The 62,169-nt window shown below is 47.2% G+C and overlaps 1 long non-coding RNA gene across 11 annotated transcripts; it reads right to left on the minus strand.

Moving 5' to 3' along the window:
- Nucleotides 1-18,655: 18,655 nt before the first annotated feature.
- Nucleotides 18,656-44,879, minus strand: Gm34908. 11 transcript variants are annotated; one of them, XR_869998.1, is made up of 7 exons: nucleotides 44,431-44,847; nucleotides 41,945-42,003; nucleotides 39,969-40,791; nucleotides 36,994-37,048; nucleotides 35,382-35,494; nucleotides 26,983-27,111; nucleotides 18,656-20,037 (listed from the first exon to the last, which is right to left on the minus strand). It is a non-coding gene; the product is annotated as a predicted gene, 34908 (long non-coding RNA). The 11 variants fall into 11 exon arrangements; XR_870001.1 differs by lacking the exon at nucleotides 26,983-27,111; XR_870002.1 differs by lacking the exons at nucleotides 18,656-20,037; nucleotides 26,983-27,111 and having other exon boundaries at nucleotides 32,621-35,494; nucleotides 44,431-44,731; nucleotides 44,833-44,879.
- Between the last annotated feature and the right edge of the window lie 17,290 nt (nucleotides 44,880-62,169).

A 62,169-nucleotide genomic window follows, 5' to 3' on the forward strand; every position in this document is an offset into this window, starting at 1 on the left:
TATAAGCTAACGTTTTCCGGCTGTACTCTCCCTTGTCCTGGGGACCCCTGGTGTGACGTTGCTCTGATATTGTGCTCATCAAACTATATGGGCATTGCTCTTCTCAGGCCTGTCTCAAAACCCCAGCTAGACCAAGCTCTGGGTGTATCCACAACATCTATGCATCTCTCTGCCTGCCTCTCTTCCTTTCCCTATTCTTTACCACACAGCGCAGCACCCAGTGGGCCCCCGCACCTAGTAGGTACCTCTTAGTCCCTGTGAGCTCATAGTTCCAGCCTAGAGCCAGCACTGTGAGATTTTATGTCAGCTTTCCTGAAAACAGGATCTTCGTTGCAAGGTGCTGAATAGGCAGGCACAGCAGCCACCTCTGGAAGTATAATCCTCACCAAGAGGGCTTAAATCCATTCCATTTCTGCGTTTACCACAGGAAAACAAAACTTTCCTAGGGGGCTCTGATGAAAATTCCATTCCCATACTTTAAAGTCATAACTGAGATTTCTAATTTCCTAATGGATTTATAATGGGAAAGAAATTACCCCTTAATAAAGTATTCTGGACAGATACCAAATCTGCCCTCATCTGGAGTTGAGCTATATGACCTCTGAGCTGCGGTGCTCCCATCATCCCTTGGGCACCAAACATAAACATCCATGGAACTGGACCTTGGAGAACCACTAGGATTGATGAATCAAAACCAAAGGGAGAAGCACATGAGCTTTCCCCTCTAAAACACATCATTGAAGATTCAGGGTGGGGCTGGCAAGATGGCTCAGCAGGCAAACAAAGGTGCTTGCCTCCAAGCCTGATGGTAGGCGTGTAGTCCCTGGGACCCACATGGAAGCAGAAGACTTCTACAGGTTGTCTTCTGACCTGCACATGCATTCACACCCCTTTGACACACACACACACACACACACACACACACACCACAAATACATGTTCGAACAAACAAACCTGGGTGAGCCAGCTGTCATTCATCAGTTCGGGATATGACAACAGAGGACCACAGACTGGACAGGCGTTTATTCTCGCCATTCTGGAGGTTGAAAATCCAGGGTCAGGATGGAAGCTGGACTGAATTCTGGTGAGGGTGCTTCCCCACTGGTAAATGGAAACTTCCGGGGGAAGAGAGAGAGAGAGACAGAGAGAAAGAGAAAGAGAGAGAGAGAGGAAACTACTCCCTGATGCCCACCAAGGTCTCAGAAAACAACAACAACAACAACAACAACAACAACAACAAAAAGCTCTTTTTGCCTCCCCCCATTTTGTAAGACTTGTACATGTTTTAAGCCTCTCCATCCACTAAAGCGTTTGTTCACTCACTGGCCCACTGCTCAGTCCTTCTGAAGGTGTTCAGTTCCTGTGCATCACTTCTTTTCAGAGCAACCAATTGAATAAGACCCTGAGAGCACAGCCAATGGGGGTGGGGGTGGGGGTGGGGGCAGGGGAGCAGCCCCTCCCCCTCCTCAAAACACTTACTGCCCTGTTAGCCCAGCCCAGTCCCCTCACCACCTCTTCTTTTTTGCTTGGGTATAGAAGGGGGTTCCAACATGGCTGCAACTGCCATCCCAGTCTTTCCACCTGAAGGTCAGAGAGTTAGTTTCCCTGTTGGCAGACAGATATAGGGAGCGGCCATGGATAACAAAAGCCTGACAGCTTAAAACAAAGGCCTTTGTAGGCTTTTTCTCCCACCAGCCTAGCCCTCTGCTGATGGGCTGGCTCAGGGAGTTCAAGGCCTGATCTAGACAACGGTCCAGTCAACAGTGCCTGCAAACCAACCAGTCCCTGATTAAAGAAGACTTTTAAAAAGAGAGAAAGACTGAATTTTTTTTGCCTTCCCAACTCCCACCTCTGTTTTGCATAGGGTCTTTTTTCCTGTATGTCAGCTGCATGTGTGTGTTTCCTTGCCCTCTCCAGCTGCTGACTCTATGGAGCGAAATGTCTCTACCTTCCGTCAAGATTGCTTTTTATCCTTAAACTGGCCTAACCAAGACCCTTTGGCTACATCAGAATGGCACCATTGCTTAGGTAGAATCCCATCTAGAGTTTCCCAACTGGGAATTTCCATCACCCTGGGCTGAAAGGAAACCCCCAACAGAGTCTTTGGATTATAGTAGAGATGGAGCAGCTGGAAGACCTCAGAGCTCCAGCCCCAGCAAGGTGCCAATTGTCACCTGGATAGAAGGGAGGGGCCTGCAGCGGGCTGGCACAGGACACAGCCCACAAGAGGCCCAAGCCAAGACTTGAGGCCAGGAAGGCAGAGATGACCATGAGACTAACCCTTGAGTGCCTGGTAAAGCAAAGGTTATGGGCAAAGACAGAGTTCCTAGAACAAGACTAGCCCACCAGTCCAGGCCCACTGAGGACACAGTCTCTGGTCCCAAAGATAAGAGAAAATGAAAGGTCTTGGGGATTTCAGATAAGACACCGGCTTGTTCAGGTGGTGTCTTAGGGTTCTCATTGCTGTGAAGAGACACCATCACCAAGGCAACTTTTATAAGGACAACATTTAATTGGGGCTGCTTACAGGTTCAGGGGTTCAGTCCATCATCATCAATATGGGAGCATGGTAGCACCCCAGCAGGCATGGTGCAGGAGTAGCTGAGAGTCCTACATCTTCATCTGAAGGCTGCTAGGAGACGACTGGCTCTCACATGGTTAGGAGGAGGGTCTCCTTGCCTACCAAGGCCATGCCTTCTAAGAGTACCACTCCCTGGGCCACACAGATTCAAACTACCACAGGTGGTCTAGTGACCACTTTCTTTCCAAGGCTGGCGTAGTCTCCTGCCCCAAAGCACCCTCCTCCTTCCCACAAGACAGAACGGTGAATTCCAGTTTTCCAAAGCCCTTAACTGCACCACCATGGCTTTCATGGACCCCAAGGGGTAGACCAGAGGCCAGTCATTCTCCATCCCACCGCAGTGCAGTGACACTAGTGAAGCATTGGTCCCAGGGTCAGCTGGTGGCACTGAAGGCCTTTGTGGTAGCAAGTGACCAAAGGCTGCATTATGAACAAGAATTCCTGGAAAGAAGCCTTGTTTACAAATCTGATTCACCGACTCAAACTTCAGTGACTGTGTTGTGTTTGGAATGTGGCTGAGCCAGAGACTAATTACAACTTATCTTTCGCTATCTCTGGCCCCTAATGAGTCACTCCTTGCCCATCTCCGTGTCAGAGCTAACATCTTGATAAACAGATAAAAATTCTTGGAATGTATTAGTTTAACAAGACCCTATTCTCACCAAGCAAAGGGCTAATAATGCTGCCAGATAACATCTGAGACCTGGACCTGAGATTTCTCCTCTACTGCTCTGCTGTTTCCACCGAGGCAGACAGGCATCTGCAGAAGCAGAAGAGTTCTTTAATCAGAACCGAAGGGCCTCAGTCTCTCCGGGAGTGAAGACTGGGCAGTGGGGTTTGTATGTTTTGATTTATAATTTTCTTTGTTCTGTTACTTATAAAAAGTGCATGAAACTATTTCCGCATTGGAGCCTGGGATTTGAGGGTAACTAATCTGTTTCTGGGCCATGGCCCCTCAAATGTGGCTCCAGAATAAGCTATCTCTTCCTCCTTCTGTTGTGAGAGCTGTGTTTTGTGTTGACAGTGTTGTCAGACTTCTAAAGGATCTGGGTTCAACCCAATGCCTGCTGTGGATCAGGTGAGATCCACTGGAGGGCCAGGGTTCGAGTCCTAGCTCTGCCACCCAATGGCCTCTAAGTGAAGAAATACTTCACCTTCAAACCTTGTTTTCTTTTCTAAGGAAGCATAATGAGGGGGCCTCAAGGGGACAGTGAGCTCACTAGAGCTTCCCTCCTTCTTCCCTCCCTCCCTACTGCGTTCTCTCCTTCCCAAGCTCCCAGGAACAGAACCTGGGCCTCCTAATGACCCTGCTGTGTGACTTTGGATGGTTCACATCAACCTTGGCGCACCCTCCTCTGTAAATTAAGACTGAATCAGACACTCTCAAGGCCTTTTCACTAAGCACCACACCCCCTCTCCAAGGTCTAACAAATCCTAAGAACCCCCACAGGGTGATGTGTTCACCCTGCTAACCACTGGCTCGGCACAGATCTCCAGCCATGAAGTGCTCCCTCTTTTCATATTACATCACCATGACTCTTCACCTCCAAGTTACCGAGGCAGAGGCCCAGCCCAGGGTGGAGCCAGGTGGAGCAGCCTGGGAAATGAGCCCCATTCCTTCGTTCTCCCAAGGGATCATGGGTCCAAGCCTGTGGCCTGTCAATACAGAACCTCTCTTGGGGAACCAACTCCACCCACTGGGGCCATGTATAATTGATGAGCCTTCTTTCTCCCCATGCAGAGCCTGAGCTGGTACAGCCATAATGCAGGCTGTTAAAAGCTTCCTGGGAATCCACTGCAAGAGGGGTAATTAATGTAATGAAGGGCTTTCTAATCTTGCTTCTTGTTGCACCTCCATTCCCTACAAATGCCCCCTGAGAGGCTTCCAAAAGCACCCAGGTCTTCTTTAGCATCTTCCCTTTTTCTTCTTCTTGCATATATTCCAAATCTATCAGTTTTTGCACACACACACACACACACACAGAGAGAGAGAGAGAGAGAGAGAGAGAGAGAGAGAGAGAGAGAGAGAGAGAGAGACAGAGAGACAGAGAGACAGAGAGACAGAGAGACAGAGAGACAGAGAGACAGAGACAGAGAGACAGAGAGAGAATGAGCCACATCACAGAGCTAGGCCTGTACACCATGTTAGATTGGAATTGATGGGATGACGTGGAAACAAAAGAATGCAGGGCCGCACCTCCAGAAACAGAATTGCTCTTTATTCCAAACAACTGAAGGGCCAGTCTCTCCCAGGATTGGAGACTGTGTTTGGTGTGTGGGTTTCCTGATCAGAACCTTCCATGAGCTTTATCAGTCAAGGGTATTTTCCTGTCCAGAACTTCTCAGTCCACTTGAGGCATTCAGTGGTTAACCCTTCACACCCCAGACTAGAGAAGAAGAGGGCTGAGCCATGTTTCTGAGACCCCCACTCCTTTTATAACAACTTATTGCTAGTCTCCAGTTGGACACTGTGGTGGAACTGGGACAACAGGAGCGGGGAGCTTAGTTGGAACACTGTGGCTCAGTGGACACAGGGCCTCCCAGCAGGTTGGCAAAGCAGGCGAGCAGCCGTTATGGTTTCACAGATGTGAACCTGAGCCCCAGAGAGGTGCTAAGCACCAGCTGCCTCCTGTATGGATACAGAAATAGCAGGACCAGGACTCAAGTCAAGATGCTCCAAAAGCTGCTGAGCCACTGTGGACAAATGTATCCCTGATAAGTTCCTGTCTCCTCTTTGGCCCTTTCCACGGGATGAAGAAATCACAGCTCCCTTGAGGCTGGGTCTACAGCCTTAAGGGCACAATGCCACAGCCCCAACACAGTGGACTTACTTTGACTTGATATGCACAGTTAAAGTGAATCCTACCCTGCAACACAAGAAATGGTTAAAGGGTCTTTGGGAAGGACAGAGTCAGCTGGGCTGGGATCCACCAGGGGCAAAATCTCAGGACCTTGGTAGACTTGATTTGCTCATCAGGGAAACTGAGGCAGCCACCCAGAAACGTAGAGCATCTGAATAATCTGGCTACAGGTATCTGGGCTCAGGTTGGAGCCAGAGGGGAGATGCTAAGCCAGAAGCATGCTTCTGTGGCTGGCGTGTTAGTGGAGCTCATGCAAGGAGATACATTGGCTTTGGCAGGAGGTGTGGTCTCTAGGCAGGAGGTATGGTCTCTAGGCAGGAGGTGTGGTCTCTAGGCAGGAGGTGTGGTCTCTAGGCAGGAGGTGTGGTCTCTAGGCAGGAGGTGTGGTCTCTAGGCAGGAGGTGTGGTCTCATCCCCCACCCCTTCCTCGTACCCTCTGCTTCTCCTTCGCTTCCCTCTCTACCTCTTTTTGGCCCTTGAGTTTTAGGTCCAATCAAGGAATAGGCTATTTATTCCCAAGAGGACTTAAATGAACCCACAAACCAGGAGACTAACAAGGGGTGGTGGGCTCTCAAGAGCCATGACTAATGGAATAAGATAAAGAGAGAAACAACTCAAAAACGAAGCTAAGAGAGAAAGCTTTTGCAATATCGTCATGGACGGCATTTTGCTGCGCAAGTGGGGATTTCCTGCAGAAACCAGGCCCCTCCTTTTCCTTTGTCACTGTGCCAATCTCTCCAGAGTCCCTGATATTTTTAGTTTTGCCTCAGGCTGAAACTCAGAAGTTCCTAGATATTAAAAATTAACATGGCACATGTACTTTTTCTAAAAGCAAGAATGCTTTGCCATCAAGATTTCTTTAAAGTTGTACAAAGTTGCATGAGTCGGGAGGAGGGGTGAATCTGGGAAGAACTATGGAGGTTGACCATGATCAAAACATTTGAAACTTAAGACTCTCAGAAACTAATACAAAATGTGATAATATCAAGTTGGAAAAAATGGCTCAGCAGTGAAGACCACTGGCTGCTCTTACAGAGGTCTGGGGTCCAGGTCCCAGCACCCATATAATGGCTCATAATTATAACTCCAGTTCCAGAGGATCCAAAACCCTCTTCTGGTTGTATTAGGCACTGCACATATGTGGTACACAAACATAGGTGCAGGCAAACCAGCAATATACAAAATAAATGAAGCTTAAACAACTGCAGAGTAGTGGTCTGTCTTAACATATTGGCCTGTGAGCATCTATAAGCATTTAAAGAATTTTTTAAAGGATTTAAAACAACAGCTACCTTTTGATTTGTTTCCCTGTACTGTACGACAGTTATAAGAAAACTGATAATTCCCTTCATTTGCTGCACAGACGTTTTGCCAGGCTCCTGCTTCACTGTAAGGCTCCCATTTGCCTCTGATCTCTGCCCACTGCCCAAATCTCAGGTTATTCAATCCAACAATTCCTCAAACAAACAAATGTATTGTCTGGTGTGAAGTGCATAGACAAAGGCAGTCCGATCAGAAACTAAGGGAGGGTGTTTACCTGAAGGTGTGCTGGATTCCTCTGCCAAAGTGAGCGGGGCATCAAGAGACCCTATAGCACACAACGTAGAGTAGCAAAGATTCCTTTGACCTCTTGTTTAGTGAGGGAACCTGTTGCCTTTGGTATAGCTGAGAGCTGCATAACGATGCTTCCATCAAGGACCATAGAGTGCATCAGTGACCTTCAGATAGCTCAGTGGCATCATAGCTGCCTAACTCACCCTGAGATGTTCATACCACCATAACTTATCTTCTGAAAATCCTATGGTGAAACAAGCCATGGCTGAACACACAATCCTAACTGATAGTATCTAGGGGAAACTAGCAAGTCCTGAGGTCTTAAGTAGCCACACATACGTAAGGGCATTGTCAGTTAATGTAATTAAAATTACATTTTGGCCTGAGGAGCTGGCTCAGTGGTAAAGCACTTGCTTAGCAAGCAATGAGGCCTGGAGTTGAATCTCAGGAAGTGGAAAAGCTTATTTTTCTGGCTTTGTCACATGCCAGTCTCCCCCATAAAGAATTAGCTCACCAACACCCACGTACGTAAAGTAAACACACTTCAGGCCGTCTGGGAAGACCACATGGAGCAAGAGAGCAGCAAATGTCACTTGCGCACTGTTGGACAATGAGGAGACATGGCCCTGCCCAATTAACTTCAGATGCCGTCACTTCTCATGATGCATCTCAGAGGACAACTTGTCCCTGCTGAGAGTAGATCTTGTCCATTAATCCTACCAAAGTCCTCAAGGCAGACAGCAAGTAATGATGTGATTTAAATCAAACACAGCCTGATGACCAGGGAGCATTTGCCAGCACCCAGAACAAGCTGGGAAGAGGGTCTGGATGCTCAGAGGCAAGTGCTGTACCTTTTTTTTCCCCCCCGAGACAGGGTTTCTCTGTATAGTCCTGGCTGTCCTGGAACTCACTTTGTAGACCAGGCTGGCCTCGAACTCAGAAATCTGCCTGCCTCTGCCTCCTGAGTGCTAGGATTAAAGGCGTGCACCACCATGCCCGGCTTCTTTTTTTTTTTTTTTTTTTTTTTTTGGCAAGGGTGATTTGGGTTTTAACCTAAATCCAGCCAGTAACTGCACCTTCCATGGAGCTTGGACACGATTCATATCCATCCCAAAGGTACGGAGGACCGGAGCCAGCTCTTCCACCACATGTACCTCTCCACAGGACATGGCAGGGGGTGGACAACACAGCTATGAAGCCCTGCCCACAGCTAGTCACTTCCCATCCCCCAGGGCTGGGGTTGCATAGGGCCTGGTCTCTGTCTTAAATGAACAGGACTCTAGTCTGTCTCACATCTGGATTGCAGTGCCTGGGGACAGAGTGAGTGGGAGGTCTTTCTTGTCACCTATAACCCAAAGCTGAGTGCTATTTGTGTCTATTGCAGTTACCTGCTGCCCACAATACTAACCTGGATTCTTCCTGCCCGTGAATGGCAATGTTCAATTCTTACTCTTGGTGAGAGCTGTAATGTACCAGCCCTGGTGCTCCACTGAGATATAAACAAATGCATCACAACATCTGCCCTCCAGGAGCTCAGGGCTCTCAGAAGAGACCAGAAGTGAATTTTCAATATGGTGCTCTGCTCTGGGGGATTCTATTCAGTTTTGACTTCTAGCTTCAGGGCTCTCTTCAGAGGACTTTCACTGGACATCTGTTTAAAACAAGCATCCCTGCTGCCTCTGTCAAGCTGTGTACTGATTTCTTTCATATAGCATTGATTTGACCATCCATCCGTGTTTCACTTGTCTTCCTGCCAGGATATAAACTCTACAAGGACAACAGTGATGTTTGCTCATTCCCTCTGCAATCTAGCATCTAGACCCTGCAAATACCCAATGCATTTTCTCCTTCTTTTCTTTCTTTTTCTTTTCTTTCTGTTGTTTGTTGGTTTGAAGCAGGGTCTTGTGGAGTTCAGGATGGCCTCAAACTCACTATTTAGCTAAGGATGAATTTGAACTTTTGATCTTTCTCTGCTTTTACTTCCCAGGTGATGTAATTAAAACCATTTATCACCATGTTGGTTTCCATATGGTGCTGGGGTCAAATGCAGGGCTTTGTGCATGCTGGAAAAGCACTCTACCAACTAAACTCCATACCCAGCCCCCTGACTACATAGCCATGGCTGGCCTGATACTTACTGTCTAGTCCAAGCTGGCCTTGAACTTCTGTCCTTGAACCTCCTGCCTTAGCCTTCTGGGTCTTGGGTTTATAGCCCTGAGCCACCATGCCAGGCTCCAATAAGCATTTCTTGAGTGAAGAAATGTATATCGTGATCTCTTTGAAGGTTGCATTAAGCCCTGTCTGTCTTGCTATGGCATTCCTTGGATTGGCTTGGTGTGTCTCAGTTCAGTTTCCCTGTTCCTCTCTGACATACTGCAGAGCTCACTCATTTGAAGTATTCAATGCTTTCACCTACTAGGGCCTAGAGTCTGAGACCAGGGATTTTTGCCTATTTTATTCCATGTGGTTCCCCTGGCTCATTTGAGAGATGTTCACTAGCCACTGTTATAGTGAATGGCAATACCATCCTGTTTGGGAGGCAGCAGGAAGGTGATTTAATCCAATATTGGCAGAGGGAGTCACAGAAGGCTTCCTACAGAACCAGAGCTTCCTGTAAGTCCTGATGAATTTCTGCACCAAACAAGAAAAAAACCAACCAACCAACAAACAAACAAACAGAACGAAGACAAAATACATTTGAATTAGTGTCCAGAAACACCCATAAGGCTCAGATGCTTCAGTGGAAGAATTCTGTCAGACTTCCTTTAAATTGCAATCTTATAACACACACACATGCACACATAAACATATATGTACACATATACATACATACACACACATACACACATATGGGACCTGGTGTCTGTCTTGAATGAACATGACTCTAGTCTGTCTCACACATAAACACACATACACATATACATACTATACACACAGAGATTCACATTATGCACATTATGCCCCTTATACCACACACAGAGAAACATCACACACACACACACACACACACACACACACACTCACACATACCACATACACACATACATACTCATAGCCCAAGATGTTAAAAACTCAAGTTTATCCATACCTACTGATAAATAACACCTCATTACCAAGTGGTGTTATCCTAGAAATATAAAAGTATCTTATTATTAACAAATTATCAATAATTTCATTATATGGAGTATAGAAGGCTGATGTGCCCCTCAGTTATTCCCAGTACCACATAAACCAGGTATAGAAGTTTAGACCTATAATTAGATCCTACCTCAGACTACATGATGTGGGGCAATAGATAGATAGATAGATAGATAGATAGATAGATAGATAGATAGATAGATAGATAGATAGATAAAGGAAATAAACAAGCTAGGTAAGTTTTTTTTTTTAATTTGCCAATCAAAGTGTTCACAAGTTTGGTTTAGGAAGAATGCAGTAGGAAGGAACAGAGGAGGGACTTCCTGGGAACTAGTGAGGGGGTGATGAACAGCAGCAGCAGCAATGGGCTGCAAGGAACTGTCAAAACTGAGCCCCATGGCCCATGTTTCAAAAGGATTCTGATGCTGTGGGGTGCCCACGTGGAAATGACTTCCCCGCATGTGGCTGTGTTCAAGTTCAAAGCAGAAGGTTGCAGCCTTCCCTGTATTGCCAGACAACTTAGAGGCTGATACAGGGAACATGGCTAGGTTTGGTACTTTAATTACATATTTATTGGCATCTGCAGTGGCTCCTGTGAGCAGCCCTTGTTGTCAGGCCGTTGCTGACGATGAATGATGGCTCCTAGGTTCCTCCTAATGGGTGCACACGTTTGAGCACTTACTCCAGAGCTGTGCCTCCCAGGACAGATGGTTTTCCAGCAGAACAAAGCCTTGGAGGAGTAAGTGATTTCTGACTTCAGTTAGCCACACTGACAACTCTGGACAAGGAAATTAGACATTCTGAGTTATTTCCAAATTGGCTGAATTATAATCGTAATTGCAAAGCAAAGTCACAGAATCCCAGACTTTTAACATCAGCTACTTAACAAGTCTTATTCTCTTTGACAGGTGGTAATATGAGATCTTAGGGGTAGAAACAATGGTCCCAAGAGGCAGGCCCTACACATTCAGAGCACTTCCTGGATGTCAGTGCTTTCCTAGGTGCTAGGGACCCCAGGGTGAATGGATGACATTCCGGTCCTCAAGTTAACTATCGCATTGAGAGAAAGTGAGAGTAATTACATGAAATCTACCATTCAGCCAGGTGCTTGGTTAATCCTTCCAGGATGGTGGGCAGGATGTAATGAAAAGTCCCAAGTTGCTCCCCCTGGGATGATGAGAAACAGCTTCTCTAAGGAACATCAATTGCTCTCCACTGATGACAGCATATCAAGAGAAAGATTTTATCTATCTATCTATCTATCTATCTATCTATCTATCTATCTATCTATCTATCTTTGGAGGCAGGGCTCTTGTATCCTATGCTGCTCCTGAAATATCCATGTAGCCAAGAATAACCTTGAACTTTTAGCCCTTCTGTTTCTACCTCCCAAATGCTGGGATTATAAGTGGATACCCTACTGGGAATCCAAACCAGACTTCATACATGCCAGGCAAGCACTTTACTTACTGAGATACACCCCAAGGCCAAGAGAAATTTGTTAATATAGGGAATTAATTACAGAAAGCAGAAGGGACCAATTGTATAGTTGTGCCTCTCTGGATACCAGCTATCACAGGAGGCCACCCCAGCTCTAGCTGGGAGACAGGGAAGCAGAAGGTTCCAGAGCACAGGAGGAGCAAAATGGGGACAGGACTGTTCAGCAAGATCTGGAACTGCAAAAGAAACTAAAAGCTACTACTGGGGTAGCTCCTGGAGATGGTCCCCAAAGCAGCATGGGGGTGGGGCATTGTCCCTACTTCCATCCTTCAATCTATCACCAGCATCTCTCATTGTTAACCAGAAACCAAAGGACAAGATGCATTTCCAAAATGCTGGAGGAGCATAAGAGAGTAGGCAGCTGCAGAAGATTAGAGGCAGGTCCCCTCGAAGTGGCTGAGCTTGGTTTGTAATGCCATCTCTTCCACCCTGGAGCAAGAAGCCACACCTGCATGTAGTGCTACCCTGCCAGGTGAGGAAGGAAAGTGGGACTCGGTTTGATTAAATAGCAGACTCAAAGGCACACAGCAAGAAGGGCCTAAAAGTCCTTTCACTCATTCAACCTGAGAATATTTAAGGACTGTGGCTAGGGACCAGACTCTAAGAACAGAATAACATTTGAAATGAACACAAAACATAGGTTTCAGGGGAACATAGCAACTAAGCAGATGACCATACTACTGACAACATTTACTAAAAATTGTCTGTTCCAATAAAACCTTTTGAGCCATACACATTGGCTTGTGCCTGGAATCCAAGTGTTTGGGAAACTAAGGCAGAAGAATTTTGAGGCCAGACTCCCCTACATAGTGAAACCCCATTCCAAACTAAATCAAACAAAACCCAGAATCCTGTTCACATATTTTTTCACATAGAACAATCGATTGTTTTGTTTCCTATTTTGTCAATTTCTGCTCTGACATTTATCATTTCCCTTCTTCTCTTTTCCCGGGTACCTGAGTGCACTCCTTAGTTTATAACTAAGGCTATGCATTTCCTTCTGACTTTTATTTTGCTGCACCTCCTGGGCTTTTCCTATACTGATTTTTATTCTCTACTCTTGGGTTTTGGCTTTTGTTTTGTTTTGTTTTTTTGTTTTGTTTTGAATTCTTGTGGTAATTTACTATATTTAACTTATATGTTACTTAAAGGCATTTTTAAAACTTCCTGTCCATCCAGATGGATATGGATGCACACACACACACACACACACACACACACACGCAGGCACACACAACACACGTGCGCGCGTGCGTGCACACACACATTCACACAAACCAGGTAGCTTATGAATACCAAAACTTTATTTTTTACAGTTCCAAATCCAATTGCCCCAGGGCCTATTTTCCAATTCAGATGACAGCTTCTTGTCTATGTCCTCACATAGAAGTGAGGAGGCTCTTGTGAGCCTCTCATAAGGGCAGTGACCCTGTCTGTGAGGTCGCAGGCACTAATCTGTCACCCTGGCAAGCAGAGTTGCAGCATCCTGAGGGGAGGAACAGGCATTCAGCTCAAAGCATCTTCCAAACATACATTTATCTACATTGATGACTTCTTTTTTTTTTTTTAAAAGATTTATTTATTTATTATATGTAAGTACATTGTAGCTGTCTTCAGACACTCCAGAAGAGGGAATCAGATCTCGTTACAGATGGTTGTGAGCCACCATGTGGTTGCTGGGATTTGAACTCTGGACCTTCGGAAGAGCAGTCGGGTGCTCTTACCCACTGAGCCATCTCACCAGCCCCATTGATGACTTCTAAGTATCAATGCTGAGGACAGTTAATACCACGTTAGCTCTCTGGTATTCACTGAGAGTTTATTAAGATTCACTAAATAATACATTCTTATAACCATCCATGAATTCTTTTAAAAAATTATAACTATTGATTAGCTATGGAGTTGTTGATGTACTCATTCATTGATCAAAAGTTTTCCATCTCTTGATTGATAGGTATGTGTCATTCTGTGAATGTGGAATTCGCCAATTCTTCTGTTTATGTTTTACAGCTGCCAACCCAAACCTAGAGTTCACTGGGAACAGGGAGCCTCTATTTAAATTCCCATATCAAATTGACCTATGGCCAGGTTTACAAGGACATTTTCTTGACAGCTAATTAATGTAAGAGGACCCAGCTGATGGTAGGCAGTGCCACCCATGAGCAGGTGGTCTTGAATTATACAAGGAAGCAGGCTGAGTAAGCCAATAAGCATGACTTCTCTATGGCTTCTGCTTCCGGTCCTGCCTCCAGGTTCCTGTCTTGAGCTCCTACCCCAATTTTCTTTAACAATAAACCGTGACCTGGAAGTATAAGATGAAATAAATCCTTCACTCCCCAAATTCCTTTGGTTACGGTGTTTATCACAGGGATAGAAGATTAAACTAGAACATTATCTGAAGTGTTCTGAGGGCTTTTGTTGACTTTGAACTGAAGGTGTACGTTGGGACAAAGTCCACTTGTTGGTTGATTAGTAAAATTCTCAAGACGAGAAAATATAAAACTAAGCTGGAGGCTCTTCTGAGCCCAGAGTTCTTTTGGTCCACCCATTATGCTGGCTGAGCCCAGAGTTCTCAGTCTATCCATCATGCTGGCTGAGCCCAGAATTCTCGGTCCACCCATCACACTGGCTGGGCTTGGGTGTCCGAATTGGGACTATGTCTGGAAAGGGATGAGAAAGCATTCCACGTCCATTCTTGGTTGGTAGGCCTTGGATTGTCAAGGACTGTGAGGATTAAAGCCATTAGTAACACTATCATTTCATTAAACATTGCTTGCTCCTTGCCATCTGCAAGATGTAAGTTTCAGATAACTTTCGGGTTTCCATTTGCTCTTGGCTGTGGGCAGATCTGCCTTCTCTTGGAGTCTCAGTCCCTGAGGCAATCTATTTAAAGTGATAGCCTGAGTTTTGCAAGCAGACAAATGGTGTGTCCAGTGTGGAGGTTTACCGAGCAGGGTGTAAAGAAAATTCTTCGTTCGGATGCAGCTGTCTTTGGTTAGCACATACCATCCTTGTAGAGAAATCTCTGGGGGCTGTGAAGTGAGTGGTTTTTCGCTTCTGGGGTTTTGTTCTGAAACCCAGAAAGGAATAAATAGCATCACTGTAAAAACATCCCTGCCTGGACGTTTGATCTTAGCTTGGCAGCTGCTGCAGAGTGTGCCCGCCCCCTCACCCCTTGTGGGCAGTCAGTACAGGGTTGCTCGTAGGATTGAGGACTTTGAACTGAAGGTGTACGTTGGGACAAAGTCCACTTGTTGGTTGATTAGTAAAATTCTCAAGACGAGAAAACATAAAGCTAAGCTGGAGGCTCTTCTGAGCCCAGAGTTCTTTTGGTATGAAAAAGTAGCTATGAAATTATCCATCTCAACTCCAGAAGATGCCCAGAGAGTTCAAGTAATGTGCCTAAGGGAACACAGCAAAAACAGTTGTAGTGCTCTTTGTCTTCCCTCCATCCCTCCCACTCTGCAGGTTGCCCTCCCAACTAAAAGGGATCCTTTGTAGAAGTAGACTCCTTTTATCTTGGGGAAACAATGGTCAGGGGGATTGCTAGAGGTCTCCTTAATCTCTTTATGCTAGAGAACAGGCTCCTATTATGCCACTGAAGAAGAGGAGGAAGAGAAAGGGCGGGGGAGCAAAGGAACTGCCAAGTGTGTGGTGCCTCACTCAGTCCTGAGATGCGGTTGGACAGGATCTTGTAGGGAATCGTATCCAAGCCGTGTGGTCTCAAAGCTCATTCCTGTCCACCCCAACCCAACCCTCTCTGCACAGTTGCTGGGGTGCTCGGTGCCCTGCTGGCTCACACAGCCTTCTCAGCTCTTAATTCCCTACAGAGCCCACCTATCACAGCCTGATCCGACGATCCTTCCCAGCATCCCTATCTGAAGAGCACACACTTCAGGGCGAAATGGTGGTGGTTCTCTCCCTTTCAAGCTTCATCCAGAACCTGGCCCAGCATAGGTGACTCAAATGCCTTGTCCCCTTTGACACCCCCACAGTCCTTATTTGCAGAGTCTCTTGGCCTCCATAAGAAAGCACATGGACCATTTTGGGGATGTTTCATAGGATCCCAGCTTCATCTTCTAGCTGGAAACTTGGTAACTTCATGGCTTCCAGAGTAGCATGGGGATCCTATCCCCCTACCCCTCCTTCTGTGTTTGCCCTTCCTTGGGGGTGATGGTCAGGAGCTAGCATAGTCCTGGGCTTGTGTGTGTGTGTGTGTGTGTGTGTGTGTGTGTGTGTGTGTGTGTGTGTTTGTGTCTGACTATAGAAGACTACATGAGACTGGGGATGAGTCTACCTGTAAAACATTTGCCTTCCTTGCAAGTATGAGGATCTGAGTTCAATCCCCCAGAACCCACACAGAAATAGCAGGTGTGGCCAAGTGCTCTTATAGTCTCAGCACTGGGGAGGCAGAGATAGGGGTACTTTAGGGGTTATTGACTTGCCAGTCCTATCAGTGAGCTCAGGCCAACGAGAGAGTCTGCCTCAAAGGACGTGGACAGTGTATAAGGATGACTCTGGCCTTCATTATGTGCGTGTGCACACATGTACCTGCACACACATAATCACATGCATAAACCGACACTGGTTGGGTTCCCAGCACCTACACATGATCTGTAAGTCCAGTTCTAGGGCTTACAACACCTTCCTCTGTCCTCCACAGGCACTTCATCCACAAGGACCACATAGATACATGCAAACAAATGCTCACATACACGAGAGAAAACTATGTCTTTAAAAGTGTAAATATGTACTTGTGTCCAGGTGTATGTGTGTGTGTGTGATTGTGTGATTTTGTGGGTGTGGGAGTATGTCTTTAGGTGTTGGTGTGATAACATGTGTTGGTGTATTTCTGTGAAGGTAAGAACACATGGTGTGTATGTACACAGCTGCATGTCAACTCCAGAGGATGGATATCCATACAGTGTCGTACCAATGTGTCACACAGGGCCAGTGACCAGGGCATCTTTGGAAACCAGCAGCCATCACTGCATCCCATGCTGACCTGTGACTTGGGCTTATTTAGCCAGAGCTGTGTTAAATTTTCCATTTCCTGTAAGGAGGGTGTTGTTGATTGTTGCCTCGAAGGGTCTTTTCCTGGAATGTGCTGCCAGCAGAAATGCCTGTGAAGTGCATGACCCACAGTTCCATTCAAAGAACCCAAACAGCCCAGGGGACATGGTGAACACATTCCATTCACCACGATGAAAATAATTCCATTTTATAGATAAGAAGCAGAAACTGAATCCTAGCACACAGTGAGAAAAGAAAGAAAGATTTGTCATGCCACATCTTGTAAGTTGGACCAGGTCTTTTCAAATGAGGGGAGTCTTTTCAACTGGGGGGAGTCTTTTCAAATGCTGTGATTGCCACAACCATGTCACACTTTACCCCACCGCATCCCTGGGACCCCAAAGGACAAGCAGAGGAACCCATCCATCAGACACAGGAAGCTCAGAGGCAAAATGACAACTGAAGGCCACACAGCCCACTCAGAGGTGGGGGCCTGGTCCGATGACTCCAGGACCAGTGTTTCAGACCAAGAGGCCACCATGAGACTTCCTGTGCACACCACTCAATGAAGGAAAACATCTTCAGCTGCCAGTTGTCCTAGTGAGGTAGTTTGCAGCCTGCTGCCAAGAGGCACCGCCAAATCACTCTAAATTGGGCAATTAGCACCGTGGTTTGTGAAATGAGGAACAGGATATGCTTGACCCCTTGAACTTCTTCCCCACTGAACTGTCACATCCCAGCTGAGCTTCAATTTAACCAAGTAGAGGGTGGAGATCATGGGAAGCAAAGCCTTAAGCTAAAGGCCTGGCCAATGCTTGCTTCCTAGGAAACTGTCTCTACCTGGAAGGTAGAGGTCTCAGAATCCAATGCCAATGCCAATAGCCAGAAGACTGGGAAGACAGGAAATGGAAAAAGTAGCTGGAGGCACCAGTAGCACACAAGGTAGATGTGTCTTGAATCCAAAATGCCCCACAGGCTCACTTGTTAGCCCTTCAGCCCAACTGGCAATACTGTTCTGAGAGGTGGGAGAAACTATAGAACACGGGGCCTGGTCAGAGGAAGTCACCAAGGGTCATAGTTTTGAAGGTTATATCTAGTCCTTGGTCCTGTTGCCAGAGTTGTTGGGATCAGAGCCTGGGCCCTGGCAGCCCCCAACAAGTGAGACAGAACCGGCTATCCTTGATAAGCCATGGAAACAAGGAATAGTGCAAAGCAGAGAAAGGAGTTTTGTTCAGTGTGGCTGCCTTCGGAAAAAGAAGAGATAAAGTGATGCAGAGATGCCTGCCCCCAAGTCCTGCTGCTTCACAAAAGGCTCACACCAACTAAAGAATGAATGGCCCCAGGCTGGTGAGATGGCTCACTGGTTAAGAGCACTGGCTGCTTTTCCAGAGATCCTGGTTGAGTTCAGTTTCCACAAAAAGTATACTTCTCAGTCAGCTTGCTACCAAAGACTTTAGAGTCCAGTCTGGGCTCTGACAGCCCCACAGGCTGGGCCACCTGCACTCATTTAAAGAGGAGTAATAGTGAAAAGCAGAGTAAAGAGACAGAATCCCTGTGGCCACATTAAGAAAAAGAACACAAAGTGGTCTGGTGAACCCCAGGCCCATCTTCTGGGTCCTGACACATGGTTTAGGTTTAAACAAGCAACAGGTGTATTTAAGGAAGCAGTCCTGGTCCAGGTGTGGTCCCGCCCACTGCTGACCCATCACTGCTTGTGTGAAATTTCTTTCTCAAGACAAATTCCTCCTCTGGCTGGCACTTACCTTCCACCTTTTTCTTCTCCCAGCATGAGATTTCTGAAGGAATTCTAATTCCTTTAGGGCCAGTGTCTCCATAGCAGAAGGAGGCCTGCAGGTGTCTCTGGGATGTCTTTATTCCTGCTGGGATGGTTACTGGCTGTTCTCTGTGTGTCTTTCTGTCTCTTTGTCTCTGTCTGCCTTTCTGTCTCTGTCTCTCTGTCTCTGTCTCTGTCTCTGTCTCTCTCTCTGTGTCTCTCTCTGTCTCTCTCTCTCTCTCTGTGTATGTGTGTGTGTGTGTCTCCCCCCTTGTCCCTTCCTCCCTCTCTTTCTGCTTTCTGTCTGTTCTGCCTCATTACAGGTCCTGAATTGATGAAGCCAAGGACAACAGACTGGAGGCTCTGAAACATGAGTCTGTGAGCCAAAATCAAGAACTCTTCCTGAGCTCTCTTCATGACAGGTCTGTTGTCACGATGATAGATGGGCAGAAAACCCGTCACAGTCACTGTCCTTAATACACAATGAGAACTGAGTGAACAAGAAGGTAGTTGTGGGTAGAGACTGCGTAAGAGCACTCACAAGAAACAGATGCAACTGGTCATAAAGACTGGAAGAAAGTGTTCGACCTCACTTCTGTTAAAGGAAATGTGTGAGAAGCCATTGGTTTCTACTCAGTGCCTGTACTGAACTCCCAGACCAGACCAAAATAGAGCCAATTATGTTAAGATCTTCACACCACACCAAAGCCAAGCTGACTATTAGATATTCTGAGGAAGCAGGAAAGAGATGCTAGCAACCCACCAACAGGCCAGCCTTAACTTCTAACAGTCCCCTCTGCTTCCACCCTGGTTCTGCCTTTTCCTGCTTTCTCCTGCCTGTGAAGCCCCCTCCTCTGCTCAGGCAGGGTGGCTCACAGTCTGTAGTATTCCAGTCTGCCCTAAGATCTTGGGCAGGTTCCTTAGCCTTAATGCTGGTGACTGGGATGAGCCAAGTCCTAGTGGCGGGGGCGGGGGGAGGGGATGACTGTGGTGGGTGGGCACTGGAGGATGCTGGCAGGATTCCTGGACTTTACCCAACTGATGAGCATAGCACCTTTCCACCTTGTGAGAACTAAAAACTGTCTCCAGGATTGCCAAGTGTCCCCATGGTAGGGGTAGAGGAGTGGCAGAAGACATCAGCTCAAGACCCACTGCCCCCAGAGAAGTGTCATCCTTCAGGATGCTTTGGGGTTTTTGTAGCATCTGTTAGGGTCTCTTCAAGCTACAATTCCACAGGACACACTTGGGAAAGGCTGATTAATGCAATGTTCAGTTTGTCCTTGAGGAAACTCCAGGAAAGGGGGGAAAGTCCGTACACAAACCCAAGTGAGTCCATAGAAGACCTGCAGCTCAAACGCACACCTCCACCCAAGCCTTCACAGAAATGAGACAATCCAGAGGGATGGGGCGATGGCTTAGTGGGTAAAGGTTTTGCCAAGCAAGCATAAGGACCCAAGTTCAAATTTTCATCACTCAGGCAAACACCCAGATGTGGTGATGTCACACATTCTTATTTATAATCCCAGTGCTGAGAAGATGAAGACGAGAGAATCTCTGCAGTCTGCCAGTCAGGATAGATGATTTGTCAGATCCGGGATTATTGAGAGAACCTGTTCCTAAAAATAAAGTGAAGAATGATTGAGAAAGACATTCAACATAACATGGCCTCTGGCTTCCACACGCCTGTACACACAAACACACAGAGGAGAAAGGGGAGGGGGGGAGAGGGAGAGTGGGAGAGAGAGAGAGAGGCACATGCATACTCTCTCTCTCTCTCTCTCTCTCTCTCTCTCTCTCACACACACACACACACACATACACACACACAGAGGGGGAAAGGGAGGAGGGGGGAGAGGGAGGAGGGGGAGAGAGAGAGGGGCGCATGCATACTCTCTCTCTCTCTTACACACACACACACACACACACACACAGAGGGGGAAGGTGAAGAGGGGGGAGAGGGAGAGGGGGAAAGAGAGAGAGGCTCATGCATACTCTCTCTCTCTTTCTCTCTCTCTCTCTCACACACACACACACACACACACACACACACACACACGTGAGGGGGAGATGATTGAGGGCAAGTTCATCTATTCTGTTTTGTTTGAACCTTGCTTTCAAATTCATCCACCATGCTGCTGCTGCTGCTGCCGTGGCTCCTTTTTTTTTTTTTTTTAAGCTATTGCCATTCTTCCTGACACTAGAACTCAGCTTCTTCAAGCTTCCAACATGGACTGAAGTCCAGTGGCTCTGCAGGGTTCTTCCATGCTTTCAGTACAAGACTGGGACAGCTAAGGCATCCATCGTTGTGGAGTGAGGAGATGCCGTTCTCAGAATTTCTGGTGTGAAGACAGCTGTGGTTGGACACTCACGCCATAATATGTAAGCCAATCTGATAAATCCTTTGCATATATATTCAAGCTATGTATTAATATATTCAATATAGACTACTCCTCTACAGATCCCTGACTTGCACAGCCCCTCTGGGCCTTCCTGGCAATGGAGGATTATATGATTATATGATTTCTATGACTATAGCAGAATTCAAGTGAAGAGTCAGCAAGGTGGCCACAGGAATGATTTAGTGCGGGCTGCTCCATCCTTCTCAGGGCTGCCTAGGGGAGCCACTCACCCCCCCCACCCCCCATATCCATTCTGCTGGTGATCCCTGTGCCGCCATGGCAGCCATGCAAGTGTGAGCACATACCTGTCATTCGGCATTGCAGTGCCAGAGAACCTCCCGCAAGTTTCCAATTAGGAGAAAGTTTTAACTCAAATCCCAGGAGTTAAATCCTCTGGACACGGATTCAGTCAATCTAGCTTGCTTTCCTTCTTTCTGGGTTTTGAAAACCCAGAAAGTGTTTACTCATCCTCCCTGTCCAAGATGGTTCTTTACAAAATCACTACGATTTCCCTCACTCTACCTTAGAAATTAAGTCTTCTGAAAAGCCAGCATCTAACTCATCTTGCATGCTAAACTATTACAATCGAAAAGGCAAAATCTCTACGGTGCAGCTTTAAAAACATCTGTGTTTTTCTTTTGACTTTTGGGGATAATTAGCCCAGCTCATATTGTGATTGCTAATTACTAAGCTAAACTAACCTGCTGAATGGGCTGGCAGAGAGACAGTGTGTGCTCAAAGAGTTTTCCCCAGAGCATGGCATCATCTGAAATATGGAAACAGCATTGTCTTAGCCCAAGCCTCGCTGCCACCTGCTCCTTGCCCAGGCGACTGAGGACTCTGCAGGAATCTTCAAGCTTGCTATCCAGGTCTGGAAGCTGGTCCGAGGGAAGAGAATGCCGTGGGGAGACTCAATTTAACCAAATTGCTGGTATGGATTTTTGTTTCCACATGAACAAATAATTGATCATGTAACTATGCTGGCAGAAGAAGAGGTAAAAAGAGAGACACTTGTACCCTCCCTTTGGCTATCAGACAACAGACTCAAAGAATTTAAATTTGGGCATTAGTTGCAGAGATGGCTCAGTGGATAGGAATAAGAATGTGAGTTCCTCTTGCAGAGGGCTCTCCGAGTTCAGCTCCCAGCATTTACACCAGGTAGCTTGCAACTTCCTCTACTCCGGCTCTGAGAATCTGATGTGCCTCTGATACTCACATGCATGCACACACACAAAGACACACACATGTGCATAATTAAATATATATTTACTTATATCTATTTTATATAAATAGATAACACTATATAAATATATGTAATATACATTATTTATAGCTAAAATTTGCCCAGAATCCCATACTGGGAAAAGGGAAAGGCTTGGGTCCTGGGGCCAACCACAGTAGGAACTTGGTTCCCAGGAAGAGATTTCAAACAGCTCTGATAATGTTTTGGACGACTTTGCAGGAGGGACTGGAACAAAGACATGATAGGTCGGTGATGGCTACAAACAGTACCTGGACTGGAACTGCTCAGCTATGCATACTTCTTGCCTTCTACTTCAACATAACTCCTGTCAGGACCCTTAAGATGGACTTGGGTTGTTTCTGGGCCTCTTTATTGGTTTTTTGTTTTGGTTTGGTTACCTAATGTAGCCATGTAGAATAGATCTCCTTTCTCTGCTTTTCTATATTCTTTTTCTATTTAAATGGCATTTAAGGTACAAGAGGCTGAGCCTGCATATTTGGTGCTACCAGAGCCCAGACTTTGACCCGGTAATCTCCAGTATCAACTTAATTGAGAAGTTTTACTTTTCGTGAAAACTAGACCCAACCAGGGTTCCAGAAACTCAACACACGTGTTGGTAGAGCATGAATCCAAAGGACAGTGTTCATTATTTTAAACCTGTGTTCAAAGCCAGAGGCGACAGCACCTAGAAGGTGGATATGTAGGGGGTCCTCTTGCATCAAAAGTAAAACGATCTTTGCCAAAATCATAAGACAACACCAGACCACTCATTCTTTCATCGGTGTGAAGAATCAGCACACAGCAGTGCCTGGGAACACGATGTCAATAGATGGTCCCTGTCCCTGACCTCACTAAACACAGGGTCAGGTCTCAGTGCTCTGAAAGGAAAGCAGTTAGGTCTGAGCTAGAAGCCTGCTGACAGACAGGAAGGTGTGGGAGAGCCTCAGGGAGGGTTTTCATCTCCGGTAGAGCCAGGCAGGGCTTTCATCTCCGGTAGAGCCAGGCAGGGCTGAGGATGACCACACTGGATGGGAAGAGGCAAATCAGAGGTAACGCCAAGGAGAGAGGCTAAGAGGAATCAAGATGGACAGCAGCTGGGAAAAGGAAATAGGCAAGAACAGGGAGCCAGCAGGCAGCTAGGAGGAGGAATCTGAGAGATGGGGCTCTTTCTTGAGGAGACAAACCTGAACAGATGACTGTAATTCAAGCACAGTGACCCTTGACCCTTACTTGGTCTCCCAAATGGGAAGTGGGGAAACTATCATGTCTTACTAGGAACGAACCCCTAATTATTCCCCCGGAAAAAAATCCTGCAAGCATCCCTTCAACATCATGAATTTGGTCTCGAGTTCTTGGGTGTTCTACAGCCCAGTGTGCAAATGGACACAGTGCAAGGGGCTCCCAATGGTGGAGCCATGGTCACATGTCTTGCTCAGCCCTCACAATAAACCTGCCAAGTGAATATTGTCAAACCTCACAGTTGAGACGGAGGCTCTGAGGGGTTGGAAAATGACTATGGACTTGTCGTCATCCACAGGAGGCCACTGGCACCAATGACTGGGGCTTGGCAGTCTCAGATAAATGCAGCTGTCAGTAAATAAGGCCCGTCTGAGCTATGGAGTGCCTGGGGATGGCCAAAGCAGGAAGAGGTGAGGGAGCGAGAGGTTACTGGGACATTTGTCTACCCAGAAGTCTGTCTCTCTCTTTCTCTCTCTCTCTCTCTCTCTCTCTCTCTCTCTCTCTCTCTCTCTCTCTCTCTCGACTTTGATTTCAGGAACGAGGCCTCCATGTTAGAGCCTGCAAGTCTGCCCCAGTAGGTATACTGGTCAAGGGTTAGCAAAATGGCCCAAGCAAGGTTACTAGGAAAGCTTTCTTCATGGACCTGGGGTCTTGGCAGAGGTCCCACTGTCCCACCCACTGAGCTTTTCCTTGTGATGTGGACTGACTGGATTTTTCCAGCATGTTCTCATCTACCCACACCAGTCAGAGGTTCTATTGACATAGCTTGACAAGCCATATGGGGCATTTGGAAAACTGTCAATGTCCCCCGCACCGTGGTATCATTGCCTACCTGCCATCCTCAGCCATCGTCACTGAGAGTACAAGAGTCTTCCCCTTTCAGGCTTATCAGCCAAACCACAGGAAGTAAGTGGGAGGGGGTGACAGAAGGGCAGATGGTGAGAACAGAAATGAGAAGTGAGACACCCATTCTATGCCGGTCTCCAGTTAGGACCACCTACCTCTGGGTACCTCAAATTCAACATCATTATCCCCTGAGAGGAATATTCAAGTCACCATTTGGTCCAAGGCGGAGCCACTTTTGAGCCCAGTTCATGTCCTATGCTGATCACTCTTCCAAACCCCCCAGCTACTATGAAAGAGGCCAACTGGTTTGTTCAAAGCAGTTAAGATTTACACATGCTTGAAAGCTGGCAGAAATGAACAGTAGACTCATCCCTGTGGGCTAGAAGAAGCAGAGAGCTAACTTCTGTTTTAGTATTGTGAGGATTTGCTAAATAGCCTCTAAGAACCAAATTCCTTTCCCCATTTCTAGCCCAGGACAGAGAGTAATCTGTTCACAGTCACCTAGCAAAGAGGTAACAATACCAAAGTGTCCTCTCATTACCAACTCCTCACCTGAAGGAGTCAGAAAACGCAGATCCCTGGTCAGAGGAGGCCAAGGACTGTGGTGGTACAGAGGCAGGAACATTTTAGAGAAGGAACTGAGGGAGCAGGGAGACTTTCAACAGCCGCACACAGTCTTTGGCTGTTCCAGAACAGAAGAGAGGCTGGGTATGAGCTGAACAGCTGGTCATCTCTGAGTATGTGCCAACCAGAGGTAAGACACTACAGATATCCAACTTCGGCAGTGGTTCTGAACCTGTGAACCCATTTAGGGGTCACATTATCAGACCCCTGCATATCGTATATTTACATTGTGATTCATAACAGCAGCAAAATTATAGTTATAGAGAAGCAATGAAATAGTTTCATGGTTGGGGGGTCACCGTAACATGAGGAACTGTATTAAAGGGTCACAGCATTAGGAAGCTTGAGAACCACTGAACCACAAGAAACAGGAAGAAACGAGGAACGGGCTACCACCCAGGGTGGGCAATCCAACAGGGGCCTCACTTTGAGAAACTGATGAAAAGGAGCAGGTTGTGTGTGCGAAGTGTTCATACACGTGCTTACACACTTGCACATGTGTTCATACAAACATACACAATCACCCTCACATACACAAGCGTGTGTATACACACACATACTTAAAATACACACCTTTAAGCACTCAAACATAGGCCAGGCACCTTCTCCCAGAAAGACGGCAAGAGACCTCTGTCAAGTCGGAGGCTACTACTACAGGCAGAAACGTTCTCAAAGCTATCCCTCGCAGCAGCCAGCCCAAGTTCTATTCAGGTGAGCCACAGACCCACAGTGCCTGTGGAATGTGCAAACTTCATCTAGGCACCCAGTCACTTGGCTAGGACCAATGTCTGGCTCTTGCCCCCTCCCATCTCCCCTTAAGTTTTCCTGTTTGAAGGATCCAGTTACTGTCTCCTTCCAGCATCGGGTGGGGATAGGTTACTGGGGAGGGCAAGGCCAGCGACCTGGTCCCTGTTCACAGTGTACTGTTCTTGAGCTTCTCAGTGCCTCCAGCACTGTCCCGGGCAGACACAAACCTCAGAAGCTAAGAGCCTGTGCCAGGCATGGCTTTTCACCCCAGCCCTGTCACCTCTGTCCTGGTTCCTTCTTTCTCAGTCTTGGGCCTATCTGACTAAGATAACTCCCTCACAACCATCACCATTGGAACAGACCTCGTTTGCTTCCTGGGATGTTTTTTAATATGGGTTAAACCTCAAATGTCTAAGCAGCCAGTCTATAATCTTGATGGCTGAGATTAATGTCTGGTGACAATTTTATTTCTGTTTGAGAAAAAGAAAGCCAAATCCAGGACTTAATGTCATCCCTGGATGTCAGCTATGAAGAGGGCCAATCGACAGGTATGGAACGATGGTCTAGGCCTGCATGATGGCTCGTGCTGTCAACTTGACAGAATCTGGAATTACCTCAGAGGGTAGGGCATGCCTGTGAGGGGTGTCTTTATTGGTTAATTGATGTAGGAAGCCCATTCCACCCTAAAGGCGGGCAGCCTGGTTCCCTGGGCTTGGACTGCATAAAGAGAAGAAGTCAGCTAAGCCTAAGCATTCGTCTCTCTCTCCTCTTCCTGACTGTGGATGGAATGTGACTAGCTGTCCCCTGCTCCTTCTGCCACGACTCCCTTGCCATCATGTGGTCCTCTACTATGGCCCAAGTCCCTGTGAGAGACAATGAGATACTGGTCCTGGAGGGTTAGCCTAGGTGGTCTGTGTGTTGGCTTTGCTTTAGCAATTCTGGGTTAGGTGTACTGGGTCATAGCTGAGGCTGTGGGTTGTGCCTGTGGCCAGGATGTCTGGAGTTGCCTCCACTCCTTGGGCTGGTAGGAAAAGTTTAATGTGCCCCCAAGTATTAAAGGCTGTCTTGTCTCCTGGGCGGGCACTCAGTAAATGGCAGCACTGAACACTGACCATGGGATCTGAGCCAGCTGTAATTCTGATGATGAACCAGTCAAGATGAACTGGTAAGCCAGTATAAACCCTTTCTCTCATAAGTTTGCTTCTTGTCCTGTATTTTGTCACAGCAATGTGACAAACACGCCCTGTTTTCCTCAAGTCTCAGCTCTGGGAAGGCCACCCACACCTGTTCCATCAGAACGAACCATTTTATAGCCAAGGTCACTTATATGGGAGGATATAGCAGATAGAGAGGTCCCGAGCAATTAAAAGCCAGTGTGCCTCCCCCCCCCCCCACACACACACACTCAGGCCCTCAGGTGGATTCCCCTCCAAGCCAAAATACATTTTAACTCTGCTTTCTACCTTGACCAGCTCTGTTCTCCATTCTTCATGGACAGTGTTCATTCCTGCTGCCCCTGTGTGCTTAGCTGTGCTCTGTCTGGGGCCAGTTGCAGATGAATGCCCAATGAAGAGTGGTGACTCTGAGGACACCTAGGGACAGAAGGACAACTGGCTGAGGTCCTGCTGTCAGTGTTCAGTGCTGCCATTTACTGAATGCTCCTTCCCTACATGACAAGACTGCCCTTAGTCCCTGGGGCACATTAAACTTTTCCTACCAGCCCAAGGAGTGGGAGCCTACACCAGACACGCTGGCCACAGCCACAACCCACAGCCTCAGCTATGCCCAGTACTCCTGACCCAGAATTGCTATATACGAAGCCAACACACAGACCACCCAGGCTAACCTTCCAGGGTCGGTATCACATTCTCCCACCCAGGGACCTGGGCCAAAGAAGGGAGGGCCCAGGCAATAGTGTTACCTCAAACCCGAGCTTGAGACACGTTCTCAAATACTGATGGAGCTGCATTCTCTTCTCAGCCCAAGAAAAATTATAGACCTTTCACGACATTTCAGTTGTGAATGCTGTTTCTAAAAATAGTGCTGGGCTCCCATTTATAGCTCCCACATTATATGTCTCAGCGGTGCCCTGCACTGTTTTATATGCAAGCCACCAGGGAATGCTTGCTTGGATATTGCCCTCCCTGCAAAAGAAGCAGAGCCTCTGTGAAGGCCACCCTTGGCCCACAGGGCACTTCAGGAGGGAAGAGCAATGAAGGAAATGCTGTGCACATACCCCACACTGCAGTAGCCCAGGCTGTCTGGGGTCTGATGAGAAAGAGCTGCCTGGACAGTCCACGGGGACAAGGCTGGAAATCTCTTCCTGAGAATAGCTGGTGGAGTTCTTTAACTGGATCCTTTTTTAAAGATTTATTTATTTAGGCGTGTATATGAATACACTGTAGCTGCAGACACACCAGAAGAGGACATCGGACCCCTTTATAGATGGTTGTGAGCCACCATGTGGTTGCTGGGAATTGAACTCAGGACCCCTGGAAGAGCAGTCCGTGCTCTTAACTGCTGAGCCATCTCTCCAGCCCCTTTAACTGGATCTTTACAGAGGCAAAAAAAAAAAATGTTTAATCAAGACAACACTAATGACAGGAATAAAAAGAAAAAGAGAGCTTTGCGCAGCACACAACAGAGATAAGCCATGAATCCAGCACTGCAGGAATGACCCAGTAGGGCAATGCTTGCACTCCCTGCTCTGGGGTGGGGAAGGAGGAGACTGAGGGTGATTCGTCACTTCTGCTGTGGAGCTTGAAGTGGAACTGGCAAAGCCTGAGTGACTCCAAAACCACCTAGTCCCCAGCATGACAGACATGAAGCTCCATGCCTTCTTTGCTCCCCCCCACCCCCAGCACAGCACATATCAATCCATAGGGAGCCTCCACCATGGGCACCCAGCTGCATCCCACACTTCTGTGTCCCTTGCTCTCTCATGCTCAAACCTTCTTGCTATTGTGGGTTTTTGCATGAGTGACAGAGCTCTGTGTGTCTGCAGTTAGACAAGACTGGGTTTTCTTTGGGGCCTTTGGTATTTCTATGATGCTACATCTTGGTCCTGTTTAGACTACTGTGTGACCCTATGTGAGGCTGCCTCTTGGGGAGGCTGGATTTATTTGTACCAGAGGGAGCAACTTCTAGGCTCCTCTCCATCCCTCCGGGGACTCTGATATCTCGGTCCCTCTGGATATCCAATCCCACGGGATACTCTCCATATGGAGATGTCACAAAGGTGACCTGTAGATTCTTGGCAGGCACCCATCCTGAACCTGAAAGCTGCTGACAGTGTGTCTCAATTTTCCCCTCTCAGACTGGGAAGCCCTGTCAGGGACACATTATGGAAATGACGCCCACCATTACACAAGCCAAGGAGGTAACTCAATAGCCCACACATGCCTTTTTTTTTTTTTAAGGAGAAAAAAACAATAAGGAAGATTTTGATTACATATGAGATTCTGAAATGCTCCAGAAGTCTTTCTGCTCCCTTTTAATATATAAGCAAATGAGGAGCCCGTGCACCTGGCGTGGAGTAGGGAGATACCCCAGAATCTTAATCCAGCCCTTGAAAGGTCAATGCTGAGACAGACTGGAGATTAGGATTCTAATGGTGTCCGCCAGCACTTTCCAAATTTCAGATGGCAGCGGTTGACCTTGTCTTAGACTCAACAAAGTTCCAGAGAGGGTGCCACTCACTGGGAAGACTTTCTTTTTAAAAGACTGCTTTGTGGCTGAGGGATATATCGTAGGCAATAGAGAGCCTGCCTATCAAGCACCAGGTTCTGGGCTCTCTCCCCAACACAGCTGTCATGGGTATAATGAGAATGGTTGCCACTGAAGGCTTAGTCCCCTGGGCACTGTATGAAGGGATTAAAAGGATTAGGAGGTATGATCTTGTTGGAAGGAGAGTGTCACTAGAGGTGGGCTTTGAGGTTTCAAAAACCCATGGCAATCCCAGAGTCAGTCTCTGTCTATAAATCAAAATATAGTCCTCCGCCTGTGCTACAGTGCCTGCCCGAATGCTAGCACCCTTATAGCTATGATGACAATGAACTAATCCTCTGAAACTGTAAGCAAGACCCCAATTAAGTGCTTTCTCTTAGAATAGTTGTCTTGATCATGGTATCTCTTCACAGCAATTAGAGCAATTAGTAAAAAAAAAAATAGCATAGACTTGCATATGGTGTCACGTATGTGTAATCCCAGCATTCATGAAGTGAAGACAAGAGAATCAGAGGTATGCTACATAGCTACATAGAGTGTATGAAGCTATCCTGGGCTACATAAGAACCTGTCTCAAAAAAAAAAAAGATACTCTACATTTTTGGCATTCCAATTTGAAAAGTAAATAGTGATTTACACACAAAGACTTGCAGACATGCCTGATTTTTTTCCGTTCAGTTTTTAATCTACAAGGAATCAAAGAAATTAAATAACTCCCAGCCACTCTCCCAGTCTGTCCCTAACCCTAGAAACCAAGGCCAGCCTAGTCCTGGATGCTGGGATATGAGCTTCCTTGAGATGCAGTTGCTCTGGACTTTAGGAAGCTCAGTAGCTACTCTTACATTGCGTTGCCATGTCTCTTCACTCCAGTCCCAAAGAGGACACATCACAGAGGACTCCAGACATGAGTGGGAGGGAATTCCAGGAGCCAGGAAGCATGCCAGAGGCAGATGTCAAACTCAAGTCCTTGGCTGCAAGGCTCTGTCCTTTGTACCACACCACACAGCCTCTCCAGAAGATGGAGAAAGAGGAGGCTGAGGCCAAACAGAGATTGGAGATATGGCAGCACATCCCACACTGTGGCTTATGCACAGACAGCTGGGAACAAGGATATATCAACCTTGGTCTCCTCAGATCCGCTTAGCTGAACCCAACAAGCCCTTAGGGACCATGCTCCACAGGCTGTCTCCTCTAAAGGATGCAGTAAGAAAACTATGCCCTTAACTCTCAAAGAGACAATGGCTACCTGGGAGTCAGATGTCCCCAGCTGACATCCTGGGAATGCAATTGCAAACTTGCCAATTTGTAGAGCAATCTCTGTCCCCATACCGCTTGGCTTCTCACAAGAGTATGAAAGGGTAGGGATACCCTCTTTGGGGATGAGGAAACTCCAGTGCAGAAAGGACACACTAGTTTCCTCCAGCGTGGGATGCTTTGCCTGCTATGCCATGCCAGAACAGACCTTTTGACTAAAGTCACCTCCAGTCCCGTTTCTGATACCATAAGATGATCCGTGATTCCCAGAACATATTTTAATGTTTACAAGACTGCTCGACTTAAGCTCTCCATGAGCTAGCTCCAAACATCAAAACCAGCATTTTCATAACATAAAAGGAGGGAGGTGCCGGGATCAGCTTACATTTTAAAGGATTTTTTTTTCTTCTTTGGTGTGGTTTCTTTTTTTCTGCAGCCAAGCATAGAAAGTTGAAGGAATCCGTTAACATATTGATTGCTTTGAGCACTATTTTAAATTAGCTTTCCGTTCTCCTCCATATGCTTTTCCATTAAATTTAAATAAATTAAAGTTCATTTCTCTGGAAGAGACATGCTGGGGCATCCTCGGGATCTGAGATGAATTTATCAGCCTGGACTGTACTGTCAGAAACGCAACAGAGACACAGGCTACAGGGCAGGGAGTGGCAGAAACACGGCACCGATCCGTCTTCTCTGCCTGAACCCCAGGCCTATGACAGCCTTACCGTTAACCCCCAAACACAGTCAGAAGACATTCCCTGACTGACTCATCATCTTGGCACGTGGAAAACAAGCCCAGCTCGGACAAGCTTTGTGAAATCTGTCTTTGTTAAGACCAGGGTGAGCTGGTGATTTCAGATTTGCTCGGATCGTCTTCCCATCTCTATTGTTCCCCAGTGAGAACCCCATATGTTCTCCCGACTGGCTTACCAACAGGACACCTATTAGACTAGTAAGAGACAAAAAGCCACTTTGCCCTACTGTCCCCTGAACAGAAACAGACCCTCATCTTTCACAGAAAAATCTGGAACACAGAAGCAATCTCTGGCTGACCCCTATTGAACTATCTGGGGGCCACAGCCCAGGAAGCATGAACTGAACGAGAGTCAACAAACGCAGGCTGATACTTCTGCGAGCCTCAGTGATGAACTCTGAGGAGAGAGGCCCCTAGAGGAGGTCTGACAAGGCGGAGGGGCATTGGTACCCGGAGAGAAAAGCATCAAAATAGAAGAAACTGATAGGCAGCTACCTGACATGGTGACCCCGGAGGAACAGAATAGAATAAGGCCCACTTAGAGACTCCCCAGACTTACTCTGCCCCCCCCCCCCAAGTAGCCCCAGCTGCTGCTCTGAAACACGGGAGGGAAAGACTGCACAAGAAGAAACACAGGCTGACTAGGAAATAACAGCCTGCCTGGGGAGCCTGCTCCTCCCACCAAACCCCCATCCTCCATGAAGAGTCAAAAACTGGATGAAGTGAAGAAGGAGCAGGGGCCTGAACGTGGCCTGAGAACACACCCACTGGCAGTGGTCAGCCACAAGGGGAAGGCATAGCACAGGGAGCAGGGAGCCCATCACTGTGGCTGCACATGGAAACTCCACCCCCCACGGCAGCAGCCCTAGAAGGAATGAATGGATAGAAAGATCTGGGAAACACAAGCTCTCCTGTTAGACCAGGATACAGATGCCCAGAGTGTTGAGATTTGTGGTTTTGCTGAAAATGTGATGTATTTTCACCAGGAGGGGGATTTTTTCTTTTTCTCAGACATACCCAAAATAGTACTTGGGTTCACTGGCAGTGTAGCTGCAGCTAGTATGCACACGTTTCCTAAATATGTAGGTTGTTCTGCTAATGTTTCATTCTTTGGATTCTTACCTAATGCAGGAGTGTGTTTGGAAAATGTAAGAAGATCCTGACTCCTCCCAGTCCCGTCCCCCCCACCCCCCAAGCGCCTGCCTAGCTCTAGTCTTGCTGAATGGGGGGTATTGTGGGAAATTCGTAGCCGCCTGAGTCTACGGGCTCCATGCATGTGTCATATTGTTGTTGGGATGGAAGTGGGGAAGGGAGAGGGAGAGATTTAAAAAGGAACGGGAGAAGGAAGAGGAAAAAGAAGGGAGGGGAGGAAGGAGGGAGGGGGAGAGAGAACGATTGATTGATTCATTCATTCATTCATTTATTGATTCATTCATTGATTCATAAGAGATTTCTCTGGACTTGGAGATGGCTCGGTGGGTAAAGCAACTGCTATAAATATGAGGACCTAAGTTTGGATCCCAGCACTCACATAAAAGTTTGGCATGGCAGTGTGTATGTGAAACCCCAGCACTGGGAAGCAGAGGAGGATGGATCTCTAGAGCTCACTGGCCAGTCAGTCTAGTGGAAAATGAAGCTCTCAAACTTAGTGAGAGACTCTGCCTCAAAAGGAAGGAGGGGAGCAATGGAGGAAAATCCCCAAGGTTGACCTGTGGCCTCCACATAGACACAGAAGGATGAGTGCCCCTCAAATGTACACATATGTAAGTGTAACCCATGCACACAGGTTCCCCCCTCCAAGGCACTTAAGCCTTAGCCCTAACACAGCAACTAATCCTTTCTCTGTGTTTGCTTGAGTAGAGAAGTTACTCTGTAACTGATAGATCTCCTTCTCTTGGAACGTTAAGGTCATTTGCTTTTCTCTCTATTCTGTTCCACTATCAAACTCACTATTCTAATGTTAACGCACATTTTTGCAGATGTGAGCTTTGCCTCCATTTGAGTCTTCTTAGCACCCAGTTTCATGTGGGGAAAGAAGGGATTGGTTAGACTGGATGGATGTTTATGGTTCTCGCTCTGTATCATGATTTTATTCAGACACATCATCCCTGGTAACAATGCCACTGGCTTCAGTGACTCTGCTCTTTTCACCTTAACCTGGCAAGGGCTGGGGGTTCAAGGTCAAACAGTAAATGATCCAATGGATAGTACAGAGTGATAGCCCAAGCTTAATTGCCGCAATTACTACCAAGAAGAACAATCTTCTCTCATGGTTGGCTTCTACCATAGTCTTTACTTTGCAACCGTTGCAGTTGGAGTGCTTAAAAACACTGCAACTCTTTAGCTGTCACAGTATGAATTATTTGTCAGTTATATTTTTAAAATCTTGTTACCTTCCATTGTAGTATGAATATTCCCCCAGAATGCCCTCTACTGAATTCCCTTGGCTGTCATCATTCTGGAGCCTTGTAGACTTTCTACACCCAACTCAGCCTCTCCTGATGTTGCCTCTGTTACTTGTAAGTTGAGTGATTCCCACACAGAACTGATGGATGACTCTGGTTTCCACCCCATTAGTTTAACTAAAAAAATACTTTTCCATATTTCATGTTTTAATCCATCTGGAGTTTATTGGGCATGCGGTGTTATGCAGATCCAATTTTATCATTTTTTAAAGATTTTTATTTATGTGTATGTATGTGTGTGCCTGCCTGTGTGGATTTGTGTGCACCATTTGAGTGCACTTGCTTACAGAGGCCAAAAGATGGCCTTGGAGACCCTGGAACTCGTGTCACGTGTGGTTATGAGTAATATGATGCAGGTATTGGGAGCCACATTCAGGTCCCCTAAAAGAGCAGTAAGCTTCTCTCCAGCCTCCTAACCTAATCGATACTCAATGGTTACCTTGTCATCCAACACAGTTTCCTTAATACTGCTATGGAAAGTGGATCCAGCTGTGTGCTGGTATTGCAGGCCCCTGGGCTACCCCCTCCTGCCCCTCTCTGGGAGGAGCTAATGCTGAGGTTTCAACAGCTTATTTTTTACACTAAGCTTTGGGGGTCCTTTCATCCCCCCGCCCTCCTCTCTCCCTATTCCTCACCTTGTAGCGCTTCATTCTGAGAGTATTCTTTGAAATTCCTGCCAAGTCCTGTTTTTCACATGAGACTTCAAAGCACATTGATTTTAAAACATCTTTTGATTGAAATTATATTTAATCTATGCATTGACTTGGGGGAGGGCAGACAGCTATTTAATATTTTATCTTACCGACTAAGAAAGGAACCTATCTGTCAGCAGTCTGATGCCTGCTCCCCTTTGTAAACCAGCCTGGACGACCCAGTGTGAACATTAGGACTGTGTTCTACCTGTCTGGTGGAAGAATTTCAGGCAATCCCTGATGACCAGGAGGGGACTGATATTGGAGAAAGGAGAAGGCGCTGGCTGGTCTTGCTCACACCATGTTCCTCAGTGTGTTGCCTATAGCTTGGTTTCTTTCTGGTATTCCAGGGATGGTTTTAGTTGGAGGTTGCTGTTCCTCTCCACCACCCACCCCTGGCCATCTTAGTATGTGCTCAGCCCACTTGCTATATGGTCACATTCCCTTTGTCACTCAAGACCGCGCCGCACCTTCCCACATCGACCTCACTCCGTTGTGATCTGGAAGTGGCAGATCTCCCATTGTGGCAGGGCTGCTGTGGAGAAGCTTTCTGAAGCTATGGCTGTTGGAAGGTCCTCGGCTAATGAGACACTTCTCAAAAAGGAAAAGCTCTCTGACTTCCTACATTTAAGTGTGAATTCTGAGCATCTCAGTGCAGTCTACCATGAGATTTTCAGCCAATTAATTTCAGAGGCAACTTGTATCTCTAATCTGAAGCCATGTCACCTCCAACACAAGTTAACACACATGGCTTTCAATCTTCTCAGCCCAGTGGCTTACACGACTTCATTGCAGATCCTTGTGCCATTGTTGAACTCCTAGGACATTTGGCTCCCTCACGTCTCACTATCCAAGGCTCCTCTCATGTTCACTGTCCTCTGTATCCACACTGTGTTTTCCCACTATCATTTCTATCCATCAAACATTGCCTCTGCCACAGTGACAGCCTCCTGTCCCATCCACGTCCATACCTACTGATTTCTGCGGTCAGGACCCCCAACGAGGACTACAGGCAGGATAATATTGGACCCTTCGCTTCATGGTGCAGACAAAAGCGTGTTTCCCCGGATGTCCTGGGACGAAGCTGTAACCCATAGTATGGTTATAATTAGAGCTATGGCTTCAGGAGATAGTTCACATTTGATGATAAGATTGTGAGAGTTGAGTCCTCATTTGGTAGGATTGGCCACATTATAAAAAAAATAAAAGCCAGCCAGGTGTGGTGGCGCACGCCTTTAATCCCAGCACTCGGGAGGCAGAGGCAGGCTGATTTCTGAGTTCGAGGTCAGCCTGGTTTACAAAGTAAGTTCCAGGATAGCCAGGGCTATACAGAGAAACCCTGTCTCGAAAAAAGAAGAAGAAAAAGAAAAAGAAGAAGAAAAAGAAGAAGAAGGAGGAGGAGGAGGAGGAGACGGAGACGAAGAAGAAGAAGAAGAAGAAGAAGAAGAAGAAGAAGAAGAAGAAGAAGAAGAAGAAGAAGAAGAAGAAGAAGAAGAAGAAGAAGAAATCCGACAAGAAGGGCATGCCATCCCAAGAGAGCACTCAGGAAGAGCAACATGAGGTAGAGCCCCAAGGAGGCTTCCTTACAGCCTGAGTCCAGGAACCAAGTTACCCAGCACCTTGGCCCCAGAATTGTGATAAGTACATTTCTGTTGTTTAAATCTCCTAGTCTTTGGAATCTTGTTGAAGCCAACCTCACTAAGGCACACCATGGTAAGTAAACAAACAAAAATTGTATTTTATGACTACATTATTATAAACATAAGAATATTAACTCTATATTAAATCATTTTCTCAAACCTGAAAATCATTATTTCTCTGGAAAAATAAATCAATAAAATCATGTTCACTGACCCTAAAAATATCTTGCATCCCCAGACACTGCACCTAAAGACTGATAGAGAGATGCCCAATGTTCCCATTGCTCAACTGAGAGCTGACTCAGGCTGCCATCTGGCTCCTGGATTCACAGCCGTTGCTCCCATGAGAGCACTCGATCACGGGTGGATGGGAATTGTTGAACGATTGCTCCAGTTTCCCCTCCTGTGAACAAGATCATGGCCAGCCCCGTGCAGTATTCTCTTCCCAAAGTCCCAGCCTGCTAAAACTCCAGTTACTCATATTTGCAGTTACTGTGAGCATACCTTAGACGGGCTTTCTTTACTTCCTGCCCAACCCTACCCAAATTTCCTGATCAATAAACTGTCTATATTCAAGCCCCTGTCGTTCTCTTTGCTTCTCAGCAAATGCAAACACAGTACAATCCTTCCCTCAAAGACGCTGTAGAGCCTCTCTTTGCTAGCTTCTACCTCGCAGCATAACCACAAACCCAACTCTCTCCTCCTGTTCAATAGACTGGATTCTCTGATGGAGCCAGTATCCATATGCTGTCAGCAAGGGCCGTGCTCTGCACCTGTCCACTTTTGTCCCCCTCTATCCAGTGTCCCATGTGTTAGCCCAAACCTATTTATGCCAGCTTTATGTGTGATTGTAATTGTGCAACTTCATTATGTGCAGTTCAAACCAAGGAAATATTCATGTGCAGAGGGAGCTGCTGCTTCCAGGAAAACCAGGTTAACGTACCTGGGAAAGACAAATTGCTGCAAATGCTATTCATCACATCAGCGTGGGTTGCCATCTGTAATAGATTGGGAAAATGGTTAAAACCTGAGCCATGTCACTTCACAAGTATTTTAATCCTCTTTCCCCCTGAAAGGTAAAGTGGAACTGGAAGTGGAAGACTGTGCGGTGGGGGTTGAGGCAAGCACAGATCTCTGCTGTTTCAAATCCTCTGAGTCACCTGGTTCAGGAAAGGCTGCCTCTCACACCCAGGTCAGTTGCCAACTCTAATCCTGTCCACTCTCTTCCACTTGAAGAATTATTATCCCCTTCCTAGTTAAAAATATATATTGGACAAGCAATTCTCAAAATCTGACCGTTTCCTACCCTACCCTCAGCTGGTTCCAGCTGGCTCTCCAGGAGGAACAACCACACATCTACAGCAAATTATCATAGGCTAGATGACTAAAAAGCTACAAGATGGATCTCTTATGGAGGTCAGGGGCCCAGTGGGGTCAGGCTCTAGTGAGGGACCCTTTCCAGGCAGCATACAGCTGACTCCTCCTATGGGGAGAGGAAAGTACGCTAAAGTCCCTTTTATGGGGGGGCACTGATCCTACCTATGAGGTTTTGACTTTGGGAAACAAACCTTTGTCCGTGATACAGGATTACAGACAGTGCTCTGTCCCCCCCCCCTCCCCCCGAGGTCACCCTATCCTCACTGGAACCGTCTCTACCTCCCCTCCAGTGTCCACTGCGCTGCCTCTACTCCTTCTTGCGGTCCTTGACAGCTCAGCACATGCGCCCTGTGCAACATTCCCAGCTCAGCATCCCATGTTGCCAACACCCAGCTGTCAAGGTCAAGAGTGCATAGCACACGGAGTATCCCTGGGTAAGCCAGCAGGTGAGTAAGGAGAATCCCTTCAGGTTCAGGACACTCCTGGCCCTCTGATCTTAAAGGATTTCATTCCCAGATTGCTCTTCCTAGTAAGGGTCTCACTATGGGCCTTATGGCAAGACTACTTGGAAATGCTGGACTCTGTGGACAACAGGAAGAAGGGGATGAGGGCAGGAAGGAAGTGGTTCTGGATCTCAACATCCCTGTGTGCTCTGCCTTCAGTCCCTGGGGTACTGCCCAGGTTTTCCTGAAGGAGGGATGACAAGGATGTAAGATGTGAGGGCTGGCAGTGAGCTTAGCCTCTGGAGGGGCTGAAGTAGGCCTGCAGGTCATCCAGACTCAAGACCAAGCCAAGAAGGAAGGAGACAGGGGAGGACTTGATGATCTGAGGTCAACTCCAGCTTCAGAGACAGCCAAGGAACCAACCTGGGATTCATCTTCATCTTTAGTAAGGCTGTGCTGAGTTGGTCCCACTCCGGGCAACCTGACAGGTAGGAGGCATCATTCCCACTGTGGCTGGACAGGTACATCCTCCCCACCTGTCCCCCTCAACCTTAGTGGGGTCCCACATGGCCTCTCCTGTCACCTGCTGACTGCAGTTATGGGTCCCTTCACTGTTCATCAGTTTCAGAGTTGAGCTCTCTAAGGGCAAACATTGATGTTAAGGATGGGCTGTGGTACCCAGATCAGTGTTAGTCATCATCGCCTTGAGAGTAAGGATTCAGCAGGCTATCTGAGGCTTTGCACAGGATACCATCCTTGCTTTCAAGGGATAACATTCAGAGGTGGTCAGGGACTGAGGGTGGGCCTCTCCCAGAATGAATGAAAACCTTTATAAAAGGAACTCCACGGGGCTCCCCACCTTCACTCTCTGATGGTGAGTCCAATGGGATGACTCGGCAGTCTGACTTCACCTTCCTAGCTCCCTCGCTTTGGAATCTCAGTCTAGAACTGTGAGAAACACATTCCTTATAAACTATATAGCTTATTGTAAGCTCCTCTTGGTGCAAGTGGCCAGGCCCTGTCCCCAGACTATACTGACTGCTGTTTCCAGTCCCTCAAGAGGCTGGTGACCAAGTTCTACCCTACAGAGAAAAACAAAAGACTAATATCAGACCACAGAATCCCACCAATCCCAGACCTTACCCCAAGATCAGGCCACAAAATCCCACCAATTGCAGGCCACACTGGAAAGCTCCACCCTACTCCCCCACCCACCAAAGAAACCCTACATAAAGTCTGCTTCCTGCTTAGTTCTTCGTTGCTTTTCCCCCAAGTGGGGCCAGGCACTCTTTGTGTCTTTCCTGATAAATCTCTAAGTGACATTCTCTGGGCTGTGTGACTTAGTGATATTTCTGGGCTCTTGACTGCCAGGGTATCTTTTCTCTCAGAGGTGGAATGCTTACAAGAATGGTACCTTATTATGGCAGCCTGGATTGGCCACAGCATTCCACAGCCTGTTTCAGTCTTCCCTAGAGCCCCAGAGCCTTACCTCATGCCTGCCACTGAGGTGGTCCCCAGGCAGTATGTGACCCAAGAGTCCTGGCACTCCATTGAAGGCTCTTCCCTCAGACCAGAGAAACCCACCTCCCACTTCCTCTTTTAGACTTGCAGTGAACCATCTGGAAGCCTTAAGTTTTTAACCAAATGCATGGCACACTTGGAGCCTGCCTTTTAGAGACTGCTTTGAAAATTTCCCAATCCTGTCATAAAAATTAAAAATTCATCTAATGAAAATCAACAAGACACAACAGCAAGTGTAACTAACAGGAGACGTTTGGCTCCATCATAGCACAGCGATGAGGAACAACAGTCTAATGTGATCCTGTGATGTGCTCCCATAGCGTGATCTCATAGGGTGCTCCCACAGGGTGCTCCCTTTGTGTGATTTCAAGGGTTCTCCTACAGGGTGCTCCCACAGGGTGCTCCCTTTGTGTGAGTTCTCCTACAGGGTGCCCCCACAGGGTGCTCCCACAGGGTGCTCCCACAGGGTGCTCCCACAGGGTGCTCCCTTTGTGTGAGTTCTCCTACAGGGTGCCCCCACAGGGTGCTCCCACAGGGTGCTCTCGCAGCAACAGGATGGGAGAGAGAGAGAACTTACCTTCTAGAGTCTTATGTCTGAAACTCATTGATCAATGGGCTTATTTCTGGTCCTCCCTGGGGAAAGGGTTTAGGGGGCACTCTCAAATTTTCTTCTAGCCAATGAAGATGATTTCAGTGAAGTCTGCCTGGGGAACATCCCCTCAACTCTCATTTTCACCTCTGCTTCTTCTCTGTCTTCAAAAGCCACATGGCTAGACTCACTTCGAAAGTTCTCCCTCCTGGTCTGGGTTGTTTCCATCCTCTTCTCACAAGCTAGCGAAGGAGAAAACATTACAGACTTAGGTAGTGAGTTTACAAAGTAGCTTGGCCTGGTTTACAGTTTCTGTATCATAGTAGATATCCGAATGGTGCACCAAATTCACACAGTAGCAGTACCTGCAGCCCTAGGGATTTTTTCCCCCTTTGACTCTTACCCAGCATCTTACTCAAGCAGTTTTATGATTCTAATCTGTGAATGTATTCATTGTCGAACAGGATGCTAAGATGTACATACTGAGCTGTTCTACATACATCAAGACACATGGCAGCCTGCACGCAAACCTAGAATTCTCATGTCCTTTGAAGTTATAGTTTTCCTTCACTGGATGGTGTCATGCTGCGTACAGTGTTCTCCTCCAACTGTATTGTTATTTTTTTTTCTCATTGCTGTACGAAAAGAAGCAACATAAAGAAGAAAGGGTCTCTTTCTGTTGCTGTGATAAAATTCCATGGCCAAAATAAGTTTACCTGAGTTTGCTCTGGCCTAGGGATCCAGAGCACTAGTTTAAATGGCAAAGAGGGCATGGCAACAGGGGCAGGAAGCTGGCTACCCACAGTTCCATCTGTACATGGGAAGCAGAGAGAATGAACAGGAATCAGGGCAAGGCTATAAATCAGCAAGGCTGCCCCCCAGTGTTACACTTCTTCCAGCAAGAAGTCACCTTTAGAAGGTTATGTTGCATAACCTCCCCAGACAGTACCTTCAACTAGAGACCAAGTGTTCAAATACATAAACCTATGGGAAACATTTCTGATTTAAGATGTATTTATTTTATTTCTATGGGTGCACTGTAGCTGTCTTCAGATAGACCAGAAGAAGGCACCAAATCCCATTACAGATGTCTGTGAGTCACCATGTGGTTGCTGGGAATTGAACTAGGGACCTCTGGAAGAGCAGTCGGTGTTCTTAACCACTGAGCCATCTCTCCAGCCAACATTTCTGATTTAAACTACCGGGTCTGTGATTTTGCATCACAGTTTGAGGATGTTGTCCATCATCTTAGAGAAGATACAGTGTCAGGAGCAATGTTAGCTGGGTGGCAAGAACATGTGACCACCTGTTCACAACTGCTCTGACCAGGAAGTAGAGAAAGGAAAATGCCAACTCTCAGAGCTGACTTCCTCCTTCTCCTTTGTATTCAGACTTGTTTGCTTGCTTGTCCAGTTCTTTATTTGTTTGTTTGTTTGTTTGTTTGTTTGTCAGCCTCATTCCTCCAGCCCCTAGTTCCTCTGGGGCATATAGTCTCTCTACTGGGCCAGTTCCCCTTGGGGTACCTGTAGCTTTCCTTGGCAAAACAGCCCGTATTTTCGACATTTCCAATACCCTTAGGTCTCCATTACAACTGAGGATTTTACCTTTACAGCTTCACACAATGGCTGCTTGGGGCTTCCTTGGTTAGCATCAGACCCTGCTGCACATGAGTTGGCCTTGGTGGCTTTCTGGAATCTTAGTGCAAGCCTCCGTGACTCGTATACAGTGCATGTCTTTAGAGCCAGCCTCGGGTGGTTGATACCGAGTTCCCGTGCCAGCTCACAATGAACCACCCCTGGAGCGACCTCTGTGTGTCTTATTGGAGGAATTCGAGAAGATATGTCTCTAGGTAGTTGCTCTAGTGCAGAAAACTTTTATACCAATGATATCCTCAGGCCCGGCTCTGTTCTTTTAAGTACATTCTTATTTTTACAATCTAGAGCCTTTGGTGGGTGACGTCTTACCCTCAAGGCACCTGTTCTGTTGTCCTAGTACAAGCTGTTTCCCTTCAGTTGTTTGGTCCCTTTAAGAAAGACAGACAGACAATGATTTTTCTATACAATGCTCTTTCTAATTTGAATGTAGCCCCCTCTTTTGGGCTTCTTGAGTCAGATAATGCCATACTAATGTCTGTGTTTCATATCGTTTCAAGTAACTTGTACATAAATGACCTTGAACTCAAAATAAAATGGAAACATCTGAAGTGAAAAAAAAAAAAGAAAGAAAGAAAGACAGCCCCTTTGTCATCAACAACTGATTTGTCTACAACTCTGCTTTCCTCATTCACACCGATTTAGTCATTAAGCCATAATTACCACTTCTTCCTCCTCCTCCTCCTCCTCTTCTTCCTCCTCCTCTTCCTCCCTCTCCTTTTCCTCCTCCTTCTCTTCCCCATCCTCCTCCTTCTCATCTCTAAGTAGCCCTAGCTGTCTTAGAACTCTAGGTAGACCAGGCTGGCCTCGAACTCACAGAGATCTATCTGGGATTAAAGTATATGCCACCACATGTGGCTTTAAGATGCACTTTTGATATCTTTTTCCTTTGAGTTCTCACTATAAACCTGGGTGAATGCATTGCACATAGTCATTCCACAACCTGAGTGTAGGACTGTTCAGAAATTTCTCCCACCAAACAAATGAGTTCCTAACAGAGCAGGAATACCTAAGATAGCTTTCCTAAGTGGAGCTGCCTCTAAAGACTGTTTTAAGCTGCTGAGGTTTGAAGAGGTTTGTTATGCAGCATTATCCCGATTATAGCAAGCTGATGCAACCTCCACACAAAGTCTATACATGCACTCAGATTGCATACAGCACTCGTAGGAACATTCACACTCAGAACACAAAACACAAACAGTCCACTCCACTAAGAAACTCTCTGGTTAACTACACACACACACACACACACCTATGTTGAGAGCTCCTCTCTCCCAGGAAATCATGGCTGGCCCCACAGCAGCCTGTGGTCGTGTTTCTTAAGATGTAGTCAGAGCCACATTCTGGGCACTGTCTTCATCCCGAATCCCGGTGCAGCTCCAAGTTCCGTGCCTTTTATCTCACTGAGTTGCTATCACATCCTTTTTGCCCAGAAAGTGTTGCTTCTGAAGGCCCAGCAGCTTGTTATTTTTTTTTCTTTCTACCTCAGTTATTGAACGCCTGTCAGACTTGTTACATCCCATTCCCCCAAGGGGGAAAAATTACAGCTGGGATGTATGCAAACGGATTCTCGGCCGAGTATCTTTCATGTCCTTGCTGTTTGGCGGTCCCTCTGATGGCCCTGTTTCTTAACTGTCAGCACACTGCTCTGGCAAAGAACTGCAGACTGATCTGTCCTTTTGAGTGAAGAGAATAGGTGGCTCTCCTTGGGTGGCAGACCATAAAGGAAATAAATTATGCTCTGAATAGCCTGGCCTTCCCTCTCGGGGGAGCCAGGGGCCTCTATAAACTGTTGTCAACAAGTGGGCCCCCCGAACTTCAGACCACATACTGCAGGCAAATGGAAGCAGGGGCCAGAGAAAGCCCTCTACCCCTCCCATTCTCTGCTGAGAAAGATTCTATGCTGTCTGCACAGTGGCTTCATTTGGGTCCTTTTCTAGGAAGGCGCATGGGAGGAAATAGACCATGACAGTCTGTGTGGTGAGGGCTGTCACCTGTACAACTGAAGGGACACACAGGCAGGTAGGCAAATGCCCTCAGCCCAGGAAGTGTGCAGGCTGGTGAGGGAGTCTGTCTGTGGCAGATAATCTTTAACTTGAGTCCCAAGGGGGGAGAGTAGAGATTTCAAGAGGAAGGCAAGGAAAGGCATTGGGGACCACTAGGGACAAGAGGTGACATATGCAAATAGCATGGGCAGTGTGAGAGTCTCATGTGTTTAGGGATCTTCAAGAATGGCAGGGAGCCCTGAGCCAGGACAGCTGGGGGCGGGGGAGGGAGGAGGGTTGAGGAACATGGAGCCCAGGAAGACAATTGAGCTAAATCCCTATGGCACCTGTGGAGTCAGACTAATGGGCTTGGATGTTTGCAGCCAGCAACAGGGAGCTATGACCAGATTGCAGCAAGGGATGAGGGAAGCAGGCTTGTTCTTTTTTGAAGGGTACTTCCCATGGCAGGTGGAGGCAGTCAGGACACCAGCAAGATCCCTGGAAAGGGCTGACCAAGCCTGATCCTGGCCAGACAGCTCGGCCATGGAAGGAGCAAGTGGTGGCAGGTTGTCCCCCTGCCTCAGCGGCCTGCCTTAGTTTATTTGTCCCCTGCTCACAGCTCTCCACAGCTGTGAAGGCAAACAGATGGCCGCTGCTTGCTGAATCACTGAGCAGACTGGGTCTGGCTGCTCTGTCTCTCCTTCGTTCTCCCCACCATCAGTACTACACTTCCAGTGCTGTGATTTCTATGCCTTGTGGATTGTTCTCCCCTCCCCGCTCCCCCCCACCCCCACCCCCGGTCTTACTCACAACCTTGCAGAACTGATAGAAGGAGATGAATTGGACAATTGGACGGGTGGTATTCCACTGGCTTAGAGGATGAGGTCGGGCTACTCCAAGGGTGGCTATCTCACAACAAAGAAAGAGGCTGAGATCCATTAATAGCTCAGCCCAAAAGGCTGGGTGGGTGCCTTCTTAGTCTCAAGGTAGTCTCAAAGGCCTGGAGGACTCCTGGGGAGCTGCTGATCTTCAGTCCACGTTGGAAGCCTGAAGAAGCTCGTTCTAATATCAGGGAAGGAATCAGCAGTAGCCACTGGGACAATAAAATCACCAGCTGTAGGAAGCAAGCAGATCCTTGCGTTTGCAGATAAGAACTAGACGCAGAAATGTTATAACACACAGGCTAGTCTTTTCAAAGAGAGAGAGCTGTATAACCTGTTTTCTGTCCCGGTGGCTGGAAACTGACAGGGTTAGTAGCCTGCTGACCTTTGAACAAACCACGCGGGACCCTCCCTCAGAGCCTTATCATAGTTTATCTTGAGCCTGTCTCTTCAGTTAATCTGTAATACCTATCTTTATGGAAGTTGTCACCCGTACTTTACAAGACATTTTACGTGGTCCTGTCTTAGGCTCTGTTGTGCACATGGGATTGAGTTAAGTGTCATCAGAAAACCTTTTTCAACAAGTTTTACTGTGTTTAAATAAGCCAAAAATAAACTATGTAAGGTTAGACTCTTGAAGTTTGAACCAACACCAGCTTCTGAGTTGTGTTGAACCAAACTGCCTTCTTACCTCTTGAAGACTTTGCTGATTTAGATGGTTGAAGAGACCCTTGCAATCAGCAAGACTAAATATCAAGCAAGCCAAAAAAAGCAAAGTTTTCCTTCTTCCATGTCTAGAACTTAACAGCAGATACCACCACATTTAGGTGGGGTCTTCCACATCAAATCGCACAATCAAGGCAACCTCCCCACCCCCATCTGGTCAACCCCCCTATCCAGACATTGATCAAGCTGCTTCTAACTGATAACTGGACCACAGCCCAGGCCCCTGGTTACCTCCTGCTCCTAGCACAGAGGCTGTTTTGGGTTGTTTTAGAGGTGTGGTCTCTAGGGGAGGTTTAGCAAACACACAAAACAGTTGCACAATTAACATGGCCCAAAGGGCCGTCCTAAGTGAGGATATTCCAGCTGAGACCTGGGAAATCTGTGGGGTCCGGACTGCACAAGATGCAGCAGACAGGAGGCTGGGGGCTGGGGAAGGATTTGAGGAAAGTAGAGTGGGCAGTGCACACAGATGGTGAGTCCTGGTTAACACATTAATGGTAACTTCAGAGGGGACACCAAAATGCGCCATTGTCGCATTAAGGAATGATGTTAGAAACTTCCTCTTGAGTTCTTTTGACCAAAAATGAGCTCAGATTTGAATTTGAATTCTCCACTTCTTTCCTTGTATCTTCCATTTATCTGTAGTCTGTCATGTGAGTGTGTGTGTGTGTTTCAGAGAGAGAGAGAGAGAGAGGTCTGTCCCTGTTGCCTATCTGATAATGTGCCCCTGTCTGCTTCATATCTGTTCTGTCCCTAACAAAAGATCTTCTTGCTCTATAACTGAGCAGCACAGAACTCGTGGTTTGAGGAAGGAATGAGAAATTCTTATAGAGATCTCTCGCAGCACTTTAAAAATGAAGAAGTTACTTTACTGACCCCAGCTGCCTCACACACGACTCAAACCACACACGGATATTATCCTCTCGGTTCTCATTTGCTCCCAACATTTATGAGATGTTTCTTTTGTTTAATGTTGCTTTCAACCAGTTGGCTGCTTTTAATAAATAATTATCACTCACAACACCCCTACACACACACACACACACACACACACACACACACACACACACACACACTATTCTGGGTCAGGAGCATAGAAGAACACATAACTTAAAGTTAAAGCTGTGCATTTAGTGCACATTGTAAAAGCTGATTGCATGGGGAAGCCAAAGCGTGGTAAGATCGGTCACATTAGTCTCTCAAAGGCAAGTTAAACAAACAGGCCTAGCACACAGTAGGGCAGTAGGCTGAGTAGATAGTCTTTTGCTTGGTTGGTTGGTTTTTGGTTTTTTTGTTTTGTTTTTTGAGACAGGGTTTCTCTGTATAGCCGGCTGTCCTGGAACTCACTCTGTAGACCAGGCTGGCCTCGAACTCAGAAATCTGCCTGCCTCTGCCTCCCATGTGCTGGGATTAAAGGCGTGCGCCACCACTGCCTGGCTTTGAGTAGATAGTCTTAAGTTATCGTAAAGCATATTATTAACAATTTGAGTGCAAAGTCTGGAAAGAATTCATTGTCTTGGAGTCAAGTGATAGTTCAGAAAAAAATGTCTCACCGTGGGCAAGAGGCATCAAGGGCCAGGGTAAAGCCAGAGGCAAAATTGAGAAATGATGGTGCTGTGAGCAAGGACAGTTCCCAACAAGGCTTAGCCCCCAGTGGTGTGTTTAAGAGCCTTAAAGCACGTGCAGATGTTCACCCATAGCCATGTGTTTGCCTTGTGATCTTTGCTCCAGCTGTTCTCAGGGAGTGGGGAGAGCACTTGGGTCTGGAGCAGGACAGGACAAGAGGAGAATCCAGCACTGCTCGCTGCCCCAGGGTCAATGTGGAGGGGTGTGCCTTAACAGGGCAGAAGGCATCAGCAAGCTGGGTAGCTATACCCTACCCACTAGACCCAATGCATGACAGCCCCTGGGTGGAGAGGCAGAGAAAGATAGTAACCGTGGGAGAAGGAGCAGTGAGCCCTGAGACTCCCCAGGGATGGGAAAGACCAGGGGGAGGCCATACTTCCAGAGACGGCAGAATATGGGTAGGAAGCTCATTCACAGGACCCCACCGGCACATGGACCTCTCACCTCAGGCAATACCACCTGCCATGAAGTGGAATCAGAAGCCTAGTCCTCTTTCCCCCATGCCAGTCCCAGCACCAGGCTAGGATTCAGATCCTATCAGGACAAGGATTCCGGATGAACCAGGGGTCCCCAGGCCTCCTAGGACAAGGCTAGAAATCCTTCGGTCTCAATTTCCCCATCTGTGAAATGGGTATGAAAGGGTGACCTAGAGAGAGAGAGAGAGAGAGTTCGCCCATTTCTCCTTCACTTCCCCTCCATGTGACCTGTATTCCATCCCCCTCTCTCCTTGACTTCTTTTTAATGGCCCTTCTGGCTCTTGACCACAGACTTGTGAATCTTAGAGTCCTTTCCCTTGCAGAACTGGAAAGTGCTAGACTCAACAACGTAATCATTTTTTAAAAATAAAAACAAACCACAAATGTGTGGCTGCAGCCATATATTTTCACCCTGCCCCTCATTTCCTGCAAGGCCCCAGTTCTATGGCTAAAAATAGATGCTAGAGGCACACTAAGATGTGAGGGAATGTGGGGGCAGGGTCTCCAGATCCCTGTGCCCCTTTGAGCAGGGAGGTCACCCTGTCTCACTGCTGAAAAAGAAATCAGGAAGCAGTCCACTCCCGAGAACTGCTTATAGACCACTTGAGAAAGCAGTGGCGTGGGTGGCCCTGCAGCCATGATGTTCTGCCAGGGGCGGGGCCTGCACTGTGCTCGCTCATCTGTGGCCACCTAGGATTCCACCCTGCATCACTCCTTTTCTCTTCTCCTGGAGATCATTCTAAACCCCGCCAAAGTGGAGAGGCCCCTGTTCCCCCACCAGTCCTGCACGGATACTGGGGTTCCTCTGCTATTCTTCCCCTCCGAGAGCCAGTTCCCAGGCCAGCAATAAACATACCTCTTCCCTCCATGCTCTGATAGCCCCACTCCAAAAAGAAGGTGTCTCTCCCTTTCTACCAGACTCAATCTTAGAGTGCCCCTAGCCACCTGCAATGCCAGGATGGCTCGTGCCCATGACAGAGGTTTGGAGGCTGAGGGATGCTGTCATAGAGCATCCTCATAGATGGTTAGAGGAGGTGTGGCTTCACTTTCCTATGGCCCCTGTTACTACAGAGACTCCCATCCAGGCTACAGCCTGTTACAACCAGGCTCCTCTCCTCCATAAGGTTTTCTGCTCTGTGTCTCGGCCCTCATCCCACCATGCCAGCCCAGCAAGTCTGCTCAGCGTGTCTATCCCCTGGCTCCCTCCTACTTTGCCTTCCATCCACCTAAAGGGCCTCTTCCAGTCATCCATACTCTGCCTCAGGAGACAATAGTGATCTATCTCCAGAACCCACTTTCTATGTACACAGGCCCTGCTGGATATTTTGTCCTTGGGTCCCACTCATGCCAGTATGTGCCAACATCTAACCACAGCACCATGGCTCTCTGTCCCATGAGCACCTTCTATAGACCAGGTGTACGTGGGGGCACTTTCCATGCTTCATTTATATTCTCTCAGCAACCTTGAGATATATGGGTTTATTACCCCCATTCTAAAAACAAGGAGACAGAGTCCTAGAAAGACGGCTTCACTTACAAAGCCATCATCAGCTGCTAATCAGTGATGTTGGGATATGAACTCATCAGGCTGTATGGCTTATAGTGTGCTCTGTTACCTCCCAGAACACCTTCACAAAAGGGAGTGTCATGAATGGGAACCTATACACCTGCATCTCGCTGGAGGGTGAGCTCTCATGGATGACAGCAGATCATCCATTTATGCCTGAGGCCCCCATAACACACTTCACTTCAAGGTAACTGGCCAGGGACAACCAGAGACCCCTTTCTTCTCCCCCTCTACTGCCACAGTAGATGGTGTCCAAATGCCAGCTTCTATGTCTGTAACAGAGACCAATGGGCAGGGTCTACTCTCAGCCTTCTGGCCAGTCACCAAGTCAGTTTTCTCAGTCTTACCTATGGCTCCAAACCCAGTTAACCAGAGAATCAAAGCAACTCTCTTGCCACAGCCACAGAACCAGAGCACAACACCTCAGCCCTCAAGCATGTCACAGTCCTTTGCTCAAACGAGGGTTGGCTGGAGGCTTCCTGTCAGTCACTTAGTGTACAGTGGCCGACAGAGGGAACAAGACAGACGTGTTCTCACGGGGAGCGCTCCTTCCAGGTGATTTGTAGCTAGGCTGTTGTTTGGGGTCTGAGAAGCATAAATCTCAGGTATTACAGTTTTCACTTTGGTCTGCGAACTATAATCTCATTGGAGGTGCAATGTCCATGAGGCTCGCAAGTCTCTAATTCTAAATCTCCCCCAGGGTGAGAGAACAAGAGCTGGACAAAAACCAAGGAAACTGCTTCCATGCAGGGCTGCTCGGCCACAGAGCACAGTTGGAGGCTAGGAAGCACAGTGACACAAGGGTGGCTCTTGGACATACAGACCCACGAGGTAACCCTGTGTGCTCAGGAGATACTATTTACGTTTCCATGGACCAACTCCTCCACGGGTTCTGCCCACCAACATCTCCATGGTGAGTGATATACAGATAGATAGTTGAGCACCTACTGTGTGCTCAGTGTTTCGAGAACCCTGCCATCTACTCCTCACAAAACCCGACCAGAACAAAGCTAAAGTGGCAAAGGTGAAGTAACTGGCCCAAAGCCTGGTGGGTCCTGACCCACACTGTGGGGTAGGAATACACTCAGCCACACACATCCATTGCTAAATTCTTTCCCTGGGAGAGACACAGACAACTTCTACCCTTCCTCCTAAGGTCCTCATGACAAAACAAGACACAATTCCACCAAAGTTCACTCTCTTGGAGCCAATGATAATGAGTGAGGGTTGTGGTGAGCAGCATGGGTGACCCGAAAGCAGCCACCCTGAAAGATTCACACCCAACATGGCTTCGCCATGGATGTATAAAAGGAACCCCTGCCTGCCTTCATCCTTTGACACTTATATCTTATAGCCCCACCCCCAGGCTACCAGGTCACATACAATTAAGGCATAATTGCATACAGCTGGTTAGGACAGTGGCTGGATACTCAGGTGAGGGTCTCAGGCTCTCCCCAATTCTCCTCCTAAGAGGGAAAGTCTAGAGTGAACAGGCACAGCTATGCTACTCTTGTGAGCAGGCATAGCAGAATTCAAAAAGGGCAGCAGTTTGGCTTGGAGAACAGTCTTGAAGTACAGTCTTAAAAAACGAGACTGTCATCAGCTTTAAAAATAGATATGGATGAGTCTGCGGCAGGTACGGATCCCAGCAGAAAGCTGGGAACACGCTGGAGACCTGACCCTCGGGAGGGCGTTTCTGATTATCTAGACCAGTACTGCTCTGCTCTCACTGGTTTCCTTGTGGCTAATCATCTGACCAAATGCAATGAAATAAAGGGGTTACCCTGACTGACAGCTTCAGGGAGTAGGATCTATCGTGGTGGGGAAGGCAGCAGGAGCAGGAGAGGGCAGTCAGGAAGCAGAAGGCAATGAATACTCATGCTCAGCTCACTTACTCCTTTCTAAGCCCTCTGAGGCTCCACCCCACCCCCACCCCCATCCCTACCCCAGCCAGCTATTTAGCATGGGTCTTTGCTCCTCGGTTAACCTTATCTCCATTCCTTCGACTATCTCCTGAGTGACTCTAGACCCCCTGTCAAACTGACACTCAATATAAACCATCCCAACCTGGAGAAGAAGAAAAAAAAGCATCGCTTCCCAAGTCCTAAGTAAAGTTAGAGTGCACCCCCAAAGTAACAGAACGCAGGAGAGCTCAATTACAGCAGGGAGGCAGAACCCAGAAGGAGCAACTTCTGCAGAGCAGGAGCATTCTCGAACACATCTGCCTGGAAACACGGTTTCCACACACACCTGCTGGTCAACCTCACTTAACCCCCAGTTACCCCTGTACCACGTTCAGCCTCAGGCTCTGTCCCAGCTGCTCTCTCACTCCAAGCGTGGATCTCTGAATACAGAATTTCTTGTAGGAGAAGTCCTACCCTTGCTGTGTTTCCAGGATGTGACAAAGAGTGGTCCCATGCTCACCGTGCTGCCCTGCAAGGTGCCGCTAGGTCATCAAGTTCACATCTTTGCACATCTATTGAAAAAATAAACTGTACTTACAATATGTGGTTTTTGTGGAAATATGAAAATAAATAACACTATGGCTTCTCAGCCCTTGGGCTAATGTTAAGTGCTGATTGGTTCTGCTTCTGCCCTTGGGGCATTAAGGCACCTTTGTACATCAGGCGGGACTGGAAGGAAGGAAGCTTATCCAAGTGGGTGGGGTTCCACAAGATCTCAGGTCTCGGCTGATGTGAGTGTGGGAGAAATAGCCTTCTCCAGAGACCGTTTTAAGTGAAATAGCTCTCTTTTATTGGGGGGTGCATGCCTTTAATCCAGCAGTGAGGTGGATGAGACAGGAGAATCTCAGGTCAAAGATCAGCCTGGGCTACAGGGAATGACATTGTCTCAATAACAACAACAGAGAATACCACCGAAAGATAGAAATATGAAATGCACTCTAATCACCTTTGCTGGCGGTGTCACTCCTCTGTGGCAGTGTTTCTAATGTTTCTATAGTTTGGGGACCCTACTGCCCACTCTCTGTAACTTAGTGCACTTCCCACTACCCACTCCCACCTGCTCTTTCTAAATGTCTCATCATTACACAGTGTACTTGGACAAGTGGGCTCATAGACACATTTCTGAACACACTGACTTCTTATTCTCAGGCAATTCCTAGAAGTGCTGGGCTACAGGGTAAGTGCATTTTAAAGGCTTCAGTGAGTGCATTTGCCCTCCAGGAAGATTAGACTGGCTTCTCCTAATGGCTATGGATGACTGGGGAAGCCATCTATTTAAGCATTAGCTGTGTTCTTGGGGCTTTCCTTTCTGGCAAAAAAAAAAAAAAAAAAAAAAAGAAGAGGAATAAGAAGAATGCTCCCAGGAATTCTAAGAGGTTAATGAATAAGAGAAAATCTGGGCATGGCACACTGGTTGCCCTTTAAGTCTGTGGTGTTCTGGGCAGAAACTTCCTGGGCTAAAAACAATCACCCAAAATTGGTAGCTGACTGCCAAATCACTTCCCCATTAGGGAAGGGAAGGGAAGGGAAGGGAAGGGAAGGGAAGGGAAGGGAAGGGAAGGGAAGGGAAGGGAAGGAGCAAAGGAAAATACTGTCTATGTTGGAGCAGGGACTGTCTCTAAAGCTATGGATTCCCGAGATCATAGAAAACAATTAAGAGTGCTTGTGGTGGGGGGAGAGCATGTAGGAGGGAGGGGTAGTGGAAGTCCAGACGAAACCAGACACCTTTCATCCCAATTACTATCACCTTTCATTTGTGACCTCCTGTTGATGACAAGATTGAAAAATTCCTGGTGGGAATGAGAGGTGTTCAGAGCAGGGCTGCCTATCAAAGAACTCCCTCCATGCCCTGGGATTGGGAACAACAGGATGTCTTAAGCTTGTCATAGTAAGAGAGGCCCAATTTAATCAGACTAAAGACTGAAATTCTCCCAGACTAAGCCAACTAGTCTACATAATGAGAAATGACCCTACCATGACTTACTGACTCAAATCTGAATGAACCATAGAATCTGGGACCAGAAAGCCTGCGAGGGGTATAAAATACCCATACTATATAGTCCTCCCTATCTACCTATCTCAATTTATGGATAGGAAGACTTTGCCTCAGACCCCTCTGAGACTTTCTCTTCTCACCTATAGTTTATGACTAGGCCTCACTTCCTGCCTTGGCCATAGGCCACATGTGCTTCATGCGAGGCCCTATCTTGAAGGAATTCATAATAACTCAGAAAGACATCTAACTTTGCTGCTGGGACACTCAGAAACTGAAGGTAGTGACTGGGGCAAAAAGGCTATCCAAGGTTGTCCAAGGTTACAGCTACTCCCCACTGTAGTTGGGATGTGAGCTTTGCTTCAAGGTCCTCAATACTTTGAACACACAAATCTCAGAGCTCGGGTTATGTGGTCTGCAGTCTTACCACCAGGCAAAGTCAGCCATTTCTTCGAGGTTGGCAATATCACCCTGAATTCAACCAAAGACTGAAGTGGGAATTTCTGGTTTTGTTGGAGACTCGGTTGTGTCATGTGATGTTTTTCTGGAGGCTATCTTATGAGAGGATGTATTGCTGAGAACAGACATGTGTTTTTTGTTTGTTTTTCCTTCTGGAAGCTGCCTGGTGAAAGAGCAGGTGATTTAGCATCTGTAGCAGATGCTTGAGAGGACAGACATATGATGTTTGAAAAGAAGATAAGTATAACAGCGCAGACAGTGGATGATGCTCTGGCATTGATTTGCCTTGTTGGTCTTCATTGGGCGTTACCTTGCTGGTCTCCGCTGGCGATGCTCTGGAATCAGTTCACCTTGTTTTCTTCCCTGATATTTGCCTGTTGTGACTTCATAGAGAGAAATGCACCAAAGAACTTCTAGTAGTGCTCTGGGCGCTTGCCACTTTAGGGGACTCGTGTCGACTGGTGGAGCCTTGAGGTTTCTTCTGGATCAAGTCACTGCTGCTGATTTGTGTTTGGTGTCTTAGTCATGGACTGAACTACTGACAACAAAGATTGGAATCACCTCCAAAGAACTGCTTCTAAAGAGGTCCAAGTCCCCCTTGTCCTATCACCCATTTTCTCCCCCTGCCTTTGGTCAGTGGGCTGTAACTGAGGTTGAAGCATTTAAGAACTCTTATTAAAGTGGGTTTTGAAAAATATAAGCCTACAAAAATCTCTTCTGGAATAAGAGAAAGCACCACCTATGGGCTCTTCATTGGCACTGATGCCATATAAGTAAACAACACAGGCAAGGGATGCAATGTACAATTTCAGTCTCTAATGTGTTGTTCCTTTGTGAATTTCTGCTGTCTAGCACGGCCTAGAATCTTGTAGAGACCAGGCTCCAATACAGGTTTCAAGAAGGATGTCGTTCCATATGTAAGTGACACAGCAAGTGGCTGTATGTCATCTGTCATATGTTCTGTCTTCCTTTACCTAAAATCAGGGGACCTCTCTTCCCCTCTCACAAGCCAGCCATGCTATCTGATCCCTTTTCCCCCACCTTGGTGACTTTTCTTGTTTCTCTTTTCCCATGTTTCTGCCCTGGCTTTGGAGTGAGTGGCATGCAGGCTACTGCTCTGCCAGCTATTAACTTTGGGAACACAAGAGAGTGACTTGGCTTGCTCAGGTTGAGTTTGTTTTTCTGACCACAAGAGACTGGTATGATGGATAAATGAAATAGCATGTGTGCCATTAGCTTGGCCCACGGCGGGGACCCAACACATCAAGTTCTTGTTTCCTTTAATACATGTCTCGGAGGCATGCAAAGAGGATTAAGTGAATTTGTGGAGTGCCTCGCACAGTTCCTGGCTCTAGCACATACAATAAACAGAGCTTCCCTCTCTACCCCCACGACCTCTTCTTTCATTTTAGCCCAGGTTTTAGACTGGGACTATTCGCCAAGGAATGCTAGCTGATCTTGGATGAAACAGAGGGCAGGGCAGGTCAAGGCCAAGCCGTGGACTCCTCCTGGCTGGGTTTCTGTGCTTCTGGGTTGAGGGTAGCTCTAAGACAGCCAGGCCCAAAGCATTTACCAGCCAAGCCACCCGCCCATTTTCCATCTCTGCCCTCCTAAATCTACTTCCACCAGCCACACAATTCTTTAACAGAGATCCATGTTGTCAATTCAGTAATCTGTTACCCCTGCTAAAAGTAAAACCCAGACAGCATGAGCCCTGAGAAAGGGACTTGTGGGTTAGAAGACAAGCTACCCCCCACCCCCGACTCCTTCCTGGCTTGGTAAAGAGCTCCCAGTGAGAGCTATAGGGTTGGGGGGACTCAGATGCACTGGGCAGTCAGAGAGGAGGCATTCCCGTGGTACTGGCTCTGTCCCAAGGCTTGCTTCTGTCTCCCTGCAGACAGCTTTGACAAAAAAGCCTTTCTGGTTTTGTCCAGCTCCTTCACAACATCAAACCATTGCCTAGTATCAAGATGGTCACCTCGTTTGGACTGTCATCATTTTTCAATTTTCCAAGTGGCTGCCTCCAGTGTGGTACATTACACAGGAAGACGGTTGCTGTATCAGCTCTGCTATCTAAACAGACTGTGAGCCCCAGGGTTATCATCGTCCAATTTCAGGCCCTTACGGTAAGCACTATGATATGGTTAACAGTCTTCTTCTGGGGGTAGCTAACTAAAGCTGCTGAGGACATGGGGTTGGGAACCAAGGGAGATGGGGTCTGAATCCTGTTCTGACATGCGTCTGTGACATCTGGAACACCTTACCTCTCCAACCACATTTATGTTTTTATATTATTGTTGTTGTAGTTGTATTAATATTGTCTGTGTAGACACAGACAGGCCACAGCACTCGTATGAAAGTCAGAGGAAAAAAATAAATAAATAAAAAAAAGAAAGTCAGAGGAAAACTTCTAGTAGCCCATTCTCTCCTTCCAAGTTGGACCCAGATATTGAATCAGGTGGCCAAGGCCTTTGCACCAAAACCTCTCATTCATTACGCTCTCTCTAACTACGTTTTGTCACCTGTAAAGTAAGGAATATAAATCAGGGGTTGTAAAGCCCTGCACAATGTGAACAGCCAGTCTGTTTGCCATCAGACTATCTCAGAGTTCCCACGTTACAGTATGGAGCAGGCTTGGGAGAGATCCATCCAGTGAGACCATGGCTTGGGCCCTCTGCTCCTGTCCTCTGTTTCCCATCCCACTGCATAGGACTTACATTTCTAGAGTGGAGAGAAGATGGTAGGCACCAAACAGAGAGAGTCTGGAGGGTGAAAGAAACATAATCAGGTACTCGTGATCTCTTTATAGTTACTAATGAGGGCCTAATGACGGGAACCCAAGTCAGTTCCCAAGGCAAGCCAGACCAGAGAATAGGCAGGGAGAAGTCTCATGAAACAGCACTGGGAGAGGGGCCTGAAGGAGGGGAAGCCCATGGGGAGCAGATATAGCCTGAAGAAGACAAAGCAAGACATGCATGTCCCAGTGCAGGAAGGTGAGGGGATGTCTGACTTAGAGCCAGAAGCAGATGTAGTGTCAAGTCTTGGCTCCATCCATCACCTACCAGCTAGACTGTGGGTCACCAACTTGAACCTCCACTGTTATTATTATACTCTGTAAAAGGAGTGTAATAACAGAACCTATGTCACAGGTCCACCCACCACCAAAATTTAATGAGCACATACACACAAAGCACTTAGCACAGCACAAGCATGTTGATACATAGAGCAAGCGGCAAGAACAAGTGACAACTAAGCCACTTTCATCTTTGAAATCACTTGCTGCTGTAATCCCAGACTGTCCTTCCTTGGTCTTCTCTGCCTCTACCCTATTCTACCCACGCTGGTGTATGCTCCATCCGACTAGAGCCTCTACATTTTAACTAGCCAGGCTACTGAGTTATATCCCCATTATGATGCATAAGTCTCAGCAGGGAATATCTAAACAGTATTAGTATAGCTGTAGTAATAGACAGCTCTTTCCCCTCCAGAACAGTATATGACATCTATGGAAAGTTATAAAATGTTCTCACACTCAAAACTTTGCCTTTGGTTGAAGCTGGTCCAACTCTTGTCAGCTTCACTCTGGGCACTTATTCCCAACAGCAGTCAGGCTTGACACAGATTTGTCCTCCATCTTGTTCACTATCTGGGGTTGGGAGGTGGGGAGCCTAAAGTGAAGCAGATGCCCAGACAGCAATGAGACTCAGCAGGGAACGGCTGAGGCTATATGACACACAGCTGGCGTTGGTAGATTAGAGAAAATGTCTTCCTCACATTAGGGGATGGAGGAATAATTCTAAGCAGAGGAAGCAGAAAACAAAAAGATCCCAGGACGGAGGAGCCTAGCATATCTGGGAACAGAAATAAAAAAAAATCAATAGGCTGTGCCATCCCAGGAAGCCTGGTCAACATTAAGTCCCATGTAGGTGTCTATGGGGATGATTGGCAGATGACAAGCAGAATCCTATGGTGTCTATAGAGATCACTGAATTACCAGATGCAAGTACGTTATGGGGGAGTCACAGTAGCAGCTGGAGGGAGTAGGCAGTGAGCTTCTGCTGTGTGTGTACTAGGCTAGATCCCAGTGGATGTGAGGATGAGGAGCATGGAGTCTAGTGGCAAAAGAGGTGATGGTCAGGTCTAACTGGCCCACACCCTGGAAGAGCCAAGTGAATTACTACAAGTCAGACAAGCCTCGGCCTTCACCAGTGGTGCTTCATCCAGACATAGTTGACAGTGAGAGAACAGAGTTTCTGCCATCCCCAGACACAGGCCTTTTTCCTGGATATCCAAGTTTGCAGGAGGCAGAGTTAACTGAGAGGATTCGAGATCATACCTGTGACCTGTAATGCACAAGCCACTCTTGGTGGTGTTGGTTTTGCCTTCCTGAACCCTGTGGGACAGCAGCAGGCAGAGGAAGGTCCAGTGATTAGCAGTTTCTTGTATGAGTTGCAGGATACCAGTCTGACCTCTCTCCTCCTGGACCACTGGTTCTCCAAATTGAGCCCTAATTCCACCCGGGGCTGGGGTTAGGAGGGAGACAGACCTGACTGTGACCTTACTGTCCCCACTGAAGCTGGTTTTTCATCTGCAAAATAGACTTTAAGCTCCTCTTGGGGTGAACCACCCTGCACTCTCACCTCCCCCAAACAGAAGAGCTCCTTGTCCCCTCCCTGCTGGGGGCTATCAGCAGTTTCAAGGTCAAGGGGACTCTAAGGCTATAAACCAAACTGCTCCCAGCTCCAGCTGAGCCAGAGTCCAGGTTCCTCCTTGGCTGCTCCCATCATGCTCTGTACCGGGAGTGAAGCTCACAGAACACTGCAGCCCCAGCTCTGCCACCACACTCAGACATCCAGGAAATGGACCATGATATACATGTAATATTACATTTTAATGGTCCGCCGCATCAAAGGCGGAAAGAATACTCATTCCTACGGCAGCCATGAATTAACTCCTTCTCATCTGATCCCTGAGAGTCTTCTAGGCAAGTGAGTTGGGAAGGGAGAGTTCGGGGCTTGAGGAAGGCAGGAGAGCTGTTGGGAGAGTGAGATGCTGGCATGTGTATTTTGTCAGTGTGTAGGAATGACCCAACCTTTTGCTCAGTCTCAATTCCTTTCCTTGGCTCCCCAAACTCCCAGGAAGTTACCCTCATACCCTCTGCCACTCTTGGGCCCAGAGCCAATAACTCTCCACAGAATGGGAGTCTATACCTTGGCCTTTGGGGTATTCTAAAGAGGTGCCATAACATAATTCTCTTAAAAATCAATAGCTCTTAACCGGACTCAATGGCCAAGATAGAATCCAGAGGCCACCTGATCTTGCCAAGGTCCAGGGAGAAAAGGATACTAGCTCAGTCACTCACAATTCAGTGTGGAAAAAGGACCAAAATTTGAGCTATTACTCTCCCCAAAGAGCTCCCTTCCCTTATCAATGAGGCCCTTTGCCAGGTGGCCCTTGCGTGTCATGTTCTGCATGATGCGACACTGGAAAACCTTTAGTCATTAATTCGAAACATTCACCAATTTCTTAGCTGCCCGTTCATCTTCCATGGCCCATTTCAAGCTGCCAGTGTGATGTCACTGGTAGAAAAATACCTTTCAGCTGGGCAGTGGTGGCGCATGCCTTTAATCTCAGGTCTCAGGAGGCAGAGGCAGGCAGATCTCTGAGCGTGGGGCCAGCCTGGTCTGCAGAGTAAGTTTCAGGAAAGCCAGGACTAGAGAGAAATACCCTGTCTTAAAAAAACCACCACTACCACCACTACCTCCACCATCACCACTACCACCAACAACAAAACAAACAAGAAAGGAAGGAAGGAGTTATTTATCTTGGCTCATGGTTGCAGAGGTTCTAGTCCATGGTCTGCTGGACTCATCTTGCCTGAAATAAGACATCATACCCTGACTGTGGGGATGTGCAGGGCTGCTCACTTCACAGCGCTCAGGAAGCAGAGTGAGGTGAGGTCATCTGCCCTGGCACTTGCATCTTTCTTCCTTCTTTCACTTTATCCCATCTGAATCCTCAGTCTAGCAGATACTGGTGGCCACAAGCAAGGTGAATTGCTAACTTTGGCTCAATGGTCTCTGGAAACCCACTTATGGCACACCAAAAGAATGCTTTACTAGCCCCCTAAGTCTCAGTCCCCTTAAGTTAATGAAGATGGACCATTAGAGAACAGAATTGGGGAGGGATGCTTTGTAGCCACCATGACATCGCAGAGACAGAAGTTGTAACCACCCTTACTTAAAAGCACAGGTCAGCATAGCACAGTTTACAGTAAAATAAAGCAGGGCATGGTCACTGAGTTTCTGTTGTAGTGACTCATGAGAACGCATCATCCTGTACTTGGGAATTTTGCAAAGCAATTGCCAAACAAATATTTATATTTTAAAATTTTGTTTTATCAACATATATTAATGGCATTCAGTATGTGGATTTGATACATGCATACAGTATACATTAATCAAATCCAACCAGTTTTCAATATCCCTACCCTTCCTGGTGAGGAACCGAGGTTTCCTACCGGCAGCTACCACTATTTGCCAGCTACATGAGTGAGCTCCCTGGGAAGGGGGTCTGCCAGCAATGTCCACTCACTGCCCAGCTTAGTGCAGAGATTGTCTGTGAAAGTGGGGACCAAAGAAATCAGACCTCGATCCCTGATCTCAAGGTAACTTCTGCTCAGGGTGCTGTCAGCTGGGAGTTAATCTAACAGGTAGCCTAAAGTTAATAAACTAAATAAGATAACTTTTATGTCAAAATAAATATATAGCGTAAGGGTCTCTATAATATCTCACTATCTTTTAATATCTTTTCTTTATTCTTTGACAATTTTATACATGTATATTGACTCTATTCACCCCCATATCCCATGCATCTCCTTCCTACCTTCAACTCTCTCTCTCTCTCTCTCTCTCTCTCTCTCTCTCTCTCTCTCTCCCTCCCTCCCTCCCTCCCTCCCTCCCTCCCTCTTTCAACTCTTTGAGTCCAATTATTACTGTCTTCTGGAATGTTGACTGGTCTTGCTTGTGCAGGTTTTATGTAGGTGACTATAACTGCCATGAGCTTATGATCATGAAGGCCACGCCACGCCCAGAAGACAGCACTTCACGGCATTGCTCTCTATCCTTTGGCTTTAACCTCCTTTCTGCTCACCCTTACCGGATGATCCCATCCCTCAGGAGGGGTTGACAAAGATGTGTCCCACTTAGGGCCGAGTACTCAATAGTAACTTAATCTGCAGTTGTGAGTCTCTGCATTAACCAGTGACCTACTTCCCCGATAGAGACTGAGAGCACCACAGATCTGTGAGTATAAGCATGAATGCTTAGAAGGCAATTCAACAACATGTCCACTTATCAAAAAGCACCAGCAGTGGATTCTCTAGGGCCTGTGACTGACAGAGACATGGGCTTTTTCAGGTTTACAGTGCTAGGCATGAATTCCCTCTCATGGAGCAGGCCTCAAATCCAATCAGAAAAGCAGTGGTAATTCCCCTTCGTGAGAAGTGGCATGACTTCATGCCACTATCGCACCAGGAAGAACTCTTACATGGCAGACCAGTATTGCAACATCTAGTGTTCACTGCTAGGTAACACCATGTCTCTCAGCAGTCTCCCTAGCACCTCCTGGACTGTTCCAGCCAGGAAGGAATTTTCAGCTCAGTTCTAGCTTTATTTCTCTAAGTTCTCCAAGCCGAAGGATGTAGTAGTTTCAACAACAGCGTCTAGCTATAGAGGGCAACCGAGAGTAATGGCAATATCCTGTGTGGTTTTAGGGCCCCTAGGACCTCGGTCTAGCTCTCTCATATCACGCCACCAAATCAGTGACACATACCACTTCTATCTTCTGGATCAGTCATCTTTAATGTCACCCTTCTATCTCCTAGTCCACAGCTGGCCGATTGAGTTCTAGCCACTCCCTTGGCTTCTAGCCAGAAGGAAATGAGAGTGAACTGATAGGTCTTCCGTTAAGACAGTCCCCAGGTGCTGTTCATGGCCCTTCTGCTTACGCCTCACTGGCTAGAACTTAGTCCTTCAGCTAGATTTTATTTGTTTGTACAGTAATGGGGATAAAACCTAGAGCTTCACACATGCTAGGAATGAACTCTACCACTGGGCTGTATCCCAAGACCTTTTTTTGTAGTTCCTTTGAGAGTGAGGGTATCACTATTCTAAGTTGTTTAGACTGACCTTGGAGTCATTCTACTGTCCAGACAAGCACTGAACATACAGCCTTCTGCTCAGCTTCCAGTAGCTATGATTACAGGAGCGAGACACCAGGTTTTGGCATTCAAACTGCTTTCATTCACAACAGTCATGTGCAGAGGCGAGACCTGGGCTCTAGTATTAGAAAAGGAGAGACAAACATTGGCGTGTAACTAAGAGTTTCATCCCCAAGGCTTACTGGAGTCCTCACGATTTCTCAGAGGTACAACTAGTGGGTCTCTCTGCAGCACTCACTAGTTGCCTAAGGCATTCCGGTGAGCTCTTTCTACCACTTCGCCCAAAGTGCACTCCACTGCTATTCCCTAACTTAAGTGTTCTTCATAGCTGACCATCTCCACTCCCTCTCTCTCGTGGGAGAGTTGAGACCTGGTCTGTCTGGTCCTTGTTCGAATATTTGTGGAGGAATAGAATGAAGTAGGCAAGTGTGGGCTCTTTGACGCTTCACCATGGTTAATAACGATTTCCCACACATGTTCCTGATTAGAAAGCCCTCTTTTGAAATGTGTACACGCTGTTGGCTGAAGCTGAGATCACCCTAGAGGCCTATGTGAATCCTGTACTCGAAGCTTGCACAGAAATTCAAGGTCTGTTTAACAACCTGCTTCTACACAAACAAACAACCTGGCTCAGAAGGA

The sequence above is a fragment of the Mus musculus genome, chromosome 7 (genome assembly GCF_000001635.26).
Source record: "Mus musculus strain C57BL/6J chromosome 7, GRCm38.p6 C57BL/6J".
In the NCBI taxonomy this organism is placed as follows: Eukaryota; Metazoa; Chordata; class Mammalia; order Rodentia; family Muridae; genus Mus; species Mus musculus.